This window comes from Syngnathus acus, chromosome 20 (assembly GCF_901709675.1).
Source record: "Syngnathus acus chromosome 20, fSynAcu1.2, whole genome shotgun sequence".
NCBI classification, from domain to species: Eukaryota; Metazoa; Chordata; class Actinopteri; order Syngnathiformes; family Syngnathidae; genus Syngnathus; species Syngnathus acus.
Genome location: NC_051104.1, coordinates 4,878,762 through 4,949,925, shown reverse-complemented (window position 1 = coordinate 4,949,925; position 71,164 = coordinate 4,878,762). Strand labels below are relative to the sequence as shown.

The 71,164-nt window shown below is 40.7% G+C and overlaps 4 protein-coding genes, 1 long non-coding RNA gene and 1 other non-coding gene across 10 annotated transcripts in view; 2 read left to right on the top strand and 4 right to left on the bottom strand.

Moving 5' to 3' along the window:
- LOC119139260 (matrix metalloproteinase-16-like) overlaps positions 1-17,787 on the bottom strand; it is a 21,387-nt gene extending 3,600 nt beyond the window's left edge. Inside the window, exons 1-9 of one of the 2 annotated variants that reach the window (XM_037279796.1) lie at positions 17,295-17,787; positions 11,632-11,780; positions 11,264-11,278; positions 11,021-11,143; positions 8,821-9,125; positions 5,485-5,646; positions 3,394-3,611; positions 1,649-1,787; positions 1-105 (exon numbers count right to left, since the gene is read on the bottom strand). The exon at positions 1-105 is cut by the window's left edge and continues 46 nt beyond it. In XM_037279796.1, the coding sequence (XP_037135691.1) occupies positions 1-105; positions 1,649-1,787; positions 3,394-3,611; positions 5,485-5,646; positions 8,821-9,125; positions 11,021-11,143; positions 11,264-11,278; positions 11,632-11,780; positions 17,295-17,423 (1,345 nt within the window). In that variant the 5' untranslated portion in view covers positions 17,424-17,787. The remainder of the gene's footprint in view (positions 106-1,648; positions 1,788-3,393; positions 3,612-5,484; positions 5,647-8,820; positions 9,126-11,020; positions 11,144-11,263; positions 11,279-11,631; positions 11,781-17,294) is intronic. The other variant, XM_037279797.1, reaches the window with a different exon arrangement.
- A 9,949-nt stretch (positions 17,788-27,736) lies between these two features.
- LOC119139411 lies at positions 27,737-36,471 on the bottom strand. Of its 3 annotated transcripts, none has more exons than XR_005101358.1 (5): positions 36,339-36,471; positions 32,105-32,206; positions 28,998-29,268; positions 28,835-28,891; positions 27,737-28,510 (listed from the first exon to the last, which is right to left on the bottom strand). It is a non-coding gene; the product is annotated as an uncharacterized LOC119139411 (long non-coding RNA). The 3 variants fall into 3 exon arrangements; XR_005101359.1 differs by having other exon boundaries at positions 29,107-29,268; XR_005101357.1 differs by having other exon boundaries at positions 28,835-29,268.
- Positions 36,472-37,138: 667 nt separating this feature from the next.
- Positions 37,139-38,364, bottom strand: LOC119139397 (proteasome maturation protein). The gene is made up of 6 exons (XM_037280015.1): positions 38,285-38,364; positions 37,930-38,027; positions 37,759-37,819; positions 37,573-37,674; positions 37,400-37,493; positions 37,139-37,326 (listed from the first exon to the last, which is right to left on the bottom strand). The coding sequence occupies exons 1-6, from the start codon at positions 38,285-38,287 to the stop codon at positions 37,259-37,261; spliced, it is 426 nt and encodes a 141-aa protein (XP_037135910.1). The 5' UTR covers positions 38,288-38,364; the 3' UTR covers positions 37,139-37,258.
- A 178-nt stretch (positions 38,365-38,542) lies between these two features.
- Positions 38,543-38,614, top strand: trnac-gca. Its single transcript has one exon. It is a non-coding gene; the product is annotated as a tRNA-Cys (tRNA).
- Positions 38,615-50,224: 11,610 nt separating this feature from the next.
- Positions 50,225-59,875, bottom strand: LOC119139306 (receptor activity-modifying protein 3-like). The gene is made up of 4 exons (XM_037279868.1): positions 59,524-59,875; positions 54,021-54,050; positions 53,780-53,939; positions 50,225-51,777 (listed from the first exon to the last, which is right to left on the bottom strand). The coding sequence occupies exons 1-4, from the start codon at positions 59,573-59,575 to the stop codon at positions 51,522-51,524; spliced, it is 498 nt and encodes a 165-aa protein (XP_037135763.1). The 5' UTR covers positions 59,576-59,875; the 3' UTR covers positions 50,225-51,521.
- Positions 59,876-60,700: 825 nt separating this feature from the next.
- Positions 60,701-70,108, top strand: zmp:0000000991 (serine/arginine repetitive matrix protein 2). Of its 2 annotated transcripts, XM_037279304.1 has the most exons (5): positions 60,701-60,848; positions 63,239-63,303; positions 63,375-63,507; positions 64,305-64,350; positions 64,702-70,108. In XM_037279304.1, the coding sequence occupies exons 1-5, from the start codon at positions 60,748-60,750 to the stop codon at positions 69,199-69,201; spliced, it is 4,845 nt and encodes a 1,614-aa protein (XP_037135199.1). In that variant the 5' UTR covers positions 60,701-60,747; the 3' UTR covers positions 69,202-70,108. The 2 variants fall into 2 exon arrangements, with proteins under 2 accessions (XP_037135199.1, XP_037135200.1); XM_037279305.1 differs by lacking the exons at positions 60,701-60,848; positions 63,239-63,303 and adding an exon at positions 64,500-64,570 and having other exon boundaries at positions 63,470-63,507.
- The last annotated feature ends 1,056 nt before the right edge of the window (positions 70,109-71,164 follow it).

Here is a 71,164-nt window from a genome sequence, read left to right as displayed (position 1 = left end):
CGGCCGTCTCTATGCTCTGAGCCGGCATGCCGTGACCGTACTGGCTGATGTCCTTAGGGTATCCGTCCTGCAACACCGTGTCCTTAAACACCCAGAATTGCTTTCCTGCAAAGTAAAAAAAGAAAAAGAAAAGAAAATAGAAACATTGAGCAAAAGAAGGGCAAGCAAGAGCGCGGGTTACCCTGCGGGTGCGATACACGAGTGAGAAGGGCAAATTTACAAGGACGGCGAGCACGAGCTTTGGCGTAAATATCAAGCGGTAAACCTGTTGCCTTGTGTAGTCGATGTTTCCCTCATTTAAAATAGGACAAGGCGCAAAGTGAAAAGTTCTGCCCTTGCTTTCAGATACTGTGGGAATTGAGGAGGCGGTAAAAATGAAACGCCCAGATGTGTTAAAGAGTTTCAATTGCGATAACATAAATATAATATAATATAATATAATATAATATAATATAATATAATATAATATAATATAATAATGCCATGAATGAATGCCATGTTACTTTCTAAAATATATATTAAGTAAAATATGTTTTGTTGGATTTGTTTTATTCTCCTTCTTCTAAGTCCACTCCCCAAATTTCTCTGTGTAGTGAACTCTCCTTCCTGGGGAGTAATTAGGTGAAACTGCACACTTCTGACAGTGTGACCCCAGGAAGTGCGTTTCAAGTCATTCCAGGAGGAAGAGGAGGAAGTGGGGGTGGCTGGAAGAATTTGTATTGCAATATTATCATCGCCGCAATGATTAGAATCCCAAAAGAGTACATGGGATTTGTTACACACACACAAACCAGCGGCGGCCTCTTTTTAGAGAGGAAATTCATTTAACCTCTTTCCCTGACAAAGACCCACTCAATCCATGTCACACTTCCTCTGGCCCTGACACAAATAATAAAAAAAAAAAAAAAACACCACACCCTGGGATTAAATTCACTTCCTACCTCAAAATTGGATTTTTTTTTTTAAAGTAACATACAAGAGTTGTTCTGTATACAAAGGGGAATTCTTTAGCGTTATAAGCTATCTGCATTTAAAGTCTACATCTAATTTTTATTTTTATAATTTTCTTCTGATTGAGGGGAGAAGCATACACTGGTATAAATGCATCAATCCTGTTGTTAGCTAGTCTGGGAAGATAGCAGGGTGGAAAAAAGGCACACAAGCTTTTTGGCGCAAGTTGTGTGCGTTTCCAGGAATTGTTGGGTTTTTGAAAATAGAAATGAGGTTGAGCGAAGATTTGTAGTTTTATTTGCCAGCCTGCTTTCATTGCCCTACCTAGGCGTCGACCTCATGCATATTGATACTGACCAAAAAAAAAACACCAGAATATAACTTGCCGTGCCGTCATTTCCAAGATTCATTTGGACTAAAGTCGAAGATTTAAAGAGAAACATTAATACCGCTAGGACTAAGCTCACTATCAACATTATTAAAAGACAAAGCTTGAGGATTACCTTGGATTTTCCGAGCAAGTGAGCAAAACATTCATCGTTTTCAGATTTACAGTGAAATAAGATCAAGGGAGTTCCCTCAGTGATAACAAAGAAGACACGAGTCTCTTGTTGTTGTTTTGTACCAGACTATCAAGCCCCTTAAAATAAAAGAATAGTGGCGGTTGTAAAAAAAACAAAAACAAAAACAGGCTTACCTTTGAAGAAAACAAATTTGCCCTCACTATTTTCATAGACAGCATCAATTTTGGGTGGCAGACCCCTCCAGAAAACACTGATGAGCATCGGGTACCCAGGCATGACCGTGTTATCCCGTACTCGCCAAAACCAATGATCCTAAAAGACAAAAAAATCACCATAAATTATTCTGAAGTATTTTCATGCTCTTTCATTTTGTCACGTGCAATATGGTGAGTATTCTCAGATTCTCAGCTTTCCCATTGGAATGGAAGGTGTGTCTATTTGATGAGGGATGAAATTTGATGCCAAAAACAGAGTCAGGGGAGACCCAGCTGGGAAAGCCATTTGGACTCCCACCCCATGCTAAAAAAACAGTCCAGCAGTCTTCTCATTATACATTCAGGACACAAAAGATTTGGAGACACACACATACACACACCGAATGAAGGCTACATCAATAGCTGATTAAACAAAGCGTCTCCGCTACTCTCACTTTTCTCACTTTCTAATCCAATTGTTTCGCTGGGACTCTGCTGGACACTTCTCCTCTTTCAACCTTGTTCACTCTGCCCAAACTTCTCACTTCCTTCTGTGATTCCTTTGCCTGGCTCACTTAAAAGCCACAGCTGCCCTAGATGCCAACTGCTTCACATTTTCTTTCATATAAAGAACGCAAAGGTAATTGAAAACACATGTTAAGTCTGAAATTGGACCTTTTTGAATTCTCTGGACTTAAGATGAGAGAAAATGTGATTTTCCCCACCCTAACATCTTATACTCCCACTAGGAAAAAAAGGATGTCATGAAACCTCGAAAACATTTCAACTAATTTGTTATTGTAGAAACAACAAAAGTTGAAAATTGAAATTTTATTTAACAGAGTTTGCAAATAAAGGAAAAATGATAGCCCCACGTGTGTGCACTAGATATGGTAAAAAAAAATTATCAACTGTAACAAGCGCGACATCTCACCTCGCTTTGTCATTTATAAAACAGGCTGAGAACAAAATGCAACATATTTACAAAAAAAAAATGTTTACTGGTATTTTCTATGCACAGTAAGTAGATGTAGCAAATTCACTTAAATGTAACAAAGTTGAAGTAATTTCCCCCAAGGCCGATCGAGCTTTGTGAGTGGATAACATAAGCATGCAGAGATTAAATAGACGTTGAATGAATTTTTTAAAGAGTATAAATGCTTGAATATGAATTCCCCAAGTTAAAATCTATATGCCTGAATAATTAGAACTACTTGTTTACTATGAAATACTAAAATAAAAAACTTGAATGAACCATTGTAGGTGTTGATATCAACAACTGCTGCTCTAAGTGCAGTTTCATCCATAATATATTGCAAAGTTTAAAAACAGATTTATTATCTTTGGCCGTAAAACGCAATGGGTGAGAAGGGGAAATGGCAAACAAAGTCTTCTCTTCCCCTTAACTCCACAAGACTCTTACTTAAGCAATTAATACTATTTATAACCCCCTACCGGAAAAAAAAAAGGTCACATATAAAGCATGAGTAGCACTCTTTATCCTGTGTGTGCACAACACAAGGCTGCTTTGTGTCTTGCCCCAAGGTTTATCTGTGTTCCTCACTGCTTGGTGCAGTAGTCTTGTGCTCACAAGCTTCAACCAAGGATAAAGATTCATTGAGGCACGCGTGTAGTTTTCTCTTAAAAGCCACGTTTGTGAGTTGTGGTACAAAAAAATGGTCTGAGGTTCCAACTAATGGCTCAAAATATTGTTTTTTGTTTACCTTAAAGACAAACATCTCTCTTCTTAGTATGGCCAAGGTGTTGAAACATCCATCACAGATGTTAGGTTTAGCATTGGGATGCGACGGTCTGTCACCGGGAGGCAGCCGAGGAGGTCTGGTCTGCCGGTCTGGTTTGCGTGGATCGGAAGGCGGGTGGGAACGAGCAGGGGGCACCGTTGGTAAAGGCTTGGTGGGCTGCGGGAGCTTGTCAGGAGGCCCTAGACAAAATGTCGACAAAAAAAAATGAGCTACGCGAGGACAAAAAACATTCACTCCCATTGACGGCAAAAGACGTCAAAGATTCTGGGCTGGCAGAGAATGATTTAACCACTTCCCTTCATGTATTTTTCAATCTTAAAAAAAAAGATGCCGTTGAACCTGAACGTAAGAATAAAACAAGCGGTGTACACATTTCTCTCGCTGACGCTTAATATTCATGACTAACATGAAAGCAGACTGAAGAACATGAATCCAACGAGTACAAAGAGAGAGGTAGAAAGGAGGACCATGAGTGGGTTGCAAGTATAAATAATTGAACACATGATGGTGCAGAGATAACATTCCCTGTGAATGTGGAAAAAAAAAAGAAGATATGGCTGGCTTCACAAGCTGCAGGAATATTCCATATTTTTCATATGGAAGACTTTGCAGTGAATGTAAAACAGATCCAATGATTCTAATGATGATTGCAGATGAAGGAAGCAAAAGAGCAATTGTTTAAGGGAAGGAGGCATACATCAAACTAATCGAACGGCGGGCCGATCAGTGGATTAACGGGAGCGCTAGACATCTTCCAGTCCACATAACGGATGCCCGGGGTTTTACATGAGCGGGATTCCTTTCACTGACTGAATTAAATCCTGTGAAATACATCCCAGATTAGACGAGGCAAAGCGCTCGGCAGTTATGTAAGCATGCGGGGAGATCACAGTTAGTTGGACACTCGAGGGGGGGGGCATAAACTGGCAACATCTCTGTGCCATGACAAGAGAAAATAAATACTATCCAGAATTCTTGCGCCACTGTATTATTGTATCACAAGAAACACACCCCGAAATCTCATTTCCACTTGTGTGATGATTAATTCCGTTAAGTACACACCGAAACCGACCGAGTCTGTTTTGTTTCCACCGAAACGTTATCAGTCCGAGCAGCGTACGCCAAAAAGGAAAGTCTCGAGGTGTATTTGCTTGCCATCAAGATAAGACGGAACTGTTTAGCCGGGGTAACAAATGAATGAATATAAGTCGCTCATGGCAAGTCAAACAAAAATAAACAGAAAGCCTATTAGTGTCCAAGGAGCCCCAAGGACTCGTTTTTACAAATTAAATCAGACGTGACTCCGAGACACGTTACGGACAACTTATTTGTGTTGGCTAGAACATAAATATGGTGGTTGGCAGTTGGGAGCGCTGACATTTCTTCAACAAGTTTTTTTTTGTACTGCTCAGTTGGTATGTAGAAGGTTGAAAGAAAAAAAAAAAAGCAAGCCAGAGGCCACAATGTGTAATCGCAATACTGTGTGACAAAAGCGCTTAAGTCTTAATTACACTGGAAATCTTGATATGTTTGCAGCCTAATGACATCATGACCATTTTTCCTTCTCAGCCTCAACTTCCCATTGATATAAACACTGAAGGTCGCACCATTGACCTTATTTGGATTCAACAATAAGGAGGGGGGGAATTGCCGGGGGGGGAAACAGAGAAGGATTTCCGTGAGAGGAACTGCTGCCACTTGTCCTGCCCTTCAACTCCGAGTACAAGAGAGAGGTGGAGGGAGAGGAGTAAAACACAAGAGGGATGAGGAGAGATTTGATCCCTTGCCCAGGTCTGTCACTCCCAAAGGTACCCTAGTCATGTAAACAGATGGCCGCTTCTTGTGTGTGTGTGTGTGCGTGTGTGTGTGAGGGAATGTGTGCAGCCATTCGTGCGACAGCCCGCTGTCATCTCGGTGGAGTGTAACTGGTTTACAGTCTCGACAGCTATAAGGGACAACTTCCCACTAAGTTGCGTCACATGCAAAGACAAGATGATCAAAACAGTACCAATGTGTCATCTAAAGAAAAAAAAATCCAAAAACAAGGCTCACCATAAATCTTCTGGATGCCCAGCAGATCGTCCATGGGTAGTTTGAAGTTCTCAGTGTCCATGTATTGGTAAAAAGGAGCCATGATGGCCGTCGGGTCATTGGAGTGTTCCAGCCCGAGTGCGTGACCCAGTTCGTGGACCGCCACCAGGAATAAATCGTTACCTGAAAGTTGGATGGAGAAATTAGCTGTGACATGGCCAATTTACAATATATGCAGTGAATTGAGGGGATTACGCAATAAGGTCCACACAGAAACGGGAGACATAGGTTGTAATTAGCGTGCAGTTGCGGTTAACCAAAGCGGTTGTGAACTTTTGACTCTGGAACACTCTGTGGTCGACAGTTCAATTCGCTCTGAAATTAACACCCCCCCCCCCGTTCTCGACTCCCGCTAAATCCCCTTCATTTACGTCACACGGACTAAATATTTCTCAGATGTGAGCATGAAATCGTTTTTGTTGTCAAGCGTAACTATTAAATTGAGTATAGCCAGGTTTCGTTTGAAACATTGTAGTATTAAACTAGAAGAGAGAACAGTGCGTTGTTGTCAATATATTTTGCAAGCGAGGAGGTCAAATGATTTCCACATGATACGAATGAATGAAGATGAACTGTAATTTTCCAAAGTGTTATTCTTAAGCTTCAACTCTTTGGCCTCCCGGGGGCATTTGAGGTTGCCACTTTATTTTTTCACTTGTCGACCTAAGTCATACTGTACGTGGGGGTCCGTAAACAAAAAGCCAAGGGCGACTTGGTTACAGCCTCGCCAATGGTGAGGATACAAGACAGGTGAAAAGAAAAAAGGTGACAAGGAATAAAACAAGGTGGACAAAAAAAATATAGCAAATGTGGGAAGTTATTTAAAGTTTTAAAAAGCTCAAGCATCTGCAAGCTATTTACAGTACAGGCTACACGACAAACTGATAAATAACTAGTTTTGAAATCTGAGACTAGTAAAAACTTCAAATAGTTGAATGGATGAATGGTAATAAAAAACGGTCTATCTATCTCTGTTTTTAAAAAGTGAAGACAATTTGTAATTTTAGTAATCGATGCAAAATTTGTCTTTGCGGGCCACATAAAAGGATGTGTCGGGCCGTATCTGGCCCCCGCGCCTCGAGTTTGACACCTACGTTTTAGCGGGTTGAAATAAAAAAAAAAGACACTTCAAAGGGTGGCGTTAACATTTACATTGACAATCTTCTCTCTCAGTGGTAAACAGGAGCCGTGATTAGAAACCAGAGTCGTCTGCTTGCTCTTTCTCCGTAATTTACAAGCTCCCTATACATGTCGCGGCCTATCTGTGTGCTCGGGGCACATGTGATGTGGGAATACAACCTCCCTGACATAAACATGAACAAGATAAACAGACACAGGCACACAAATCAGATGACGATGCTGTCCGTCCAAGTTCTGGAGTTCCGACTGTCCTGGAACAAGATCTGATAGGTCTCGTAGAAATATACGAATAAAATAGTTTTTGATGTTATCACTAAAAATGTTTATACGAACGCAAAGACCAAAGTTGTTCTATCGCTTGGGTGTTTTTTTTTTTTTTTGTGGTACTTTTCTGGTTTGGCCTAAATTGTTTTGCAGTGTTACGCTTCAACAATTCCCCTAAGAGACTTCACCACTGACAATTTGCTTGTAGAAGTGCTCTTGGAAACGGGTGCCACACAACAAACTGCACACCAAAGGGGGGTAATTGCATTTCGATGTTGTTTTCGGTCTCCAAGCACGCTGAATTATTATTTTTTTCTCCAATATTGTATCAGACCAAAAAAAAATACAATATATATTTTTTGTTATTGAATGTACTAAGTTTTGGAGAAGCTAACTCAACATAACGTGTACTCTGCTGTGGCGTAATTATTAATTTACAGAAACTGCAACGGAGTGAAATTCAGACTTTGGAATATTGCCAAGGATTCGAGTATCAGCAGCTCCTGCGGACTGGAGGTAAATAAACCAGCAGCGAGCATATAATTAATGCTGCCAAGGAAAGGACATCCTTTATTCTTGTCATGTTTATCTCAGCGTAGCACCTGTGAGCAAGACAGGGGGATTGGTGTACATTTTTTATTGTGATCATTCATCATTAATAATACATTTCCGAGCGAGGGGGCTTTGCACGTGGGCACACAAAAACAGGTGTCCTTGGAAAGCCCCAAACTATAATATTGCTTGTGAAAACTCGGCTTACACCGGCCGGGGAAAATGAAAAGACAGATGCTGATGCACGTCATTTTCAATTAAGATGCTGTGGAGAATCTTATAAGGGCATATCAGCGGGAGGGGACGCCTTATCAAGGTGTGTGTTTGTGTGTGTGTGCGTGCGTGTGTGTAGGCGGAAGCGAGCCCCAGCGCCCATGTGGAAGTTGATGCTGCTGCTGTCAGTAGGTGGCTGTCTATTTCTAGTGGCAGCCTGGTGGGCAGAAACACGTGCTGACATCTCTGCTTCCTTCCGTGACTTTATTTCGCTCCCGAGTGTGCGTGCGATTGCAAAAACTCGCCTTCAAAGTGATGTTTGTAATACGTTTTGGGATAATAATACGTTACGATTATACGTTTGGTTTTACTCCCTTAACCAGTCATCAAATTGATTGAAAATATTTTCAAGTTGATCAAAATCAACAGATTTAAAAGAAAAATAAATCGTATATCCTTACAAATGACACCCCAATACTCAAGAGTGTGATCCACTAATCCACTCACACGTGTCTGTGTTGCCGGGTAAAAAGGTTCAGACAAAACGTCACGTGTGAACTTACAAGATGGAACAGCTACAGTACGAGCGTACTTAAATCGCATGCTTGCGTGCGTTTATCTCCCAGCGGACCGAGGATTAATTCTCCAGTGCTCACTGGTGGCCTCATCATCCAAAACAATAACAACAATAACATCCACAGTCCGCCCCGGTGCCGACAACCAAAGCGCCAAATGGTCCTTTCCCCTCAACGGTGCGAGGGATTAGCTATGACAGACTGGCGGCTTACTGGACAGAGATTTATCAGCGCCACTGAAATATGCAAAGGTCGAGTTTAGGGTACCGTATTTTCCGCACTATAAGGCGCACCCGAAAACCTCCAATTTTCTCAAAAGCCGACAGTGCGCTTTATAATCCGGTGCGCCTTATATATGGACCAATATTGAGCCACTATGGCAGGCGTGTCCAAATATACGGACTTATATATGGACAAAGTTTTAAAATGGGCCATTCATTGAAGGTGCGCCTTATAATCCAGTGCGCCTTATAGTGCGGAAAATACGGTACTGTACGTGTAGCTTACATGTTTAGTTTAAGACGGTGACTCACGACTTTCGACCGTAGCTTACCATCATGGTTGGGGTTGCCCAGCGTCCACGGCTCATCCGAGTCAAAGTGCGTATCTCCGCCGATTCCTGGCCCTGGGAAGTAGGCGTGGGCTAGGAAGCCGCCCTCGCCGTCAAATGGTGAGCTATCACCATGGAAACCTGAGGCAAAGATAATCGTGATGTCCACGTCTTTTTTGGTTCGCTCCAGTTCACTGTACGGCACGGCTTCGAAGCGCAGCGGTGTCACGTTTTGCCAAACGTCAAAAGCTCGCCGGATGGCATCGTGGGTCTCCTCGGCACCGACTTTGGGGGTCACGTTCTTTATGCTGTACGGATAGGACACACAAAATGGAAGACTTTATTACTGTTGTGTTGTTTCAAATGTGAAGTAGTACGCAAGGTACCCAAAGTTAAAAATACGATCCTGCCAACTGAGGCTTACGATTTTTGAGCCGAGTCCACAATGCCAGCTCTGATTTGTTGCAGGTGTGGAGAGGATTGGACAATTTTCTAGCTCACAAATCTACTTTCTAATTAAGGCTTATCAACAGCCCACTGCCTTCTGAAAGCCCAAGTCTGGTTAGTCACGGAGGGGGAAAAAGCTCTCACGGCTTTCTACGCTCTGAGAATAATCGTCACGGTATTAAAATTTGGTTTCACTCTGGTTTGGTTGCCAACAGCTTATGAGAAGACGTCTGCCTGCTGTTGTAGCTGACTCGAATGGTGATTTTTTTTTTTTTTTAATGACGTTTGAAAAAAAGTCCGAGCCCTTTCCAAAACCACTGCTAATTGACGAATTAAAGAATTTGACCCCTTCTAAGGCCATATCAAATATTTAACTCCATGTTGGGAGGTGATAATTACTCTGGATGCATCTCGTGCGCTATAATAGTACTTGCATGTGGGGAAAACAGTGGGGATGCCAAAGCTAATTAGGGCCTCCCAACAGCACATACTGTATACGCCGACGTGGAAACCAGCACACACACCATGCATTAATTATGCCTTTTCAAAACCCAGCTTTGTTTTTTAATGATTATTTAACGAGTCTGAAAGCGAAAGATGGATATTTTAGAGTGTGACCGTAGCTGGAATCAAACCGAGCGATAGCAGATTGAGACAGCGGGGAGGACATTAAAAATCCACTTGCAGAAATGTGTTTTTCCATTTTGGGGTGCGATTTAACTAAATGAAGAGTAAAAATTGATTAATCAACTCTTTTTATTCAGTGTTTTTCCATCGAAATTGTTTTTTTTATTTCAGCTTCTATGAAACAATTAAAAAGGTATTGCTGTCGATTTTTAGATCCTCGTAAAATGTTTGTTTTAGCATTTTAGCTACTGTATCGAGCGGCCCAGTTGGGTATGGAATACTTTTTTTTTTTTTTTTTGGGTGTTTTTATTAAACCGTCTGGGTTCGTTCTGTCCTTTTGTGCTGAATATTTAACATTTGACATTTTCCGAGATTCATATCTTGTCGGAGCCATTCCGGACTGCACTGCTCGGTGGCGGCAAAGCGTTTCCTCACTGTCGAAGGTGGAAGACGACATGGAATTTCACCGCATTCACGACTTTGGCTGCAGCAGTTTGACAGCCCGAGGCAAAGCTGCCTAAGCTTCGCACACCGCCACATAGAGCCCTTACGAATATGCGCGCAAGAGCAAATACACTCTGGAAATCCTTCGATCCTATTACATAATCTATCCCTCAACTTTGCACTCGGGGGGTTCCTCTTCTCCTTGTAGCTCATTTCTGTTTTTCACATGCCTTGACTGAGCCTGACAATTTAGATCTTTTTATTTTCTGACAATTTATATATTTTATTTTTTTAATAAAAAGAAATCTAAAAGCTTTTTTTTTTTTTTTTAGATTTTCATGACCAATTTATATAGAAATGCAAAACAATCCAAAGGGTTCCCCATTTGCATATTCTTTTTGTTTTTCTCGCAGTTCTGCCCCCGAACGATATCCCAAAACAGCTGCGTGTCTAATTCAATATTCGCCACGCGTTTATCCTCAAAGTAGACAAAAAGCAACCATTAAGGCTTGTCCCATAAAACATAAAGCCAAAGACAGATAAAAGCGATTTGACAAATTGTGGGCTCGTAAAAAGCAACAGTGAACTTCTGATGACCTTCATGCGTCTTTGTTGTTACAGACGTTCATAAAACTTTACAAACCAGATATTTATTTTTTTTGCTCGAGGCAAGAATGTCACTCACCTGTACGTGATATGTTTGTGTTGCCACTTTTGTCCCGTTAGGGCGTACCGCCGTTTCCTGACGCTGAATTTTGATACACCCGCAATCTGGTCAGGAACGCCACATCTGGGCTTCTTCATCCACCTGCAGGAGGACACAACAATAAAACCTATTAAGACGGCTACCATGCAAAAATATTTTGAAGGCTCAACTGGCACACTTTTCCAGTCCACGTTATCTGATGGATCCACATATGACGCTCACCTCAGTGTGTTCCCGCTGCATAGCGAGAAGCAAAGGGAAATAGAAAAACAGGCAGACTGTTAGCTGATCACATTTCACCCTGTTTCAGTCCAGTGGTTAGATGGCAGTCACTCGGCCGGCGGACACATTACGGCGTTACAGTTCAGTGGGCAGATTGAGCTCATTGCCATTTGTAGCACGGATGGCATTTGGGTGTCGCCGGGGACAAATGTCAGCGAACAGCGTTTGAGTTACGCGCAGGTAAAAAGTCACCGCGCAGAGTGTCGAGGATCGATGACAACTTACAAAAGAAGAGTTAGTCACGTAACGAGCATCACTTTGATTCACTCGTTTTGTTTGGACCACATTGAATTTTCGGTGTTACTCACTCTATGGTGTTGCTGTCCAGAGTTCCTGTCACGTTGAGGCCGTAACGGCGCTGCATGGCAGCGATAGCGGACTGCATGACTCGGGCAGAACGTAGCACTGACATTCTGGGGTCTGCAGGAGGGAGGTAGCCATACCTTTGGAGCCACGTCTAGGAACAAAGAAACACAAATTAGGGAAGGGTACCAAGTGGGAGACATTACACATCATGCACATTGCAAATAAAATAAAATAAAATCCTAAAGAATAGCACAGCAGTTGGCTCTTTTGAAAGAAATGATCAAATGGAAAGTGGCAGGAGGTAAAAAAAAAAAAAGAAATCGAATTTATGTTAGGTTTACTGAGCAGAATGCAATCTTTTATCGTGTTGTTTGGCTTGTCAGGAAAAGAAATTGCCATAATAGAGCTCTCAGTGTCCCTATAAAATCCTGCCAAAGGGAATCACCTCAGATCTCGGGAGGGAGGAAAAGGGGGTAGTCGGGCTTTCCCACGCAAGACCTTTAAGGGATTTGGCTAGTCCCAGACGTTCTGTATTCCTCATCAGCAAAACAATAAACACAACGTCCGACGTCTGCATTTTGTGACACAAATAAAATCCCCGGTCATAAAGAGAAGCAATAGATTGTAACGCATTTGAAGTGTGTAAAAACATAAACACGCCAATTGAGACTGGGAATCAAATGTCTAATAAACTGCCTGGCAGCAAATTCCCCTCAATTAGCCTTCACGCTGCTAAAGCTCTTTGGCAAAACATGAGTACGATCCGACAGGAGAATATCGTTACACTGTTTATAGTTTGGAGTGGCTGAAATACAATCAAATTTAGCAGCCAGTGAAGGTCAAACATGGAAGTTCACGACTGTAGAAACAGTAACATTAGCCTGCTCTCACGTCAACTGATTCCATTCACCAAATTAGAAGTTAAAATCTGAAGTAGCGTGACATCAAAAGGAGTTTCGTCATTTTTTGGTTTTAAGAGATGTCCGCATTTAGACAGCATGTCTTGAAAGAATATACAAAATTGTTTCCAGTGCATCTCACTTTGTAAAAATCACTCCTCTACTTTCTGCTGGTATTCATTTGACTTCTAATGCGTACTTTCTCCTTCCTTGTCCTGTAATTATCTGTTCTTCCTTGGCATCTCCTCTTTGAAAATCACAGCCACGTTCGGCGTTCCCCTTTTTCCCTGACTGCCACGATGATATCTCAAGAGGCAAAAAAAAAAAGCTAGGCACAGCCGATCAAACAAAAAAAGAAGAAAAAAACCCCACACAAGGCTGTTTTTAAATAAATAAACACATTTATCTGTTCAAATCTGTCCCACATTGGGCCAAAGTTGAGCTAGCACTCATGGAATAATATAAAAGTTGACCTTTAAAATTGCTTTACGTGGACTGTAAAGTATTTGACACACTTTCAATAATAATCAAACAACTCCAAGGTTGCTCTGCTTCTTTCAGCCTTCATTGCCATCCGTCTCCTTCATTACTTTGTTGAGTACATTCTTTAATTATTTCCCGTTGCGGGTCTTGCATCGATTGACTCTCCGTGCCAATTTGAGGAGAAGTCGCTTGCAGCTCAACAGCCTCCTCGTTCAATGGAATGGAAATTCCTGCAGTAGGTCGGAACGCATTTAGGTCGTGTAATGACGTTAATGGGCAATTTATGTAACACCTTTCGAGATAATGTGCTTCCATTTCACACCACTCGAAAACAACTTCATTCTGAGTGTCGTGTCAATCAAAGCTTGTTTGAAACTATTTGAACTTTGTATCATAGTTTGCCAACTAGTCTGTTTTGGCAAAATTCTTTATAACGTTCTATCAAAGTGACCAAAACCACAATTGAATCTCAGCGAATCAGCCTCCTCGTGATTCATACTTCTTTGCAGTCATGAGGTTAGAATTTCCCTTCTACTCATTAATTCAGATTACTGGCTAAAACCTAAAATGTCTGAATTCCATCTAAGCCTATTTCTGGATTCTCCAGACTTGTCTCCACTACACTGAGAAGTAGAACCCAGTCACTCCTCTGTATTTTCACCAGGACTGTTTTTTTTTTTTTATTCTCAACTGTTACACAATAAAGGAGAAAAAATGCAGGCAGACAGAAAACACTGCGATCTCAGCACTAACAAAAAAAACTATCCGATTGAACAGAGTCAAAAAAACAAATTTTCATCTGCTGCCAAAAACGCCAACACTAGCAGGGGAAATATTTGAGTTGAAAAGAAGGGCAAAGTACTGTACTGACAAGGAGCACGGATCCAACGTCCCTTTCAGGAGTTTGACAAAGACGCTGAGTCGATGTGAACCTCGGGACCGACTCTCCGTTTCAAACTCAGACTGTACCTGACAAGCAGAAGGTGGCCTAATTACGACGATGGGTGCCATCAAAAGGCCATCGTGTAAGGGGATGGAATTACTCCATTATGGATGAGGTGTATGTCAGGGAGCCTGGCTGGCATAGCAACACTTTGCGAGCATGTGGCGACTGTTGATGTTGCCACATCCGACACCGGTCTGCTCCCTCAGGTCACGGGGACGGCGAGTGATGTTGCTTTTAAAAATAAAATACTCCATATTTTATCTTTTAGTTGTTGTTGGTCCTATTCATACTTTTTTTTTTTGTGGATTTATTGGCAAGTACGAATACCGTATTTTCCGCATTATAAGGCGCACCGGATTATAAGGCGCACCTTCAATGAATGGCCCATTTTAAAACTTTGTCCATATATAAGTCAATATATTTGGACACGCCTGCCATAGTGGCTCAATATTGGTCCATATATAAGGCGCACCGGATTATAAGGCGCACTGTTGGCTTTTGAGAAAATTTGAGGTTTTTAAGTGCCCCTTATAGTGCGGAAAATACGGTACTTGGAGGTAAGCGGTAAACTGTTAGAACATAACCCGGGCTCACTAGCAAAGCGTGCCAAATCTGACCACTCTAAATTATTCATCACACCAACAACCACTGGTAAGTGTGCCAGGGTTGTCAAGGAAACCACAGCCTTCCTGCCCACACCAGTGACCGCAAACCCACACGTAAACACACAATCAAACTGCTTCATGCCTCTTAAAGAGACAACTGGACTTCCAATCAGCTGAAATTTGTGATGGGACACTTTGGCGGGCATTGCAAAAATGTAAAACAGTTCATATTCACCTTCTACTGACCCAATACACACACATAAGCAGACACACACACACACACACGCAATACTTAATGCATGTCATGCTTACCTCAGTGGCCCCATTAGGACAAAATGTCAGAAAAATGTCATCCACAAATGTCAGAGTCTGATCCAACATACCGATCAGTGGTTGGTGCCTTTTGGGAGCGAGAGTGTATTCTTCTTTTTGAACTCAAACAAGTTAAACCATTTTTTCAAAACCTCTGCAAAAAAGCAAGTGTGGGGTTTGCACTTTTCAAACACCCAAACATTGTGGCACTCGAAATAATCTGTTACAATCAGCCACTTTACATACGAGACACCCTGAAGGCATCATCTCGCGTTTTGTATGCGGGTCTAAATATTTAGTAAAGTGTGAGCGTCAAATATAGAACACAAACACAACGGCTGGAGAGAGGGGGCGGGGCTTATTTGTGTGTCAGACTGATGCTATGAATCATTAAGGTCAACACATGTTGTATATGTCTCTAGGTGAGCCATATGTGATCGACAAACAGCTGACACCCCCGGTGGGCGATCAAATCTGCTCTGATGCATTACATAATAATTTAAGACCTAAATCTGACACCTCATAACTATTCAGGATGGAGCATGGAACATCTATCCTGCTGGAATAATGTGCAACAAAAATGAATGACTTAGCAGTAACAGGCTGTACCTTCTGTACAAATCCAAATTAAAGGGGGGAAAGAAAGGAAGAATATTACTGGAGGACAAATGCAAGGCAGCCAATTTGACCATGAAGTCAAATCCAGGAAGTCAGCCAACCAGAACAGTAAGTCTTTCGAATGGAGCAGCAATTATTGAGCAAGTTCAGCTCATAGCTTCCACATCAAACCAGATTTATTATTTGCACTCCTACCCACTATAAATTAATACCTGTCATTGCTGGAGGTAGCTCATATCTCACCTCAAAATTCACTCCCGAAATTTCCAACTATCAGAAGTACAGAGCGTACAAAAACACTTAACAGTGCAGCAATCTTGATCCGCAACGGGAAAAAAAAAATCAAGAAATCAAATTAAAAAATGATCAAAGGCTTCTTTTTAACTTCTTTCTTCATGCCGGTGTCACGCTGAGCAGAAGAATGCTGCCTGCAGGATGCGGATGTCATTCAAATTCTTACGGCTGACATGTTTTTAGACTACAATGTGTTGAAAATAGCTGAAACTAATCAATAGTTTCAATCAATCAAATTATCAACAACCAATGAATAGGATCACAATTGCAAATATAATTACCGTATTTTCCGCACTATAAGGCGCACCTTCAATGAATGGCTAATTTTAAAACTTTGTCCATATATAAGATATATACATTTGGCCCGCGTGCCAGACCTTGGTCACGCCTGCTGTAGTACTCAATATTGGTCCATATATAAGGCGCACCTGATTATAAGGCGCACTGTTGGCTTTTGAGAAAATTAGAGGTTTTAGGTGCGCCTTATAGTGCGGAAAATACGGTAAACAGAAATGCTCAGACAAACAATAGTCACTTTAATTTTTATGTTGTTTACATCTTATGGGAGAGAAAAGCAGAATCATATACTTAGTCTAAAAATAGAAATTTGTACTTGTTCATAAAGGGTGCTGCTAATTTTGCATTACGAGCGCTTAAGTTGATAACCTGCAGCATCTGGACTAAATCGAACGTCAGCCTCTCAGCCGAGAAGATTGTGGCATGCCAAACTTGCAAATCATGCTGACGTGTTGATGCACTACTTAAATGAGCGTCGGTGGACATGCCAAAACGTCCGTGTGAATGCATGACAGGACTGATTTGTACATAGATTGATTTTTTTTTTTTATGCCTGTGTGTGTGTGTGGGGGGGGGGGGACATGTTCGCTCCTCCAAGGAGGAAATAACTACTGGCTCGAAAAGAACTTTAAAAAAATATAACAATTAAAGTTGATTCTTTTAAAAGGCAGACATGCAAATCATTAGTACACCGCGTGCAGCCAACACTTGTGAATTTGAAAATGTTTTTTTCCCCCACCCCTTCATTATTTGAAATAGTGGACAGGAAGGCAACAGTTCTTGAGACATCAAGTGGAAGATGATAGCACTTAGTAAGCATACAATGAGGTTGCTCTGATGTCATCGCACTAAGTCCCGAGTGAGTATTATTCGTCCAGTTGTATTAAATATCATGCATTTCTTATTTAAAGCATTTTTCACGATTGACGCGGATTTGTGAGTTTAATACTAATTTGTATAATCATATTTGCACATTGTTTACCTATTAATAATGCATTTAATTGAGCTTTTATGTTCAATTTTCAGCTTAGAAGTGGGGAAAAACGAGCTGATCTATTGCACAAAGAGCCCATTGTTGCAAGAAACACAATGAAGCGTGTGTTGAAAACGCGACAAAAGTTGCAGTTTTGGACCACGAGTAGAATAACCACGGTGCTGTTGTCATTTGGAATGGTGAGCGGCTTTCAGGTGATGGATGTCCCGCTTGTTACCTCCACGCTGAACGGCTGCTCCTCTCCGTTCACGGCACATAAAATCCACAGCAACAACTGAAGGCATATCGTCCCCATACAGCAGCGACCGAGACATCTCTTGCTGCTGCGCACCGCCAATAAAACCATAGTGAGCGCCGCTGCTTGTCCGCTTATTGTCTCAGTTCAAGTTTGACTCACAGTCGGTACAAACAACCCGGAGGCGGGCGTCATAAATCCTCAGACGTCTAGCAGCAACATTGTAGATGGATCGGGGAGGGAAGCAGCCAGCCTGCGAGTTCGGTCAATAGCCCACAATGCGTTCTGCAGGTTCCCTAAACCTGGAGGTCAATCGGGCAAGAAGATGTTAACGATTGCCAGTCGCCTCCCGATACCACCGTCCCCGGATCTGTCCTCCGGTGCGTCGGCTGTTGTTGCAAACCTCCAGAGCCTTTTCTGCCTGGCGCGGCATAGCTGCTCGTTTTCAATTGCGCTTCCCACCCGGTGCGCATGCGCGCATCCAGGAGCGCCTGAGCGCCCCCCATCCACAAAAGAAAAATAAATAAATAAACATCCCTGACAGCAAGCGTGTATGAGGTTGTTTTGCTCACATTGTCACGCGTAACGTCTGTTCACCGAGACAAGAGGAATTTATCTTACTTTGTCAGCACTTTACCACAAGCACACAATAGCCTTTGTTCAGTACTCCAGCTTTTGGTGCATGTTCTTTTTTTTAGCAGGAAAGGAAATCACATTTTCTTTGTTTGTACATTTTATGTAGCAGTGTGAAAAAAGGCATTTTCGATATGCTTCCATTAAAAAGTGCGTGTTTATTTGTGCGGTTTTGATTCTTGTCATTTCCATTGTGATCCCCTTGATGGCCACTAGAGGGCATTGAAGGCTCCTTTTAATTCAAGCAACTCTTACAAACTCAAAAGATTCTCACCACCCCATATGATAAAAAAAAAAAGGACCAAAGTGAAAGTAGAACACATGACCTTTGGCCTTGTTCAGAGCCCAAACGATCAATGGCGTTAATGTTTCACGAGTACTTCCTTTATTTCCTCTTATGTGGCCTTTCCTTCCAGAGTTAGTTGGCTGACTTGTATTTTCTCACTAACTACTTCCCCTCGCTCCCAAACTGTTTCACATCCACTCCTTTTAATGATTTCCTCTCACACTCAATAATCTTCAATACCCTTTTGGAAAGGTTCTGGCCCGTTCCAACTGGTCCACCCACCAGCACGGAGCTATGCCAAGATTCTCAAAGCCTCTCCAAACGCGACTCCGTCTCATAACTGCTGCATCTGCTCCCAGTCAGACCTTCTGGATCTCCTGGCAGTATTAAAAACAAAGTCTGTCTTCCGTTTGGTACTTCACATAGAGGAATCAATTAAAAAAAAGACAGAGGGAGACGGGAAGAGATGCTAATGATCCATTTTGGAGCTGTAGATAAACACTTCTATTTGTCAATATAATGTTAAATCAGAGTTTAGCTCCCAATGCTTCTTGAGGTTTTGCTAGGAATCATCAGGCCATGTTATAATTACAAGAACATCCAAAATAATTGAAAGAAACATCTATTTTCTGTGCTTATTGTCGATTTTATTTTGAATGGTAGAGAGAATCTGGTTCACCGAAGACAATCGCAATTCCTGCCAAGACCTTTTTTATGATGTTTTCTTAAACGTAGCCATGACGCCAGTGTCCCTGTCATTCGACTGCGGTGGCGTTTGTTTAAAGAAGTGAGCAATTTTGGTGTAAAAATAACTTCATGACCAGCAGAACTGCCAACAGACCAAGAAAATTACATTTTCATTTGTCTAATTTATCTGATCACACCGAGCCCGTAACAATTTCCACTCTTCTGCAAAGTCTTTTTTTCAGAAGATGTTTCGGAATCCTAAATAAGGTAAAAATTTTGCCGTGTAGAAATCTTATGATTTATGAAAATGACATAATGGCGGAGCCATTTTAATCTTTTATTACTGAATAATTTTACTGTTGAAGCCTTGTGATGTGGGATGATGGCAAATGAGGTCGAGAGACAACCGCAAAAAAATATTTCAGAGTCACCACCCTTTGCGAGTGAAAACAGTGGCAAAATTGTAAATTAGGTCATTTGGCACTGTTGGTGAACACTCACACTTCTCAGTCGGCCAACAGTTTGTTTGTTAAACTTGCGGGGGGGGGGGGAGAACTGATGCCATAACAGTGCTAACGAGCTCAATTGGACAAACGAGGCGGGGATGCTCAGCGCCAAGGCAATGACGGCGTTCCATCCCTAACAATATTGCCCATGCTATAATTGTATTCACTGTATTCCAATGGCGACGTTCAGTAGTCGCTATTTTGGCTATCGGCACCGAATTACCTAAAGAGCATTCATTTTAGGTCCCATGACCCAATTTGATGCCTTTCTCAGACAGACTGAATGTTCTAATCCTCAGATTGGAGGATTTATTTATGTAGCAAGAGAGAGAAAAATAAGCGATGATGCAACCGAATGCAATCTCTGCAAAAAAAAAAAAAAAAAGGCTGAAGAGGCGGACACACTGTACTCAAGACACAAGACGGTTTGTCATGCGAGTCGAGGTCAAAGCAGCAGCTGATGTCTGGGTTGCTTGGCACTCATTAAAACAAAAACATTGTACAAAGCAGATTTTGATATAAATGGGACATTTATGCAAGCAACGTTGATATCAAAGAAAATAATAACCTGCAAGTGCGACCAATGGCAGCTCAATTTTTTTTTCCACAATGCCTTCCAAGTCTTAAAAGGTCTTTGCACTCAGCACGGGTTCAAGACACCCAGTGTCGCATTTAACAAAGCAACTAGAGAAAATAACAGCCTGCTGTTTGTTTCACACTTCTTTTCTTTGCACACACAGCACAGGGGCAATTTTGGGTAGTCTTTGTTGAAGAATGAAAAGAAAAGAAAAAAAAAACAGCCAATCATCTTTCACGGCTTTACAGTCTATAAATCTCAAAGATGTTCACTCCTTTTTTCAAGTCAAGTTTCACAAGTCACTTTGAAAAAAGACTAAAACTCAAGTAGAGTGACCTGACATTACAGCACGGGGGAAGAAAAAAAAAAAAAAAACCAGCTTTCAAGTGTTCCTGTGTGACACGAGCATCCGCCCAGAGCCAAGAACCAATTTTGTGCACAGAGGAGTCGGCTGCATGAATGGCTCGCGGGAGTTATAATCAATCATAATTGCTCAGAGTCGGCCGATAAGCGAATTGCTCATCGTTCCCATCGCGTTCAGCTTCTATTCTGCTGCAATTGTGAGGTCGAAACCACTTCCTGACATTTAAGAGGAGGGGTCTGATATTGTTTGACCCTCACTGCTAAATTATTAATCATTTGGCAAACATCCCTCTTCCCGTCTGTGTGTTTGGCATTCAGTTTTTTTTAATTTTTTTAACGACAACAGTTGACACTAACTATGCTATAAATAACACATGGGAGGGCAGTCATGCTGTACTCTTATTTATTTTTCCTGTTTTGCACCATATTCGGTTTATGGACCAAAAATTGCAGCTCTTTAAAAAGAAAACTTTACTGACACTTTTTTTTCCATTCCTCTACGTAATAAACTTTCAAAGTATAACCAACATCACTTTGCGGATTCACTGATGATTGTTGAGAGCAGGTGGGAAAGCAATCTTTCATCGGTCTCTTTGGGTTCTATCGAGTGCAGAGTGCACGTCAGGCAATATCCCTGGAAGGTTGACGAGTCGGCCCAGATGAACCGCTCTCAGCCAATCAGAATAGCCACGGAAGCACCGCCGTTGGCATTCTGCACGACAAATAAATCTATCAACCGTCCAAGAAGATGTATTCATTTGAAAGGTCAATCCTGTCTCCAGCAGACAGCTGAAGATATTTTTGCAAAATGTCATTATCTATAAATTGAATATTTGGAAGCTAGAGGTTGTCCAGACAGTGAAGAAATCAACATCTGAGGTGTGTCAGAAAAGATCCAAAGACTGAGCACAAACAAACAAATGAGATAAACATGAGTGGGATGCCCGACGTTTGTACTGTTATTGATAGAACGAGCAAGGAATGATTTTAGAAAGCACGCGATTCTTAATTGCTCCCATTTTGAATCTAGCAAAGGTGCTACGCTAAATGGCCGCTATCAACGGTGCACATAGCTATGAGCAATATTACCCATTCGGCCCAATATGAGATTGCCATCCATGGGACTTGATAAAACGGCAATGGGCAATCACAGCGAGGAGTAATCAAAGGCTAATAACCATCCAGGGAGATCATCTGACAGGTGCGATGCGGTGCGACGGCGCTCTCTGATTGGGTCATTTACGAATAGTCTGCATAGCTATTGTGAGATGAAGTCAGATGTGAATGGCGCAATCATGACGTGGGAACTTCTAGAAGATGGGAAAGACTGCTGCTGCCTGAGACACAATTTGGTGGTCTACCATCAAAGCATTGCTGCATAGCTGTAAGAACAAAACAAGCTTTAGGGAATTAAGATGTGGAGAAATGAAAGAAGGGAAATTTGATGAATTGCTTCTGGACAGACTTTCAGGTTGACCTCTTGTTTTTGCGGTATGATTGGCCTACTTGGCTGTGTGTCATTTTCTGTCTCTGTTGTGTTCTCTGAGTGGGCTCATTTGGACCACTGCCTTCAGTGTTACTCATGCAAAGCTCTCCCACACTGTATCTGTTGCACAGCTGAAAATTGGGGAGGGGGGGGGGTAGGTCACATGGCATAACTCGTCTCTTTTCTCCTCTCGAGTCATAATTGGCATCCAGATGGAGTGAAAGAAGCTTAAGCTATGAATCCCAGTTTGTTTTGTCTTTTTCTTTCCCCCTGACTCAGGAAATCAATAAAAAAAACGCTCTCAGGTGTGAAGAAGCCACTCAGTGCAAAGATTGAATACCGTTCATCATCGCTAAAATGCCAAAAGAGATTTGAAGGAAAGGAATCCTGCACAATCTCATTTCTGATTTAATTTTGCATGTTAATTTAAAAAAAAAAAAAATCCTCAACATGGCCAAAGAAAATAATAGCTCAAGGGGGTATTTTAATAGCATACTTTTGTCAAGAAGTGTCAACGTGCTGTGTCAGATAAGCAGCAGCAGCTCATGGAAAATGCTCACTAAGAAGGAAATTTGGAAAGCCATTCATTATTGCCCTCTGGCAAAGCACCTGGCTTTTGACGTGTCCCCATTGAAATTTTAACACACGCACGCACGCAAAAGTACTGAGTGTGAATTATGTCCTAGTTTAATGCCTGCAATCAGCGGTCATTTGGAGGACAATGAAAATGAAGTCATTCAAGTTTAGAATTACAAAACTTTAAATAACTGGATTCCAATGTTAAAGTGACAAAAAAAAAAGAAAAAAAAAAAAAAGAGTCAAACTTGGAATGGATAAATGTCATGTAAAACAGGAACATGAAATAATTTACCGTATTTTCCGCACTATAGGGCGCATCTAAAAACCTCCAATTTTCTCAAAAGCCGACGGTGCGCCTTATAATCAGGTGTGCCTTATATATGGACCAATATTGAGCCACTGCAGCAGGCGTGTCCAAAGTCCGGCCCGCGGGCCAAATGTATACATCTTATATATGGACAAAATTTTAAAATAGGCCATTCATTGAAGGTGCGCCTTATAATCCAGTGCGCCTTATAGTGCGGAAAATACGGTATTTATGTTGACTAACAATGGCGGGAAATAATAACACTTTACTGCATGTATTCATAATAATAATAATAATCTACAGATGGGTACACGTATTTTCCCCTTGAATTTGATAAGTACACAGCCCAGAGCTTTTTTTTTTTATTCTCTTGAAAGTTAACTTTTGGGAAGCAGCCTATATTTGATTTGCTGTCTGCAAAGTCCACTTGATGTACTTTTTGAAGCTCCTGGAGGACAAGTGTCAAAGAAACGACCTTTATTGCTTATCTTGTCTGTCTTAAATTCAGCACATGAACTACACACCCCAGAGAGAGCGAGATAACCTGAGGGAGACGGCAAGTTTTGGAAAGAGCTAAAAGATTTAAGAAATGTCTTTGAGACACTCAACCGTAAACCCTGAGCTATTGGCGGGGGGGGTGTTGGTTATAGTTAGGCTTGGGCAAAAAAAAAAAAAATGCAAGCTCCACATGAAAATTTATCAACCAATAAACAGCTCGCCCACAGCAACAACATTATACAAAATATCGAGAGCTGAAAGTCTTCCGACAAATATGATCATAAAACAACCGGTTGCAGTTCAATAATTTAACTTCTCCCTTTAGGCTTTCTTACATCCCTGCATCGTCTTATTGCACAAACACCGGTTAAGAAATCAAATCTTGCTCTACTACCCTTGCCCTGCAGTACTGTATATTTTCCACTGGGGTCACAGTCCTCATATTGGAGAAAGTAATTGAGTATAGACTCTGATTCACCAAGCGTGGTCCTGGCTGGAAATGCTACGATGTGTCTCAGAGGGAGGTCAGGTGAGACGTTTCTGGATCAATTCACACTGATGAGTCAGCACAAAGTTCTACCAATTCCTTCATTGGTACTGTCACGTTGAAAACGATCAACAATCTTCTAGTATGGGCAAGAAAGGTTTTTGATTTTTTTTTTCCCAGGAATTATTATTATACAGGACTGTATCAGAAAATGTGAATATTGTGCTAAAGTTCTTTATTTTCTGTAATGCAATTAAAAAACAAAAAATAAATTAATAAAAGGCTTGCAATATTTTAGTTGATTTGTAATGAATCCAGAATGTATGACTTTTTTTTTTTTTTTAATTGCATTACGGAAAATAAAAAACTTTATCACAATATTCAAATTTTCTGAGACAGTCCTGTATTTATCCATCCATGTAGGGAACACATATGAAATATTCATTAGTATTAATATTTTTTGAGGTTTGGAACATTTGTTGAATTTCTTTGTGGGTTTATTTGCGTTTTTTTCCCTCCCGTAATCCTTTAAGTACAAAGCAAATTATTTACATCATAAAACTAAGCCATAGCGCTTAGTCGGCAAAATCAGGGCTTTCAATATCCTCCTATTGGTCACGTTGTCATAAATACAATGAGAATGCTTTGTTCATCCGCCCACATCGTAAGAAGGCTTCATCACTGCATTCTTCAACGATCAATGACGAGACTCATCAAGCAAAAATCCCGACTAGCCCAGTCAAAAACATTTGTCACTTGTGATGCTCATCCGCACTTATAAGTGCAGACAGACGAGGTTAATCGTGACACGGAAGGGCATCGCTACCTTCTTTTTCTATAAAGTGAGTGATTGGCTGAATGAGACTCTTAAGAGTATCATCTATTCTATGCTCCTTTGGGGATGTGGACAAGAGGACATGTCGGTGATATTAACCTATAGATCCATTTAAATGTCACTTGATAGCATTATACACTGCATCCTAGCAACAACCCTTGGCAGGGACAACCTTGAAGCACATCAAGTGGAGTGTACAGCTTTTTGAAAAACATTTCGAGGGCTGAGATGCAGTGGCAAACTGTGATATAGCATCAACGTTAAATTGGCAATTCATTTTAAGTGCCAATCATTACGTGTCTATTTTAGAGATAAATAAAAATGTATGTATGGAATGAATGCGGGTAAGTGTTATTCAGCTTGAACATTTGGTGAAAATAAAAGAAATGACTAACTAAAAACATCTAGCCTCTCCACCAGCTTGAACATGTACTCACCAGATTCTTTTTTGATCCATCTGCTGTGGCAGTCGGCAACCAAGTGAGCATGTTTTGAGATCACTGATGAATGAATCTCTAGAGAGCGAAAGCAAAGGATGAATCAAATGCAAGTCAAGTGGGTGGGAAAGTAGGCCTAAATTTTTCTGAGACAAACTAAAAAATAAAATAAAATGAATTAATTTAATTAATTCAATTAATTAAATTAAGGTTGTACAACCGTTAAAATCACAGGAGAGCAGTCTTTAGAATCAACTGTATTTCTTTTTGTACATGAAATCCAAACATCATGACAAGGCCTCTTTGAGCAGGTGTTTCAACTTAAAATGTCCAGACACGAACAGTCAAAATGTTGTTGAACATAGATGCTGAGGATTGCCCCTCCGATGGTATTTCCTCTTTTCAAAGCTGGAAGCAATTTCCGCAAAAGTATTGCTCAGCCTTTTTCTCCTCAAAATACCTGAACCGATTCTCAACACACCCCACCCGAGATAACACAGAGGTAAAATCACACACAAGCATGCACACAAAGTATTTAAAGGTATTTGTACATTGATCCTAACCAAATGAGCTAAAGGGTCCAACTTGGTGGAGGGAGGCGGTATGGAAAGTAGTGAAGAGGGCACAGAGGTCTCTTGTGGGTGAAACTACTGGCATGGAATAGCAGAATGATTTTATTTTTACAACCTTAGCTGAGATGGGCTCTAACAACTTAACCAGCTGTTTTTCTTGAAAACGTAAAAAAAAAAAAAATGAGTCAGTAGTTGCCAAGAGAATCATAGTGATTTATATGTGGTCAATTTCGATTCCGTGCCAGATGCAGCTTTCAGACGTTAGCATATTCCACGTAGCACTTAGCCCGCTCTGCTGATTGAAAGGTCGTATTGATGAAGTGCGGCTGCATGAGATATTCCGATCTCTCGGAACGTGTCGAATGAGAAAATGGGTAGCATTGACGGCATAAAATGGGAATTCAGATTCCTTCGGTAACATTTAAAAGCCTCCGTGTTCTCTGACAGTGCTCTTGCTTTGCATTCAAAAATATTCTCATGACATTTGGAAGTGGAGTCTTGTACTAGCTAAAGAAAAATGACAACGGAACCTCTTAAGAGCACTCACATTGCACAATTAATGATTCAACCAACAATTTCATACAAGCTCAAGTGCTCCCGCCACCATAAGCATCAACAATTCACGCTTGCTTAGGTTGAAGGAAAGTCCAACTGGTTCAATTCTTTTTAAAAAGTAGTTCTCACCACAGAAGCTGTGGGCATTTAAGCTTTCTTTATCTCCTTGATTAAAATCTAATGTTTTCCAGGCAGTCAATTCCTCAGTTTCCTTCTCGAATGTTTTCTACATTTTCCCTTTAAGTTCACCTCCGGGGCATTGGCAAGCGATTCCTCTCGCTCGGATGTTGATGGGTAGTGTACAATGCGCATTCTGCTCCGTAAGATGTATTTAGGGCTTATTTACGTCGGCGACTGCATCTCTTTAAATCACACTCTGGGCTGCTTAGAAGCTTTCTCTCGACCCGTCTTTATGGAAGAAGCTGAACAGCAAAGCCAGGAGCAGACAGAGCTGCATTTTTATTCGCTCTATTATTCTAATTGACTTTAACCTCCGATCAATATTTACAGCACCGACAATCTCGTGTGAGGTCCAAATCAGATTTTTCCTCGCCATAAAAAAAAAAAAAAGGCATTTCTAAGCATAAATAGTGTAACATTGTTGCGCATTGTTGGCAAAATGTACAGCGATATCCCGAGGCCGGCTCATAAGAAGGTCATAAGACTTGGAATTTTTAAAAAGGAGGAAAATCTGCTTGCTGAAGGAGGAGGAATGGTGAAAAAATCAAGTCTCGGGAGTGCATGAAAGGCCAACAGCCCACGCTGTGATTCCATCTGGCCTTTTTTGCACAGCGTGTTTGCATTTGGAGCCAGTGAAAGGTTGCCAAAGTGTGACATGACCCCATACATGTGTTAGCGTACATACGTAATTACCAGAATGCTTACAGTATACGTGTTTTGTGTCTCGAGAACTCGCTCGATACGGATTTATGTGTTTATGCGGTGCGAGGGTGAAGGTGTGTGGCAACGCATGAGTGTGACATTGCCTGACCTGTATCCGTGGAGACAAGTAGGTCAGTGGGGACGCATCTGTGATGCTAGCAAAAACAAAAAAACAAAAGCAAAGTGCCCAAAGATGTACAAAAATAATCTCAATATATGCCTACCATTATGTAAAAGGTTGATTTCATTGTGCTTTGCCATATTGGCCTAATTCACCACACGATGCTTTTCACGTCTAAATATAACGACAAAAACAATGCATGCCGTGTATAATAGCATTTCAATAAATAATGAAGCAGCAGACTGCTCCCACTCTCCAGGAATAACACAACATAAAAGTTGCTTGGCCCATTTAGGATCTCGTATTAATGGAATTATTTTACTGAAATATTAGGGGTTAATATAAATCAATACATTTTTGGGAAACTTCAGTGGGGTGATTTGCCTAACCAGATGCTGCTGCATTTTTTTTTTTTTTTTTTGCTTTGTGGAAGCGTGGCCATTTTCCAGGCTGCAGTAAAGAACCCCAGCCCCTTGCAGCTATTCATTATGGTAAGTGTGTCTGCAGCAGAAGTGAGCAGGCAGTGGCGCGACGCACGGGAGGAAAAGATTGCTGAAACAAGCTTTCCAAAAGGAGGGAGATCTCCAAGGACACTTTTTAATTCATGAGACGATGCATCGTCCCGGACTAAGCAGGCTCACACGACTTGACTATTTTCCAAAAGAAACCATTTGATTAGCACTTCACATTCACTCATCTGTTATTGAACTTTATCAAAGGTGTCTTATACTTTTTGTTGTGATATATTTTCCTTTAACCTTAGATGAAATAACACCTTTAAGTTGATGAGACAGATCATTTACAACTGGAGTACGAGCAGACCGATACGGGAATTAAAAAGCTAAAGCTAGTGTTGGGAAGTGATTCTGGTAATAAGACTTAAAAGATTTGTTTGGTAACGAGTCGGTAGATCAAATTATCAACCCTGAAAGAACTTCGAGGTTTATCTCTGTCACTTAGTCCCTGGTTGTCAAGTTTAATAAGGTTTCTTGTTGCGGTGTTCCCCAGGGCTCCTTCTTTAGCCCCATTTATTTATTCTGAGGTTCATATATCAGTTTGATAAAATTGATACAGCTGGAAAAGTGAATCAAGAAACATCACGGGCTCATTGATACCACATTTGTGTACTAAATGCAGTAAGCTGTACTTGCTTTTAGCTGCATGTGGTAAAAGTCGTGCCATAAGTCTGTCCTTGTGGGAAAACTCAGAGAGAGCAGTCTGACATTGCATCTTCTCCATACCGCCTCACACCCCTCACTTTGCAGATGAGGTTGGCAGCGGTAGATCAGCTCTATAGTTCAGACTAATTTATATCCTCTGCAGAGGAAGGTGCATTAGGAAGATCAGCCTCATCCACAACTGCCACACTGCAAACAATCTGCCATGACTAAACAAAAAAGCTAAAGCGCACAACCATAAACACAGATGAATGGTTTGTGAGCTTGCACAATCAGGCATAATTCGATTTAACTGGCACAGCTTAAGATGGAGTCTGGAAGCTTTACAATTGTTTTGTTTATTTGGGCTTTTTATTCAGTCATGCATAAAAGTCCCACTAATGACAATACACTGTACAACGGACGATCCACCGAAGTGAAAGGATGGTGGTCTTCTATTGTGAAGTATGTACTGATTTAAAAGTAGATCATCATCAAAAACCTTATTTCACTTCAGTCATGTGCAACAATGCCTTTGCTTGATGTATACTTACTAGGAGTTCAGGAGAGAAGCTCAGGAAGCGGGTGGATTGTTGGAAAACTATACGCACCTTGAAAACAATGCAAAAATAATGCTTTTAAATTATGCTTTAAAAATCATATCCAGCCAAAGAGGGTTGCTTCCACGCTCTCGCTAGTATCTCCACAAACACACACCTGACTTGAGTCGGCCATCTGATGAGGAATGCAAAGAAGGAGTGAACACCTCAAAGTGTAGTAACCACACCTGGACAGTAGAGGGCATACTAAACAAAAACAACCTCACCTCTGATCGTCATCCTTGAGTACAAGAGTCTCACTTCTTGTCAATCCCAACGTCCAACGAGTGGAGGGCAGATGCATAGCCCACAGGAAGAAGCCTCAGCTTCGCCTCAAGCGCTGACCTCCTCCGATGACAACCATATGCTTCCATATTAAATATGCATGTCTGTGGAGAGTGTGGCATGGGATGTTCGGTGTGCTAAAACAAGAGTCCAAGTGGTGAGGACTTCTTTTGCAATATAGTTTGGTGGAGAATTTGAATATCTTTGAATATTTTTTTAATTAAAAAAAAAAAATATATTTTTTTTAATTTTATTTTAAATATTTATTTATTTATTTATTTATTTATTCTGCTTGAGGGATGTCATCTTCTTATGGTGACTAACACCGCCTGTGACGGACATTGTGAGTAATCCATCTCAGGTTGCCGACATTTTCTGATCAAAGAAATTGATTATCAATTCCAAGGTCAGTTATCCAATAGAATCTTTCTTGATATTGCTACCAGCATGTCTTTGTGCATCTCGTCACTGTCTGGCCACAGCAAGCTGATATCACGGCCACCGGTTACAGTACATCACATACAAGTAGTGCATGAGACTAATGGGGAGCTTAAAGGTCAAGTGAGTCACAGCATTTCCAAAACACCTCTTGTTGACGTATTTTTCCACCCTATTAAAGCTATGCCCCTTCTGTCTCGACACTCTTTGATTGGCCGGTTTTGTTGCGCCGTGATGTACAAATTAAATTAGAGGCAGAAGGATGATAACGGTTTTATTTGATAACATAGCACTAAGAAGCAATATAAACACTTTGTAGCACAAAATCATCCTTAGGTGGCTGTATTTTATTTGTTAAGAAAAACAAAATAATTTATCCTCTTGGCATTTGCAGCATTTCGACACCTCTCAATTGTATGCGAGTCCTTGTGAGATGGAATCGAGTCGAAGGTGATCTGGCTGGCAAATATCATAGCGACACGGCAATGAGTTTGACCTTTCAGCACATCAACCTTGCTCAGATATCAAAAAACACTTGAGCAGGGATGACGCAAGGACTCGCTCATTTACCTTAATAAGATGCATTCAAACTGGCATCACACTGACCTCACACATTGTCAGTGAGACAATGAGAGTATCTGTGTTCTATGTTTTTTATTATTCTATCTTGGTATTTAGATTTTTCATTATTTCAAAGGTCCCTTCACATTTGAGGAAAATGACTAATATCCTGGAGATGTACATATCTAATGACATCAAAGTAAATTAAAAGCAAGAAAGGAGCGTGAACGTGCACCGACAATACTTCCCCTCCTCAATGAAAGCGCTTTATTCTCCGCCTCTCCTTGAGCGAATCCTCTTCCAATTGACAGGATGTCATTTGGAGTAATTGTCAGCTGACTCACCACTCCGGGAGCTGAGGAGGACGTTTGTGAGTCATCTAAAAGGTCAGCTCAAATGGACTTTAAAGCTACAAAAAGCAAATGTCACTCAAGGGTTAATTTAAACCTGCGAAAATAGCTTGCACACTGTGAATTGTGATGTAAGGCACCGCGCTTGGTTCGATTAATGATGAGGAGCTTTGTGAATCGTTAATTCGGCTGTAATTAATATTGATTAGATTACTGTAGCTGGTAATAATACATGCTTATCTGTAGGGGATAATGTGGCTTGCATAAACAAGCCCGCAGCCAAATTAGGATAGCAATAAAAAAGCAATAACCTAATAATGAGCACGGGATACTGATAGCGTTGTTTACAAAAAAAAAAAGCACAATTAAACACGACACTTGCTTGCTTTTGTCACGAGCAACACGGCAACGCTATTAGATGTTGTTGGCTATCTTGTCAAATGGTGTTATTTGTTTGGAGCGCTGGATTTTCGTCCAATAGTTTCCAACAAATATTGTCAACGTCTGAGCAACATAATGTTTTTAATACATCCCCGCGGACGTTTAAAGCTGCTTTGCTACCATACGGTCTGTCTGTTGTGTTTATCAGCAGCATCACATCGCTGATGTTTTTTTTTTTTTAATAGTCTTTGCTTTCACTAAATCTCTGTTAATGCCCAACTCGACCGCCTGAACTTTTAATACGGTGAAAGGGGATGCAGAGTTTTTGGGAAAGCAATCTATTAAGTTCATGGTTTGTTTGTATTTCCATAAGGTACACAAAGTGAACTGCTGTCTCCCACTGGCGGAACTAGATGGGGGGTAGCGGGGGCACTGGTCACCTCTAAAATATGCTTGGCCCCTAAAAATGCCAGGCCAGATAATTCACTTTTGGGTATTTTTAGTTTTGTGTGTTTTCCAGGATTTTTTTTCCAACATATAATTAATACTTATCAGCGTTTTCTGCAGAATTTTGAGGGTTTGTAAAGATTTTTTCATTTGTTTTGCCGACCTTCTGAAGTATCAAAAACTCCTAGCTCCGCCAGTGCTGCCTCCACGAGTTAAAATATTTTTACAAGAGCTCACTTTTACATTCAGCCGCGGCTCCAGAAGTAGGAGCAAGCATCCGACTGCAACGATGATGAAAAGTCTGACCCCTGGCTCGGACAAACTCATTTCTAGAGGGCTATCCTAGCATATTAAAATGATTATTTCATGCCTGTACTGTTTGTAGCATATTGATTGTTGCAATGCTGCGCCATAATGCACGTTGCGGTCCTGCCCACCCCGCAATGTTCCAGCTTCCATTAGCCGGTAAATCCCTAGACAGTTAGCATGCAGGTCAATGAGGTTGCAGCTCAAGATGCAACGGAAGCATCACGGTTGACTAACAAACACCATCGTCACACAGAAAGTCATTTTGCCCTTATTTAGAATAAAGTTTGGCTTATGAATAGTTCAACACCAAGCCATCTATGTCGGGGCTAATTCAAATCAAATGATTCTCTGTAAACGAAACCTCTCATTAGCCGCACTCAGTCCGACAAATTTTGAGCACTGATACGGGCCAACGCCGGTTACTACCCGCGAGTGCCGTTCTAATTAAATTCACCTTTATTCCTTTCAGCAGCAGTTGTTGGCATGATGTCGATGCTCTCCATCCACCAGCTTCCCTCAAGACACATCAACTAATGGCCACGTCTGCGTAGCATTCCTGGAAACACACAACCAATCACATTTACCATCTTAGTGATGTAATGAGAGCCGAGTGGTGCTCTGACGTTAAAGTCAACGGGGAATAAGCCAGGAGGGAAAAAAAATATTGTTGGATTTTTGTAACGAGAGCAGGGGTTGACAACCCACGGCTACCGAGCAGCATGGGGCGCTTTCATCCTTCTGGTAATAAATAATTGCTACTTCACTTTTGCTTGATATACTGTATTAAAAGCAAACGTCGCTCACGCCTCAGAGGTGACAGCTCACAATTGTGTTAGAAGGTGAACGTGACATCTACATGCCGTGACGGGCTGTCGCGGTACGCTGAGGTTCAGGAACAAAAAAAATCACATTAACCGGGTAAAAGAAATACTCCAATGGGCTATAACATTGTTAAGTGAAGTAGACCTTTTTAAGTGAAGTTGACAGCTGACTGCTTGCTCCACATGCAATGAAATGATGTAATGCAGAAGTACCGTATTTTCCGCACTATAAAGCCGACAGTGCGCCTTATAATCCGGTGCGCCTTATATATGGACTAATATTGAGTCACTACGGCAAGCGTGTCCAAATATATAGACTTATATATGGACAAAGTTTTAAAATGGGCCAGTCATTGAAGGCGCGCCTTATAATCCGGTGGGCCTTATAGTGCGGAAAATACGGTAGTTAATATTCGTAGTATGAATTTTTTGTTGACTGCAGCTTTGAGGTGCTAACCATTAAGAAAGTTAAATTACTTGTTGGAAATGATCTTTACATCACAGGTGTCAATTTTCAATCAATGCATTTTTTTTTTCTTTTCCCAATTGCCCTGAGCTGTGGTATTTAGCAGAGTGAGGACTTCAATCACATCACGACCTCTGGGAAAGATTAAGAGGATCACTTTAGGCTGTGTGGGTTGATGTGTGATGGTCCATCTCAAAACTGCCTGCAGTGAATCTCCAATTTGTTTCATTAGGACAAATGCAATCAAGGGTTTTGACCCGAATTCACCTGGAAAGTCTGGAGTAGCAAGAAGCAAAACTAAAGCGCCTCTGATTTACACTCCAGTCATGATGGTTAGCTCCCACATCGATCGACGTGGAGACCGACCGTCTCATTTTCCAAACAAACGCAGCTGCTAGGCTTACTGTACATTTTGGAGGAGTCGCAGCCGTAAGTCAGAGCAGATGAAAATAAAAACCCACAAGCGACTCCCACACACAACAGAAATAGTTTGATTTCTCTTTTTGCCCTCTCTGTCCTTACAGACACTCCCACATTGAGTAGGCACAGAAGAGGAATTGATATATGGTAGCAGCCCGAGATGGAATTCCGGCAAGCGTTTGCATCCTAGCCCATAATCAAGATGAGATGCATGATTAAATTGCTGTCAGATTTGCTTCATGTGCTGGCTGACAGTTTGTCAAGATGTCATCCACGCAGCTTCCAGAACTTTAATTCAAGCCCACGCAAACAACAATCATCCGCAAATACATAAGAACACCCACAGAGGCTTTGCAAGTGCTTACTTTCCAACCTCAAATGTCCATCTTCTGCTTTTTATTATCGTTATTGTGTCCAGCAACGTTCTGTTGACTGCTTCTATCACAGCTCCGGTATGCTTTAACTTTTTTAATGCTGCTATAAAGCCACTATAAAGCTTTAAAAAAAAATAGGCCAGGGGGTGGCGGGCGGATGAGGGCAATAGTCTTTGTCAGAAGCAGGGCGGAAAACGGTGTTTACATCTACAGGCACTGAATATTTAATCCAAAAAAAGATATTTAAGAGGATATTTAGTGTGATAAAAGTAGTGCTGTTTGAACTTTTATAAAAAATTGCATTTGTATAAATATAAGCAGAAATAATGAGTAAATATCAAAATAAGTACATAAATAAACAAAAACAAGCAATTCTGAGGCAGGTTGCATCAGTTTAAATGCAGTGTGACATATCAGCACCCAAACTGTGACTTTCCCGTGTGAGAAACAACACCGGCAATTCACAGGAAGTTCATCCGAGGGCAGGGGGATGGATGAGGTTGTGCTCCACGTCAACGGAGCTGTCAGATGTTTGCCTGAGCTCAACTTGAACTGATAGCAATGTGTCAATCATATATATAGAAACATGAAATTGTTTTTTCACTATACGTGTGAGCCGACTAACTGTGTATACATAGTGGGCGCTCACGCTGAACTTACGGCAGTATTTTATTCCATACTGTGGGAGTGTTTACACACAAGGACTCACTCAGCACTTATTGCGCTATATCTGCTAACACGCAAGCAATCCATTTGGAAGTGTGTTTGGTTTCACGCCACATCTCTTTCTTTTGCCGAATGCTGGAGACGCATAAATTGGAGTCATAACTCGACGAGAAAAAGCATAAACATCCAATTTAAGTAAAGGCTTTTTTTTTTTTTCTCAGTGTACCCTGGTCGGTTATATAAGGGGTCAGCAATGACACTATTGAAATTACTAAACTGTTATTTGATTATTTATTGTATTGAGTTTACATTTTGTTTTGAGCAGAAAATTTGGATTTGATGCTATTTTCTCCCTCAGTCGACAATAGACGAAAACTAAAGAGCGGGAGTCAGGTGATGACATTTTGTTAATCTACGAAATGATGTTCACGTCCGTTTTGTGGCAGATGGCGCGTGGAAACAAAAGCAAAATGCCAGGAGGGTGTTTGGCATTTTATGATAGAGTGGGTGGGGCTTTCTCTTATAAGGTGTGTGTGGGAAGATGTGTTAAATTGTGTAATCCTTATGAAAGCAACAGAAAAAGTTGTGAAATAAAAATATTTTGTGATCATCCATAGGTATAAATAGAATTATGGACCAAAGCAAATCTTTAAATTTGACCTTAACGGCACTTTAAGGGAAATGTATTGATTGGCTGTTACAAATGACAAAGTGAAATCATTAGGCTCGATCCAATAAATCGCATGTGAGTTGGCTGATCATTAGTGTTAATTAAGACTAATCCCACTCTCAGCCAGTCGAAGTGGATCTGTGGCCATGGCAACCCACTCCCAAATGGTGAACGCCAATGAGGCCTGCCGCTGCCTCTTCACTCCCTGCAGCAGTCATTGTGATTTGTAGAGCAATTACCACACAGCAAGAGGAAAAGGAGCACTTTTGACAAACAAGTCAGTGGCCTGTCTAATGTGCCAAATTCTCCCGGCGTCACAGCTAGAACACAACACGTGGCGAAAATGAGTCAAATGTAAATTACACCTTATATACAGTAGGCCTTATATTCATATGTACTGTCTATACTGTAAATTTGGGTTTTAATTTACTCTTATTTATTGTAATTGTATCATTATTGTATATGCAAATGTGCTACATAAATAAAGACGGTTACATTCTGAAGTGATGGTTTTTTTTTTTTTTCTTTTGTGACTGGACTGAGACAGACTATACATTGAAGGTGGCCCTGAGGGAATGTCTGTGTTTTCCAAAAACAGGATTATTAGATATTTTTTGCATTAAGATACACGTCAAAAGGAACTTTGGACCTCTCAACTAAATCCCCCGTGACAGTGACCGTCTAAGAATGAACATTTGTTTGCTTCAAACCTGTTTATTGTAGTGAATCAAATGAATTGATCTAGTCATTGAACTTGGCTCAATACTGTCACCTACCGGATGCTGTTGTGAACAACATGGATGACGTATGTCATAAGGTCACTTGGATTGACTTCAAATGTAGAAAAATAAAAAACGGGAGCGCTATTGCAAAATCGGAGGAGTTGTAAAATTGTTCTTTCACCAACGATATTGTAATGAGAAAAAAATATAACGCAGGTTCTCTGTCAATAAATGACACAAGAAGAATGACGTTTACAATATTTATTATTGAAAAAAAGATTCAAGAGGTTAATCGACCTTTACAATTTACAGCAGGCAGCGGTAAACGTGAGCAACTGTAAAAATAAAACACGTATCACTAAACAGTTAAAATAAATTTTTTAAATAATAATGAAAAACATTAATATACCGCCTACCTGAAGTGTCGTACACCCACACACAGTCACTCGCACACGAATCTTCGACCACTAATCGACCTTATCATATAAAAGACATATGCCGCACGATAAGCACAAAAAAAACCACGAAGATAAAAAAAACAATAATTACCAGATTTGCAGATTCGGCCCAGAAATGCCTCTGGCCACCCACCGGAAACTGTCACTTCAGGGTCATTTGACACTTCCTGTTTATACCGGAAATGCTATTTCCAAGAGCACCTTTTTGTGATGCACACACCACAAAAAAACGACCGTTTTGCTGTCGCTGTTTTCCGGATATCCGGCAGCTTCTGATCCCTCATTGTGATGCAGTTACCCAGAATTCTCGATAATCCATTCCTCATGCTTCAAGTATAGTTTATTTAGTTTACAATAAGACATTATAATTGAACCGTACCAAATTGTAAATATTAAAACGGTATATTATAGAATGTATTTCTTTTAAAAAAAGAAAAATCAGGAACAGTGTCACCGGTACTTAAACTTGTACTATTGTGTTGCCATTTATATAATGCTGCACCAAACAAACAAGCCGGCTGGTCCGATGGCGGTGAGATTTCAATTGATTGCTACAGTGAGTTACAGAACCTCTACGTTTCTTCTCTCCCCTCCCTCACCGCCGACCTTGACTAGCCTTTTGGAAAATAAATAAAAAGTCACTGTAGCCTTGTTCTTGCTATTTAAATTAGATTGACATTGCTTGTAATCCGTCCTAGGTGGCTGCACTTTGCAATTTTTTACTTTGTTGTGTACACGCTATATAAAGATTGTATTGTATCTGCTGAAGGGAAGCAGTTATACATATGACTTGCAGAAATTAATGTATAAAAACTCAAAACAAAAGTGTTTATTTATATGCCATGAAACATATCCATTCCCAGAGTTGAATCAAAACAATGATAGCATGGGTATTTTTAGTGACATTTATTGAAACTGCAAACCTGTTTGGAATAATAGAAAAGCTATGCTAGTCACCTCAACAGTTTCATCAGATTAAAGGAACATACAATAACAAGAATCTGTCATCTTCTAAAACATCCCCAGCTTGCATTCCATCATCATGTGCGGCTCGCCCATCATTTCACTCTGTGTTGGGTCTGGGGAAAAAAAAAAGTATGACTGGTTAGCAATGAATATGTGACTCCGTGAACGAGTTTGAGTGAACGTCACCATTGAGAATGTCCTCAAAGCCCATGGATTCATCAGTGCCTCTGAGGGTGTCCAGCGCCAAGTTGGAGCTCGGTAAGAACGGCAGACGCTGGATCTGGAGCAAGAGATGAATCAAAAGGCAACATTGGAAATAAGGAAGCCACAACAGGTGCAATGGAACATCTCAACGTTACCTGTCTCGCTGCCCTATACTCCATCTGCAGCTTAAGCGGAGCATGAAGACCTTGGATGTTTCGAAGGGTTGAGAAATTCATCTTGTCCTGGTTCAACTGGAACTGTTTGACACAGAAACACATCATAGGCCACTAGAAAATCAAATCAACACCATCCCGCATTCGTAGTTATTCAAATCTACTTACATTTTTTTCCGACAGCTCCAATGCATGGGCAGGGACGATCTCATTCTTCACATTGTTGAAACTAATCAGTAAATGACAAGATATACGGAATACGTATTATACGTCTGATTTCAATCAATTCACATTATCTAATAAAACCACTTGTTGAGTATTTACTGCATATTTACTCACCCATGGCGAAGTGTATCGTGAACGCCATATGCCCCCGGTGGACACAAACCAGTCACCGGTACGCTGGCGGTCAGCTGAGACTGGAAACCTCGAGAATTCTGATATTCATGCCATATATTTGTCAGTATGTTATGGAAAAACCCGTACACAAATATTGAAATGTTATGGGAAGCAATGTGTATTTTAAACGCTAGCTAACGAGCACTAGCTGCAATGACTAATCACATTCACAATTGGGGACTGCAGCGATTATAGCTACAGAAAACCCCACATATCATAAATGTTAAAACATAAATAGTATTAGTATTTGTATTTTCACTTTACATTAACGACAACAAAAACAAAATTGACGTACCATTTCAACTGCGACTTGCGCTTTAGATTGAATACATGGAAATGCGTCGCATTTTCATGACGCCATAACCGGTACACGTCACGGATATGCGTCAAGCTATTTTTCGAACGTTTCTCGAATATTAGCACCACACTGTGATTTTTTCCCATCAATATTTTTTTTAATCACTGAAGATTATTTGGTGGTTTATTACTGTAAATAAATCTCATCAGATATATCATGTTTAAATAAAAAACACTGAGAGAGTTACATCGGCACGGGGGTATAGCTCAGTGGTAGAGCATTTGACTGCAGATCAAGAGGTCCCCGGTTCAAATCCGGGTGCCCCCTCGTTTTGTATTTTTCAAAGTAGCAATGGACACAGCCCAACTTTATACGTGTACACATTAAAATAAGTAGCTCTTAAATAAAAGAGGCGTAACACAACTGTGTTTTTGTGCTTTTTAAATGCATCAAAGCGCACCAACAACGGCATTCATCAGCAGGGGGCAGCATAAAGCTACAAGTTACTTGTTCCACATTGATATGAAAGTCTAATTTCCCAATAGAATAAATAATAATCTATCTATACAGGTATTTCATCTCATAATTCTGCACACAACGGAAAAGTAATCACATAGTAGGCTATTTTTCACGACCTTTGCCACCAAGGTTCGAATTGAGCACCTGTGCTTAAATCAATTACCTGAACATGATCTGGTTTGGCTCACGCATCCCTAAATAAGGACCCATAGTGCACAAATGTTAGAGCACAAACCAAGAAGATACTCAATTGCGTTGTTTTTGTTTTCATTGTTGTTATTGTTGTTGGTTTTGCAGCCATGCATCAATTTAAAGCTGGACATCTAAAGCCAAACTAGGTCACCCACGTGAAGCCAAAAAAACAGGCAATCATTTACAACATTCCAAATTCCATGTACATTGTTACACACGGTATGTACACACATTAACGTTGACGTCAGCTTGCTAAGTTTCATAATGACGAGAGGCGCGCACACAACAAAACCACTCATGGACATTGAAGATCCAGTCACGCATGGACACACAATTTCCCCCTGCAATCTCAGCTCATTGGCTCAGAGTGCCAAGTGAATTTATGATGAAAAGCCAAAGTCGAGATGGCGGGGTATTCACAAACCTAAAGCTATGAGCTGCCTGAGGAAATCAGGTCAGAAGAGTCACTGACCTCTTTTGAATCTCTTAATATGCTGCTGCTTTATCATGGTGGTCCCGGAGGTGTGGAACTCGGCACGATGCCGTCTGCAGGTTGCTCTGCAATATTGTGTGTACACGTGTGCAGCTCATAATATATTTGAGAGTATCACCCAGCATTTTTCTGCCAATCTTCTTTTCCCTCGTGTTATGTGATGATTAGAGTGGCCTGAGTCCAGACTGAAGCTTTGAATTACAGCCAGCAGCATCCATTATGTCATCACCTAGTTTGGCATTTTTCACATTTAAAAGGACAAAAAATGAATTTAATATAGTTAAATATGCACAGGTAAAATGAGAGCATCGAAGAAGAAAATGTCTAAAAAAAAAAAAGCGTAACTTCATCCAGTGACCAAGGAAAGGAAGGCAGCCATGTGCTTTTTTATGATGACATTATAAAAATGAAAACAATCCAGCATGCATTGTTCTGTGTGATTTTTTTTTTCTTGTTGGACATTGAATCAGACAGCTTATCGGGAGCATTTAATTCCCCGAAATATCAAAAGGTTGTAGGTATTCTTCTGCAAATGAGAAAGTGGCTGTGACAAGCGGGGTCACCATGTGACATTTGGAGATCTTTTTATGATCAGCTGATTTCATGCTCACAAATATTATTTGTAAGTACATCAAACGCAATCACCTCTCGTACTATTTATCGAATATATGGATCAAATCGCAGCGTGCGACTAGAATAGCTCCTAATCACAGCCTGATCATGTCTTAATGTTCACATCAGGAGTCCAGTGAAAGAATGTCAGCAATCAGGAGAAGCTTTCGTATTGAATTTTAACCACAGGTGGAGATTATACGTAGATATTTATAGACACAGTAAAGAAGTCTTTAAGGGTTATGACTTGAATTTGAATTTTGAACGGTCTAATTTCATCTCACATGGCCATTGGTGCCTGCTGTGTATTTCCAACTTTTTGTCATATTTCCTCTTCCCATTTTTGGATATCAGTCGAGCGCATTCACTCTTGCTTTCAACATACGTCCATTATTTTTAGCAGCCTGAGTCATGACTTCCTTCATTGTTCTTTTGGATTAACACGCTTGCTCAAAACTGGAGGAGGTTTGAGGAATGAAATAGCAGAAGTAGTTGATTTGGTGGTCTGAAATTTTACCCTCATCTGGAATTCAGCTATTGTGTGAATAACATTAAGAAGAAATCATCACAATATGTCCACGAATACATACACCACAATTTTTTTTCTTTTCAGAGCTCAGCAGTTTTGCACTTATGCCGACACGCATACGTGCATTGCACACAAACTGCTGATGTCATCAAGTTCTGCAAATGGCATTAGAATGTCCATCATACATACAATACTGTAATCTCTAAACTGTCACACGATAATGCAACCATAAAAAAATGGAGGACAAAGAAGGATTATGTATATTATTGTGGCTTAATGGATAAAGACCACACATTGTTTTCATGCATTCCGCAATCATATTGTCTCGCAGCCATTATGCAGTTTTGGTTTGATAGGAAAAACAGGTGAGGAGTCCCAAATGTATTTTCTCGCAAATGATAATATATTTACGATGATGGATGAATGGAGGAAAGAGAGAGGGGGCGGGGGATACATTTTCTTTATGCAAGAATTTAGTGGAGATGAATTGTGAGGTTAACCAGATGGCCAGATTCACATCCGGTCTATTAATCCAATGATGCTCTGCTTCAATCTGCCTTTTATGTTTGATTGTTCATGAATGCATTCATAATTTAATACATTTCTTGCTCATTAAGTGTCTTTATTAAACAGCTCAATATTGCATCTATGTAAAATTAGAATTGAATGTTAACAGTAATACTATTGGCACAAAATATTCCCAACATATTCCCCAGCGCCCCACATGAGAGTTTCAAATCTTGCGAAATAGTTTGCTTTCATGTATTCTCTTGGCAATTAATTCCTCTAAATAAATCAATAACTAAAAAAGATCTAAACATATTCAAATGAGTATCTGTATTGATGTGCTTTACATAATCGAGGAATGAGCAATTATCGGTTTAATAAAGCAGATCATCTCTCTTTTTTTTTTTATGTCATCTAATGGCACTCCAAGGTTGTTATTGTTGTGAAAGCTTCTTCAACAGCAGCTATACATCCCAGTGGGAGATCTCCCAGTCGGGCTGATACAATTAATTAAAGTGGTTGGAGGCTGCTTTTTGTCATAAAATCCACCCGCACCATAACAGATGACACTTTTTCAGCTAATTTCTGTTAAGTGCTCCAAGATAGGCTCGGTTGTTTGATGTAAAAGGAGGTCGAAAAAATTATACAGTCGGTCACCATAACATGAAGAACATGCCAAGTCTGATGGAGGAACTATCAGAAGAAAATGACTGCTATTTGGAAAATTTCAGAAAAGGGTGACTCATATTATTTTCTTGACTTGACATTTCTACAAAATGATTCACGTTCCATATTCAGTGCCTGTTCCATTTAATGCCATTTTCAAAATGGATTTATTAAGTGTCGGAAATGCCAGGTGCTGTTCTTGCCATATTTTCCATGAGTGGGTGAAAAAAGCTAAAAAAAAAAAAAGATATTAACTGTATATATCATCATGTTCTTTACCTAATGAAATGTCCACTATGTGTACCATTCTGTCCACTACTCAACCAAAATCCGTCAGACACGTCGGCTTGCCGTGCAAGAGGTCATCTGATCCCAGCAGGTAGATTTGGACTCATTATTCCACATCCTGACACACACACATTTACACACTTCAACACAATGCCTTAACAGCAGGAGCAAGCGAGCATAACCTCTGAGCATAAACTGTCTCATTACCGTACTTTCCCATCTGAGCAGAAACCAACGCGAACGGACACCGGTCGTTGTTATCCGCGGGTCACTGGGTTGTGACCTCACATGGGAACTGTGACGGCCAAAAAGAAGCCTGATGGGATTTAAAATAACTACAGGATTTTGTTTGTGACTCTTTGGCTGGAAAGAGGTTTGAGCGTTTGCAGAACAGCAATAAAAAAGATGCGCTTCTAAATCCGCCTACTCAAATCGGAACGAACGTATGAAAGACGAAAAGTGTCGCTTGAAGGATTATGCTCCCCTACGCAAACTGTTTTATGACTTGTTTGTCCAATAAAGCTGAAATATAAAATAAACGACTCCATCTTGCCGCAATGTGAATATTCCACCATAAAAGGGCAAGAAAAAAAGTGATCCTATATTACAGAAGTTCAAATCACAACAGAACAAAAAAACAGACATAAGCTGTAGTAAAAAAAAAAAAAATCGAGCAAATTCCACACTAATCACATTCGTCACATCCAAGGAACTTGTTTATAAAATATTTCCATGATCTGCCTCACTTCTCTTTCATTCCTTGAGCGATTTTATGTTAAGCTATTTCAAAAAGCCTGGCTAAAACCTCGAAGCCAAGCCAACTGTATTGAAGATAACAGAAGCGTATCTGTCTTATGATTTAAGACGGCAATATGCTGACCTGCATCCATGTAAAAATTTGCATTTATAACCCTTTCTATTTCTTCATTTATCTCTGCGCTGTAGTGATTGATGTTTCCAATAAGAACGTGTGTCCTGAGGGTGAAAACTAAAAAAATCTCAAATCAGAGGCAGGCATATCTATAACCTGGTACGTAAACCTTTTCTCACACCCTGAACTTAAACGACTTTCTTTCAAACGGCGTCCTGTTTCCCAGAAAATGTTTTGTAAACGGGTGAGTAAGACATTATGCTTAGTTAAGTTCCTGCCTTTGTGTCTCGATGTTCTTTTAATTGTGCAACAAAACGGTGTCGTTTCAGAGAGCAACTCGGGTCAAGTGTGGGTTGACCCGCCGGAGGAAAAGGCAAGGTAAATAATTAGCTTTTATAGACTCTGCCACAACATGGCCGCCTAAAATGAGTCCGTGGCTTATGTTACTACAGGATCATTTATAATGGCCCAATGTAAATAAAATAAAATAATAAAATAATTTCCCCTTCCTCACAAAGTTGCAACTTTGGACCATATATGGAATTCTACCACAAAGACAAAGTTTTTGCAACTTTCTGGTGATTTATGTGACATTTCAATTCCAGACCAAAGAGTAATTGCAGTGGCTTTGCGGGCTGCCCGTAGTGAATACCAACAACTGATGGCACCGTGACTTTTTAACATCTTTCTTTCTGCCTGAGCTTGGATTTAAAGAGTGCGGTGACAAGTGGCAGGCCTTTAATTCACACAAACACGCAGAACCAGTACATTAGGTCTGCTCGAGGTCAGCGATCTGATGGAATTCCTTGATGCAGCCCCTTATATGTATTTTTTTTCTCCAACCCAAGCTTGTTATGTAACTTCCGTCAAGTTTTCCTCATTAATGTCGCCAAGATAAAACATAAAGCCAACATCACAGTGCATATGATGCCGGTCAACGTCTGAAGATACGTTGATCAATTATGTAAGCAATGCAAACCTCCATGATGCATCCATCCGACACGTCAATCAATAAGTAATCCTCACAAAAACATTGACCATTTAAAATGGCTCGCCTCTTATATAAGCATTTTATTTTTTGCCTGACATCAAGTTTACGCTCTCTTATATAAGTTTATGCTATTGCGCGTGTCGATTAGAAGGTCATGAGCGCCGAACTTCCTCACTTTTGTCTCTCATGGGGTCAAACTGCGGCCAGCACGGTTAATAATGCTAATGTGTTAGCACTACTCAAGCGTGACCGACACAATGCAGGGAACGTGTTGGATTGTCTTGCGGGCGTCTCCAGAGCCAAATGAAATGTGTGCAAATTGTTTGTGTCGGACGGTTTAGTTCCACTTGACTGAAAAGATGAGCAGTTTGGGGATCTGCATTGCTAAAAATGCTTTTGTATTTTCAGGAGGTAGGTCACACAACAAAATTGCCCCAAAAAAAAAAGAAAGTGTCAGAAGCATCCCCCAACAAATTTTGCACCAGTGATTTTTTCTTTTTTCCAGATGTCCGCCATATTTGGGACAGTTGGCATGAAGGCACCAGATGTGCTCGTGACCTCATTTTCTTTACGCTTACTGTTGCTAGGTTACAAAATCCTTTTCTAAAACTCCCATGCAGGTTAAATTAAGTAGATTCCCGCTCACAAGATTTCCATTGATTAAAAATCGTAACCTAAATCTAGTACGATTGCATCACAATTTTGATCAAACGCATTAACGATGAACTCACCCCATGGGTGGAAAGGACAGTCAAGTGATGACGTTTTGGAAAAAGTGACTAACCGAAGCATAAAGTTCAAAGGGCGAAAATGGGGATGCTTGATTTTCCATCATCCTAAATAATATTCTAGTCTCATTAACACGTGACATAGTAAATGGACCAAGCTCCATATTGGTCAGGGGGCGGGGCTAGTAAACAGCGTGGGACCCCTGTGGAATATTCACGGGGGTCCATTGTGTTTCTCTGGTGAAGTCCTCCGGGCAGGATGCAGGCCAGTGCTCAACGCAAACAGCATTATCTGTGTGTATACACAACACATCGCCACAGGACCTTTAGCCCAAACATTAGATAAAGCCAAACATCCTTCCCAACAACTGGAATACAGTAGGGAGAGACAAACGGAAATATAAGCAGGTCAAATTTCTGGGAGTGGATTTAAAAGACGGAATGAAGCGGCGGCTAGACTGAATATTACAACAGTCATCATTCATTGATGGCTTCCCCATGATAAATAAACAATGATAAACACAATTCCGCCAACAAGAGGTCAACGGCATGGGTGACTCCCCCCGGAGAGGGAAGATCTGCGTCACGTCTTGAGATGACAAGACATGCCATCAAATACGGATAAAAAAGACTTTTTGTTTATCCAGCAACACCTCATTGACCCGAGGAGACATTTTTTCCATTCTTCCCGCTCGCTATGTCATAAAATGAATGCGTATGACTGAGGGTGAGTTTGCGGTCTCTGGAGTGTTTCATAAGTTGTGAAAATGAGACTATCGTTCCATGATAAACGCTCTGAATGCGTTTTTAAAAATGAGCTACACTCTTTTTAAACAGTTCATCTGCATCTTAAGTGAGTTCGGCTGTGACCACCGCTGCATCGGCGCAGCCCTCCCTCTCTCAGATCCCCCAGCCGAAACTCGCCTGTGAAATTCCCCTGCAAAGGATTACGCCAGCTCCAAAAAATTAAACTTCAACTCAGTGAACCGTACAGTTTGACCTTGTTTTCCCATCTGCAGTCTTGTTGCTGCACTCCCCTCTCAATAATTCAGAGCGTTGTCCAATTCTTGCTCAGCTTGCTTGTTGTGAACACTGTACATCCATTTAACTGTCAGCAATTGTTCAGTGGGAAAACGTTCACACCCGGCCCGAGATGATTTCGGTGAACGTGTAGTATCATCTGAGCTGTCATTTTTATTTCACTAAAATATCATGCATATAATAGGAATCCAACAAATATTCTTACTTCTATTCCATTATGTTGCATGTCCCCACTGAGGGACAAATGAAGGACTTTTTTTTCTTTCTCTTGACTAACTTGATTTTCCAGCTCCACCATCAAACCAAACTGATGTGACTCTACCTGATGGATGTTTTTGTTTTTCTTATATTATACAGCAATATCAGCCTCGAAAAAAAACGTTTTCTTCTTCAAGGACGCCTGTCACACCAACGAAGGCCAATATTTGTCCTCTCAGCACAAATGACACTCAGCACTGTATTTGCTGCACGCACAACAGCAGCTCTTTAAAAGGATCATGCATGAGAAAGCTCATGGCATATTTCTCATTATTCTTAACAACCTTGAGCTCACGTAAACGTCCGCGATGCATGTTAACGTCCGTGAAGTAGCCCATCACACACTTCTAAAAGGTCGCAAATGAGGGATTTGTTTAATGAGCTTACACATCATAGCTGTCACTTGGCTTCACATCTGTTGGTTGCTTGGTAACAGATGTTTAATGAGGCTTTTATTGGACGATGAGAAGTGAAGTGACAGATGGATGTGTATTGTTTGCGTAACCATGGTGACTAAGGATACTTGCCTTGAGAGCGAGAGATGTAAAAAAAATGTTGCTCTATACAGTCCCTAGTTGCATAAAAGCAAAAAAAAAAAAAATATATATATATATATATATATATATATATATATATATATGGAATTATGGAAGTAATGGCTTTCAGGGGCCTGATGGATTTTTTTATGCTTGCCCTCGCTCATATATTGGAATCATGGCGTCCCTGCCGGAAGGCTGCAATATGTGTGGTGCATTTAGGTGCCTGCAAATAAATCAAACCCACTTTTGCATTCCACTGAGAATGTCTTTCCTCTCAAATAATAGACTCTCAGGCGCTGGATGACTGCATGATGTCATAGGAAATCTTGTTTATTAAAATAGTTCAAGTGTTTGCCTGGTGCATTGTGTGAGGTCAACGGCGGTGTGACTGCTTAAGATGCGCGTGTGGCTAGCCAGTAATTCCGCGCAACAGGTTGATAAACTCTAAGCGAGTGGTTAGCATGGTAACGTGTAAACAGGAATAGACAACTGGAGGGAACTCTGCTTTTAGAAAAATTCTCCTTTGATTCCACTTTTGTACTTTCGGGCCACAGGAAGCAACACACACAATACAACAAGGTGTGTAATGTCAACCGGAAAAGTGAAACTGACTTCTGAGGAAAACAAAATACTTTGCAGATTAAAATTGTGGATCAGGAAAAAGCTCATCATTAGAATAAAAGTAGCCACTGACAGATAAATAAATTATTTTTACTCACTTTATGTTCATAATATCATGATATACTGTGTCATCTTAATGTAGGAGAGCAACTTATATACACAACAAATGGTGAAAATTTTTAAGAGGAAAAACAAGGGAACGATAAAGAACAGCCCGAGTGGTAAAACACATATGAAGTAACCAAATTGCATAATTTGTGCATTAGCCTGTGTGTGTAAGAAAAAGAGAGAGACCGAGTCCAGCTGTGTGATGACCGGGGGAGTCCGACAGAGAGGGCCACTCGGGTCACTGGGGGAAAGGAGAAGCGAGGAGGAGGAGGAGGAGGAGGAGGAGGGAAAAACAAATATGAGAATAGTGAAAGCATGAAACACGATTTTAGGGAAATCAATTTATGTCAACATAGCCAAACATGGGCATGAATGTAAAGCTTGTCAATGTGATGCGCGTTTTGGGGGATCATTTTGGTAAGTTGGTGCCCCAAAGAAAGGTCAACTGAATTTACATTTTTTTTGGGCTTAATTTATGATATCATTTGAAGCTACAGCAACTGAGTTGCTATTTTAATGGTTGAGTCATCGTGGGCAAAAATGAGGTTAGGAGGAGAGCAAGATGAGGGTGAGAGTGGGACCTAATGTGGGTGAAAAACTGGGAGGATGTCCTGTTTGGGTCATGTGCTTCGGAGTAGTTTTACTGTGGGAAACTGTGGGTTTGTGTGAGGTCTGCTTTAGTGACTTGTGAGAACTGCTTTTTTTTTGGGTAAGGGTTCGCTGTTCATTCAGGACAGCTGTCAGTGATTTTTTTTTTTTTAATCATTGAGGAATCAAAACAAACCACCGAGGTAGAATATTTGTTGCAATGAATTTGTGAGTGAAGGAAAATGTGTCCAAAAAAAGAACAGTGTTTATCATTCATTTATCAATCTTGAAAGCGTTATTTAAATAATAATAGTAATATTTAAATGTGTAGATATTTTTAAAAAAAATATTTAATTTATATACCGTTTTTTTCCGTGTATAATACGCAAAATTTAACTAATTTATTGTCCTAAAATCTGGGGTGCGCATTATACATGGGTACAATTTCTTTTTTTTTTTTTTTTTTTTTTAATTAAATTTTTTTTTTTTTTTTTTTTTTTTTTTTTTTAAGAAAATCATGGTACTGGTACGAGTATTGATTTATGTATTGTTCTCTTCTTGTCATGTTGTGAAAGAATGTGGGTTGAATAAATACCGAAAGAACAATAGTGTGTTTGTACTGTGCTCTGGTAATTTCGTCAAAGAAGGGATAATAGTCCTCTTCTCTTCTTGACTGACAATGAATGTGATAGTTTAATACAATCAGCAAATAACAAAATGCGTATTATAGGTAATATTTTATTTCACAACACTTTGCCTTGTTCCTTTCGTCTCTGCTGTTCACTTCAAACACGCTCCATACGAACGCAATGCTCTCGTATCAAACGCTTGCTCGATCACCTGCTCGTTTGCTGTCACAATGTACCCTACACAAATCCGAAACATTTGTTGCGGCTCCGAGTCACGACGAGGGGCAAGTTTTGGTTTCCAAGGGTGTTTTTATTCCTCTTCAACGTCTCTCCCATACAGAGCCGCCTTTTTCACATGTCCGCACGTCACTTTCCTCTCTTTTCATCTGATCGCGGTGGTGCCTTTATGGGCAGTCGGAGAAATCAACGCCAACAAAAAAAATACATCCAGCCTAGTTAAGACCATACCAAAGACTATAAAAATGGGACCCATTGCCTCCCTGCGTGTGTGACGATCATTGGGACTTTAAAAAAAAAAAAAATTTAAAATAAATTAAAAAAAATTGGGTGCGTATTATACATGGGTACAGGCTTTTTTCCAGCATCAACATGCCATTGTTAGGGTGCGTATTATACATGGGGGCGTATTATACACGGAAAAAAAACGGTATATATATAGCATTATTTAAATAATAATAGTAATATTTAAATGTGTAGATATTTTTTAAAAAATATTTAATTGATATATATATATATATATATATTTTTTTTTTTTGTCGACATGGCAACAAAGGCACAATACTGTTGCTTAAAATGGCAGAGGTCACTCGTTTTGCCACAACCTCCAGCTCGTTGGTCGTCGCTAATCTTTGCCACAAGTTGCTCGGCCATGACAAAGCAGCTCTACCCGGAAGTTGAATGGCACCCTCATACTTCCTGCGCCGCTTTTGGTCAAAAAGCACTGGGTGGGTCAACCCACTTCCCTGTATTCTTCTGTCAACTCTGGGAAAAAAGATTGAATATCCTTCCTGCCGCCAAGTGGCTGGCCATGGAGGCCTTGTGGAAAAGCATCCTTCAGGGAACCTGCACAGTTAGGCTCCGCCTCTCATAAACTACGCTCCCATGGGCATGCGTATGTAAACGCTCTTGTTTTATGTCTCTGAACAAAATCTCTCTGGTTCTTTCCTGGAGATCTTCTGGGATAAATAACGGCCGTGTGTTTGTTTAGATGGTAACTTATGATACTGGGCATTGTATTGTGCTCAGTGAGTTTGTGGTTTCCGCCGACGTCCTCTGGGTCCGCTCATTGTGGATTAACGTGGGTGTCTGCAACAAAATCAACATCATTGACCGTCGGCCAATGACTACATTGTCCGACTGTATTTACAAAATTCCACGATAGGACGCTTGCATACGTCAATGATGTTGATTCAATAAGAGAATGATGTCTCGGAATTGAATAAACACTTGAATAAACACTCCCAGGGAACCAATGAGCCCATTTCAAGACAATGAATTTCCAAGAAGAAATTCTCTGGAGGGTAAAAAAAGAATTCACCTCCTCCCAAATCTAAGAGGTATTGTTTCGTGAAATAACAATTAAGAGCAATAAAGCAAAGGAGTGTTATAGATTTGTAAGTCGTCATTGTTTTTGGCTTCCATTGTGAAATTCTGGAAGAGATCCACAAAAGATCATGCGAGGCTAATGCAACACCCAGATGCTCGTAGGTTCACCTTTAAAGAACATTCATGAGAAATTCTCAGTGTACGAACAGTATTTTATTCATCGCGATCAGTCATAAAACAGCCACAAAAAAATGGTTGAATTCTAATGTTGTCTCGTGTTTGTTGTCCTTTCCAGTGACGACTTGTCCCTTGAGTAACTCGGCAGTGTGTGGAAACAAAGAATCCCTTTAAGTCCAAGTTTGGGTTCCTTTTCATCCTTTTGTGTATGGTGAAAATGTTGTCCACGGGGGAATTTTATTTCCCAAGAGTTCTATCAACTTTGGCCTTCAGCTAGGATACAGTGTTCTGACTGACAAGAAAAGTCCAAGGTCACTGGTCTCGATCTGGCCAATCCATCCATCCATCGAAATGTTCCAAACCTAAACAGGTAATATTGTTTCGCACGTATAGTAACTTGAAGGCAAATACAATAAATAGCTTGAAATTTTGGCAAATATACATGAACTCTTTCTCGAGTTAGATGAGGAACCAGTGCCTGAATGAACAGCTTCATATACAGCAAAAAACCTTTGGATAAAGCATGTTGTCATTTGTACAAGGTAAAAGTGTAATACTATTCTTTGGGCTTAAATTAAGTGAGACAGATAAAAAATGTTTTTGCCTATTTATTGATTTATATATTTTTTTATTTATATTAAAAGTGGAATATTATTTCGGGGCATAAATTAAGAGAGACAGAAAAAATTGTTTTTTTTTTACATATTTATAATGTTTTTTTATTTTAACATGGTAATAAAAATCCAAACAAACCAAAACGAATCACAAAAAAAAAAATCCTGTGCAAGGATGCTCTTTTCTTATTGATGGAAAGAAATATTTAAAACACAAAAGAATGTTTTGGTGTACATATTGGAATGCGGAACAGCACAATTGACTACAAAACTGTCTCTTATCAATAGCTTTAATTGTATTGGCAATCCAACAGGCTATAGTTAAAAAAACAGCAAGTCAGTGCGTGCACTTAAAGGGGACATCTTGATTATCTGAATCCGAACATCTATCAGATAACATGCAAACTGATAACATGCTCAACAGGAAACATGTGCAATAAGTCACTATTACGTCTTTTGGCTCTTTGCTGATTTTGTTATTTACCTTTTGGACCATGTATTTTGCTCACACACGAAAGGAGAACATGAAACTGATTACTAGATGCTTGTGTGAAGGCACCCTGAAATGTTTGAACACTTTGTTGTTGTCTCGAGGACTTTAGAAGATAGATTGCTAAAACAACCAGCGGATCAAATGACCAACTAAATCCAACTCCCAAACTTTCCAACACTGTAACAAATGTTCAGGTGATGTCCCCTAAACCAGGTTGTCGCTCCTCTTGCTGCACCACACCACAAGAGCAATCATAGCCAAGGTGAGGAAAACAGGAATAAGGATGAGGACGGTCAACGTGTTGTCCGGAGGGTCCACCCACACCACCTGATCCAAAGTGCAATTGGCGAAAAAGTGCTTGTGTATGCGGATGATGTAGCTCTCCACCAGTGGATTGGGCCAGTAGCAGTGGACGATGAAGGATTTGGTCTCCGTGCAGAGCGTAAAGATGTGGTACTCACTGCGAAGAAAACCATTACCGGAAATTCAAATAAGGATCAATTGTTATATTATTAGCATTTTAACGGTCGCCATCTACGGCATGATTGTATGTCTTCTGACGTCAAGATGTCACTTTTGTTTTGAAGGCGCTTTGCTTAAGTGCTGCTAATCAAATAAACTTCTGCCTGTTGTAAGAGATGTACTGGGTGAGCATCTGCCGTGGCAAAGGCACCGGATGCCAGACAAGTGCTTTGCTTCCTGTTCATTCTCAACGCAGGGAATAAACAACGAGATAAGTCCAAATATGTATGTACATACACACACATATACATACATATACATATATATATATATATATATATATATATATATATATATATATATATATATATATATAGAGAGAGAGCGAGAGAGAGAGAGAGAGAGAGAGACATATATACATACATACATATATACAACGTATATACATACATATATATACTGTACATATATATACTGTATTTTCCGCACTATAAGGCGCACCTAAAAACCTCAAATTTTCTCAAAAGCCGACAGTGCGCCTTATAAGCCGGTGCGCCTTATATATGGACCAATATTGAGCCACTACGGCAGGCGTGTCCAAATATATGGATTTATATATGGACAAAGTTTTAAAATGGGCCATTCATTGAAGGTGCGCCTTATAATCCAGTGCGCCTTATAGTGCGGAAAACTCATGAAGTCATAAAGAGGTAAATGATTGAGTGGCATAAACGCAGGTGGCCACGTGGAGGCTATCCCAGTAACTTTATTGATGATAACTATTTTTACATTGAACACTTATATTCACTTGAAAATATTGGAACATTTCTAACTTGGTTACGCTCTCATACAACAAGCTCAAAACATCATGGGAGTTGTTTGTGCAGCGGCTGCGCCGCGGGGAAGCGCAACACATTTGTCAAACAGGAGAAGCTCTGCAGGGATCACTGCTTGTTTAAACATGAGGTTCTTTGCTCTCAGAGCCTGATCCTCCCCCCCCTCCCCTCTCGGTTCCCTTGTTCAGGTCAATCTGTGTATTTGCTTTTCTCTTAAAAGTCCTGCTCAGAATCTCGGCCTACAACGGGAACACGTCTCCTTGTGAGTCGACTCGTTATCGCTTCCCCCTTTTTTAATTGCAAACAAACACGAGTCCTGAGAAAAGGCATCATTGTTTCAAACTAAATGATGCAACAGCGTGCTTCCTGTGAAGTCTGCTACTAATTCAAAGGAGAAAGTCAGAGGGGACTTTAAAATAATACAGACTTGGACCAAGTTCAGAACTCGCACTCTCTCACGATAGCCGGTGTCAATTTATGTATTTTTCTAGATAACCCCCCCCAAAAAAATAATGCTAATTGTTTTCAAAACTCCAAACGGTCTGTTTTATCCTCCCCGTCATCTTTTCAGATGTAGCCGAGTATGCCTCAAGTCATACATTTGTCTGCACCACCAAGTTCAAGAGGCAAATTTTAGCATTCAAGCAGAGGTGGCGTGTGAAGCGTCGGTCATCGTCCTCCCGCATGCACGAACATCGTAATCATTTTGGGATCACATGTTAAGCTAATTCGCCTTCTTCTTGCGTAAGCGTTCAAAGGTTAGAAGGAAAAAGTGTGAAGTTGGAAACATTTTGAAAAGATTGACAAATGAAACGAGTCCTGTTTTTCCAGCAGTGATGCTTGGAAATCAAGATCTGTCAAGATCTGTGAATCAAGGCTTAAATTAAATTTATGTTTTGTTTTTCACGTCTCAGTGTTTTGGAAAAAAAAAAAAAAAAAAACAACTAAGAGATTTTATCTTAGCTAGGCTGACGCTTGGGGGAAAATATTAAGAGTGGCTCCGTGAAAAGGTCATTTTAAAAATTTCCCTCCAAGCTTCGTAATTAAGTCGTTTATTGTAGTTAGTCAAACAAATTTTGAATGTTTTCAATTTTTAAATGAACTCTTAAGTGTCCATTTGATTGAAATGAAAATACCAAATATTCTGTAGTGTGTGTGCAATACCTGATAAAGTGAGTGAGGTTACACCAATGCTGAGGGTCTATGTGAGCCATGTCACGCTTGAAGTCTTCACCACAGACTTCCACTTCCCACTCCAAGCGCGACTCATTGCAGGGTCTCTTCGGCCGGGCAGAAGTGTGTTCAATGTTCAAACTCTCAGTAGCTGGAGAGCAGATGTTGGAAAACATCATCAATATATTCCAACAAAATCGATCCGATGTCGACCGAACGGATGCTCGCTTACCTGAAAAGCCCTTCGCCATCCAGGCATTGACTGCAAATAAAAAAATCAAAATTATTTCGATGAAAAGATATGTTGTATGTTAAGTGGAAATAAAATACAATTCTGACATGCACATCTGTCTTCCTGACCTTTGACCTGTCATGTTTCCCTCCCCTCAACCCTTGTGTTATTATGATAAGAACCTTAGAATGTCATAAAAAAAAAAAGCCACCTTAACCAACTGGGAAAACGTGCTTCGCTGCTTGTGACGTCCGACTCAATTCCCATGAGAAGAGTCTCGTGCGTTACACGTGGAGGCGTTTCTCTGAAAGATGCCTCGCATTCCTGCTTGCTGAATTCAGACAGCGATTGAGTCACGCACATACCGCTGAGGTTCTTTTTTCATTGGATCACACCCAAGAGCAAAGAGATTTCAGCAAAAGCGAGTCACTTCCTCGGAAATGAGTTTTTTTTTGTTTTCCAGTCCGCCATTATTATTGAAAGAATAAATCATGATCTGTGTTTTTGTTGAAATTGTATTTAGTTTTTTTATTCATGTTTTTTGTGGGGCATGTCTTGATTTTTTTAAAATTATTATTATTTATTTTTTTACCTGTGCTCGTTAACCTTTTTGTTACTTTGAATCCTGTTTTTTTTTTTTTTTTTTTAGCAGGGTGTTGGTGTTACAAATTAATACATAATTTGTTGATTCCAAATGTCTTGTTTGCCATTTTTGTTTTTGGACGTAAACACAATTTTGGAGTGCACTCCTGCTTTGCCTCATTGGTTTGCTGCAAACATCATTACTGAACATAATAGTCAGAGTATATTCAGTGACTCCAATATGAAACTGCAGTCACAAATTTGTCCCACAAAAAAAGACTCTTGAATGGAAGAGTGCAACACAACAAGCAGCCACTTTCATGTGAAGTGTTTAGCATGCTAATAGATTTCAATTTCCTCCATCCATCCATCCTTAAGGCCCTTTTAACAACTGCTCTGTGCATAATCACTCTGCATCCAGCCCATTATTAAAACACTAAAATAAAAAGTCAAGCTCGGTCATCAAAGAGAACGTCGATTACGGTGCTTGTTTCGCAAGATGAATTGGCAACAACATTTGTCTGCTAAAAAGAGAAATGAGGAGAGGAAATGAGGAAATGGAAGATAAACTAATGTGCCAACTGTCTCCGGGGGTAATTGAAGAGGTGCTGCTTGTTTATCAGTTCCATCGGCAGCATCATTAGCTGACTTGCATCACCTACAGTAGGGACATAATCATCCAAGCGGAACTGGCTGGGAAAAACATTCATATTGGATAAGAATAAAAACAAAAAAAAGTTAAAGATATATAAATGATTTTTAATTAAATTTATTATCCGTTTTAAAACAGGAAAAATGCAAAACCCAAACCGGATATTAAGTCGTCTGACTGTATGTGTATTTATGCCCAAGGACGCATTGTCTCCTGTGTTTCTAATTTAATCACTTAATTGGCATCGGAAAAGCTGCTCGCTAGACTTCCTGAACAACAAAAAAATCACGCGCGCTTCCGCAAATATTCAGACCAAATAACAATGTTGATTTTTCTAGTCACTCACTGGAACAACAAGAGATTATTTTATAAGCGATGAATGAGCGTTGCAGGTCCACCACATCAAATATGCTTTCTGTTATCCCACAAAATTTATTTTCAGCGGTAAGAAGCGCCACAAGCAAACAAATTACATGGGGTCTTAAGTTGGCATGCAAATGCAGCATCTTAAAGACGTTGTGTAACAGGCACTTAAGAAGAGGAGCATCCCATCAGTTGTTCTGCCCCCGCTCAAGCTGAAGCGCTAAGCACCTCATCAACATTCAATTTTGGAAAATCCCAGTGGAAACTTTGGATTTTGGCACGAGTTCAAGCGAGCTGTGGACGATAGATAAGGAATACTAGTACAATAATGACAAAGTGAATTTGCTGATTCAAGAGACTGTGAAATTCGACTCGCTTGTTTGTGTGCATGATCAAGTGGAACAAACGGCATTACGTGGATTCGGATTCTCGACGCAACTTCTCAAATGAGCCATTTGAAAATCATTTCAAGCTCGAGATAGACCAAAGTGGTTTACTTCAATTGAATCATACACAAAAAAAGAAAGAAAAAAAACCCAAGCTAGAACAGAACACTCTCGGCTCTCAAGTTGTTTGGCATTACAAACATTTATGAGCCGTATTCCGCTAAACACGGTAATAACATTTCCATGGAGCAGTGTGTTAAAAGAGCAGATGTTGAAAAAGAAAGATGACATTGTCAATTGTCTCTCGATGGTTACTCAAAGACACATCACTGAATCATTATGAGGCACACTGCCCCCCCCTCCCCTCAAAGACGTTTTCTGTTTATTAATACAGAAAGTCACAACTCGACAGTGACTGTGTGCAAAGATCCAAAAGACACTTGGGTTCAAATCTTTTTAATAACCTGCCAATTAGACAGACGAACAGAAGCTAATGATCTCCTTGATGAGACGAAGAAGTCATTGTTTTCCGTCAGACAAAGGCAAGAGCTTCACCGTAGAGCCAATTAGCTCTTTTTTTTTTTCCTCTCCTCAAGCAGCAGAGGAGGTGAAATTCACATTCTACAACGCTCCTTTGGACTCGGCCGCATTAGAACAATGCACTGCAGGATAATGATGAGGAAGAATGGCACACATTACGATTAAATTGCCAATTTTATGGGGGAGAGGACGAGTGGTTTGGGTTATAATGAATCTCAGACTTTGTTAAGGGTTTAAATAAGTAGGGCATATGTTGTCTAGTACTGTATGAACAGATGCTCAAGATGCTTCTGACAAAGTCATTAAAAGTGCATTCCCTCATCAGGCTAAAAAAAAAAAAAAAAAAAAAATACAAAAGCCCTTTTGAGATAATAAACAACGGTTGTTCCCACAGTATTCCTGGAAACATTTTCCCGCATTGGAATAAAACGTTCCCGTCTGCTATTAGCTTCTTTTTAAGGAAGTGACAGTTTATTCTTTACTGTTTCGAAGTCATCCAAGTCTTTTGGCTGCAAACTATTTATCCCCTTGTGCGATCTTTTTTATCCTGATATAAATAGACACCTGCTTGGCATCCTTCCACTTTTTTTGTATTGCACGGTGGCGCCGTTTCGAGAACACTAAGGCCACTGACAGGATTTTACAGGGTGAGTAAAAGCAGTCTACTTTTTGGCAGCCGCAGTCCGTGGGAGACTAGTGTCAGCCAGACCTTAGTGTCACACTTTGAAACGAACGGGAAGAGCAAAAAGAGACAAAGTTCATGCCTTCCATCTCCTCTTGCATGAAACTTTTACAGCCCCATGAAATATTAATCAGGCTCTTAACAGACCCTCGCTGCCATTAGAAGATTGTCGGAGCAGCGTTCGGTGTCACGCTTATTAGCCCGAGTGATACGAATGTAACCGTTATGAAATACGTTCATTCCATTGAATATTCTCAAGTCGTCACAAAAAAAGAAAATAAATGTAATACAGTACATACATCATTTTTTGTGGAGGGAATTTAAGAGGAGATCATCGTTATCTGAACAAGTCCAGGATAAAAACAAAGAGGCCTAGAACTGTACCTTGAGGGACATCTTATGAAAGTGGGTTAAGGGTTTAGATTTATGATTGATATACAACTGGCCAAAAATCTGCGTGTGAGCAGTCACACTGACTCAGTGGTTTGTTTGCCTTTAAAAATAAAAACGGTTCCCAAACTTTCTCGGTCCCAAAAGGGACGGTTGACGGGAAAATCTTTTTGTCTAGACCAAAACTAATATGGGGAAATCCCTGCAACATGAACAATATTTACCGCAACCTGATGCAACTATTTAAACTGTCCTCCATATTTTTTGTATTTTTTACCGGAACCAGAAAGGAAAAAATACAAAGAAAAATAGCAATACAAGTATTATGTCCGAGCACTGCCGCAACTGTCACATGGCCGTTATCCATGGAGGGGAGGTCTTCAAACACAGACCACATTCTCAAGTCTCCAATGAGTTTTTCAAACAGAAAAAAACAAGTTTTCCTCAATTTTGCTTGAGCTCATACCCCCCAGAGCATGGCACAATCTGACAGAAATGACAAAGCCGAACCAAAATGCTTGAAATTGGAATTGTGCAACTTGAGTGGACGGCGCGAAATGGAAGTCATTGCGGCGCCAAGGCTGACTCTTGTCATGACAGTGACACAATCAGCTCCTGATAGCCACACCATGTTGGCGAGTGACTCCCCTCCCCTGCCTTTTATCACCATCAAGCACTTTTGGTGTCCTGATAGCACCAGTGAAACTCAATCCTTTCACTACAGTTGTCTCTCTGTCCGCCTACCGTGATTTTCCATTTACATTTTGTAATTTCGCTGTTACAAAATCGTCTAAAAAAAAAAAGTACTGTATGCCAATACACTTTCCCTCGCTTGTTTTGAAACGACAACATAAATAAAATCACTTCGATTTTAAGGGGGCTGAAACTATCCATCATTTTTTGTATTCAATATAAATGAAATTGTGATTTTAGAAGCAGACCACCCAAGAATCTTTCAACACGCCAACCGGTTCATCGAACCTTGTACATAAACTCATGAGGGGCAACATTTCCACCACATGAAACATTTTCATACATGATTTAATCCTTTAAGGACCGACTAATGAGCCAGATCCAAAAGGTCCTATTGGCCTCGATATATAGGTTAGCTCTGTCCATTGGGGCGTGCAATGTTAGAGTCTCCCCTAGTCATGGAGGGTTAGCTCAATCTACATTTGATGCTTTTTCTTCCTAATGTAATACAAACTGTGGATATTAATTAATCTATTCAAAAGAACATGTGGAATACATCAGAAAGCAATTTGGGCGGCTTTATCGCTGCAGCCAGCGGTTTCTGTTGATTAACGCTAAACTGCTTAAAAAGAACAGTCGTGCAGGGAACTCAATGTAAAAATTATTTAAAATAATCCTGTATGCCCATCCGTATGTTTTTTCTCAATGAGAGCAATCCAAAATCATAATACTGAGAACAATTGGCTTATGTGTACACTTGCACAATCTAATGAGCTCCAATTAAATGTTGCTATGCATGGGAAATAATCCAATTTAACTTTATTTTTGCAAAAATATATTTTTTAAAACAATAATAATCTATGTTCATCTCTTTAGCATCAGCAGAAGCAGAACAATTGAATATTCTTTTACTTGATGGCAGGAGGCAGATAATCAATATGTGTAGCCACATTTTATCCACTGCGTATGAAGGACTGACACGTTCTGAAAGGTCAACCTACATGCAATTTAGTCTTGTTTTTTTCCTGCCATAACAAATGGGCACTTATTAAATGAAACAAGTCTACTAATTCAGTGCTATTAAATTGTGCAGTGTGGTCGGTAAAAAAATATTGCATGAAATAATTTAATCCGGTGTAGGCTATTTTATATATATTTTTTTTTTTTGTCTGTGTTTGTTTTTATTTTGAAATACCGAAAAACAAGAGCACTCACCCAAAATCCCAACAACAAAAAGTTTCAGCACTGCAAACTCATTTGTATCCATCCCGCTGTGTGGATCCAGTTAGTCTCTGAATGAAAGCTCAGATTCAGCTCGGTAAAATTGTACATTTGAAGCGGGCCATTATTATCCCTAAAAGACCAGATCAAGTTCCGTCATGCTGCCAGCAGACTCGATTCGAATGAGAATCCAAGAAAGCACCCCTCGCCACAGAGAGAAAAAAAAAATGCAAAGATTCCTGTGCGTGATCCTTGTGTGTCCTGGTGATGATAATCGAGACTTGTCCGTGGCGAGGAGTCAGAGCTCAGCACCAGTTCTGCATCCCGGGGAGGAGGAGGAGGAGGAGGAGGAGGGAGGAGGAGCGGTGCAAGTATACCACTGCCATTAATACCATGAGTGCGTCTCAATAACTGCTTTTACAAATGTGAATTATTATAAATCGCCAATAATGCGTTTTGCAAATGTTAATATTCATTTCCGTGCTTTGTTGACAAGTTTTGGTCAAGCAAACAATTGCTCAAATAAAACACGGAACCACTGTGACGTCTTCCCAAAAACTAACATGACAACACTGACCTCTTGTGGTTTCAGTTTAAATGTAATTTCTTAACTCAACGATAGGGAGCAGTATTGTTATTGTAAGTATTAATTTAATAATCATGGCTGGGTGGATGGTGTGACCTTTAATTTAATAATCATGGATGGATGGATGAATTTGATAATCATGGATGGATGGATGGATGGACGGACGGAAGGACGGACGGATGTGTTAGAGCTATTTTTATCGTCTTTCTAAACCCTAAAATCCAAATTGTTTGCACTTCATTACGCCATACTTTTTTCACTGAATACATTAATCAAAATATTTAAAAGTACAACTATAGGAGTAATATTAAAGTCCTATACAGGTATTGTTGTGCCATTAATTATTATTATTATTATTATTAAAGGAGTTGAATCCGTTTTTCTACTTTAATCACAATAAGTTTGACACAAGTATGTGTACTTTTACTGAAGAAAACTTTCGTGGTGTCTTTGACAGAAGGGGAAAAAGTTCCGTGGTTAAAGTGCGCTTGACCTGCACGTTGCCCTTTGACTTCTTGCGTGGACGGTTACTTTACTCTTGTGATTGACGCTGCTCGTTTAAATTCCGCACGTCGTGTTTAAGATGCGCGTGTCTCATCGGCATCCTGGAGCTCCGAACCGGTTCAAACAGAATGTCAACAAGTGACGCAGTATACTCCGAACTGTCAGTTCGAGGAGAGACAGCGACACCTCCGCACGGGGAAACACGCTCAACACGGAGTTCGACTACAAAGTGGGTCTAAATCCATTTCATGATGTATTTATACTTGTTTTTATCGCGTTTATGCTACATTTGTCATGTTTTGCACGGAGTGTGTCGGTTTTTCCTCCGTTGTGTTGTTGCGGATTGGCTGGAACGCCGAGTTGTTACTGATGCTGAACTTCGTTTACAAACTGCGTGTTTAAGTGTTGAATTTATCTGTGATGCTCCTACAATCGCCTCTAGCTTGTCGAAATAATTTTTTTAGTTTTCTTTAAGGTATTTCAAGCGGTTCGGCGTTAAGGTTATTGAATTGTTTGGTGCGTTTTATTTATTTTTGAATTAGTTCATGACCTGGGATAATTTGGGTAAATATTTTGTCGTTTTCAGATATCAGATGAGAGCAAACAGCTGTGATTTTAAACAACGTTGTTGTTTTTTTGTATTTTCCAAGTGTTTCATATTTTGCATGTATGTGCATGGACGCAGTTTCATGAGTTTGTGTGTGATTGAAATCCGAGATGAGTTTTTTGACGCGTGGGTAACGCATTCAGGTCCGCAACAGAACTATCACCATGGAAACACAAAGCCACTGACTTGCTGCACAACTTCAATTTCTTTGCACTTCATGCTTAAACATTTGCTGTTTGCTTAAAGTGTGGCGGAGTGTGTGATTCTAAACACAAAAAAACACAAAAAATCTGGTTTGCCTTAATATTGCAAATCACTGCAAGGTCATTAATTTGTGGAGAGACATTTAAGGAGTAAATCATTTGCAGTTGGAACATCTCAATGATGTGTTTGTCCGTACTGAGTTCACACCCACACTTAGTTCAGCCAGGATCATTGTGGTTATGTAAGTGTTAGTTGCCTGAAAAGGCCACACACACACACACACACAAGTAGTGCGGCCCTTACACCGGAGCCGACATACCTCACACGCAATGTTTCAGACTAACGATTCTGTCAAAGAAAACAATTTGTCATCCGCCTGAAAGTCATAAAAACTGTGACATAATTCGTACGCTTGTGGTAACGCATGTTATGATACACAAATGCTGGAATTATGTTTGGCGTCAACAAAACATAAGTAATTAATCATATATGAGTCGATGTGAATTTCTGCAGCAAGATGTGATAAACTGTCACTTGTTTATTATTGTAGTGGTATGACACCACTTTTTTTTTTACCTTCCTTATCTTGTATGAAAAAAAACCCATTCCTGTCATCACCAAAAGTGAGTTCACAAGCTTTCAAGTGCATGCCAAAGCTACTGGTAGTGCAGGAAGAAAGTCATTGTTTGGAAAACACAACAACGGTTTTCTTATCTACAGTATGTGTGGACAGAGTGGAGTTACTACACAGACCAGCCACAATTATTATATATATATTTTTATTTTAATTTTAACTAGGCGCGCTTATGTTGCCTCTTTCAAGTCTGTACTTGGCCAGCTTCTTAGAAGTTATTATTGAGAGAATTCATGGATCCCTTAGGCAAATTGCAGCGAGGAAAATATTTCAAAGTAAAGAAAAATTGGCTGCTGGTTGAACGCAATGACGACAATGAAGCTGTTACAGTATTTGTGTATGTTTTTTGATTTCTTGTCCTGGCCTGCGGGCGTGTCAGGACCAAAAAAGACAAGGTGTGTTGAGCTGAAGATGTTCCTCCCTTCTTTGTAACTTTCTCTCTTGTCAGGTCATGCAAGTATAATAACGTGAAGGGTAAATCTGTATAATCCATGTGACCCCAGGGCAAATTCTCTTTTGTATTAAGAATTTATGATGTGCAAGTCATTTGATGTCCTCACACAAAGTGGGACATTTATCGACACAAGGAAGACTTCCAGCAACACTAAAATCATTCCGACATGCGGAATTGTACCTCGTCTTTGTTGTGTTGCCATGCTCGCTCGGAGTAGTGCGGGTCGGCAAATGCGTGCTGGAGCCGCCATCTAAGTGGGCGTGTTCGCCGCCTGTGAAAGAAAGTGTGTTGGATTATACAAGTGCTTATCAATCAGGCATGATTACACATGAGGAAGCAGATATTTAAAAGAATGACTCGGAAGAAAGACAGCCATGCACTTTTAACACACTTCATTTCATAATGAGGAAATAGTTGAAGATATAAAATCAAGTTTAAATAAGGTGACCTGGATTCAGGGTCAACCTGCCAACCGCTTCAACAATGAACAGGAACTCCACACAGTAAATAAAAGCCAAAGATGGAAGGAATGTTTGTTCTTCTTAACGTGGTGCTGCTTATTGTTTGTATGAGAGACATCTATGGTCCAATTGCTGGTGCATCACCAAATTTGGTGTGCTTACAATACACTTGACAAAATAGCAGCGGGTTGGAGCTGATGACATCATCCATGTATTTAAACTGTGGGTAAAACCAAAATGAATGATTTTGATTTTGCAGACAGTGGGACGACAAAGGTCCACATCCTTGCTGCCGTGCCATCACACGTGAAAGAAGGGTCGAAGGTGACAATTCTATTTTTTTGAGCGGTGTTACTTGCCCATCAATTAACATTTGTATGCAATTATTATTCCAGAATGTCAATTTGGAGCAGACGGACCAAGACAAGAGGTGAATGTTGAAAGTGGGAGCAGATACACCACCCGTATTGTTTTAAGACTCTCCAACTACCTGGACCTCAAAAGGAAGCAAGACTCCTGTGTATATAGGTGAACACACAAATTGTTTGACCTCATTTCTGTACACCGTTCAGTATTTCAAATATGTTAATTTGTGCATGGAATAGTGTGTGAAAAATGCTAAGGACGTCGTAAGGAATATCCTCAGGCGGGAAATGAGAGAAATACAGCTTTCAACAGACGTCAACAAGCAGCACTAAATTAAGACAAATCATATATAAGCAATGTTTTGATGATTGGGACAGCAAATTTATTGGGAGGAAAAATTTTGTTGATTCAAATTTTAGCAACTAAATGCAGCCATTTATGGGCAGTCTGGAACTTTGAGTAAAAAATAAAAAACTATGAATCATCAACACCCAAACTATAATAAGAACCCGTACCGCCCTTAATGAGAAAGTCCCTGTTATTGTTTCACGGCCATCATTTGTGGTTAGACTTTGAATTTTGTAGTGCACCAGGAAGTGACACACCCTTGAACTGAATTTCAAGCACATGTGCATATCAGCAAAAATACAATTTTACAGTATACAATGTCGACATCTGGAACTGTATGTGAGAGAGACCCCGTGTGTGATCATTTTTTCAAGTGTGTCACGCATACCTTCAAAATGGCTACAGGCGTGAGTTAAGTGTGTGTGAAAAGTGTTTAGTGAAGGCTGGAGGACAGAGCAAAGGAATGCCGGCCATCGTGTTGCTCGGCATTGCCGCGCTAAATGTTTGACATCTTATCCGAGTAAAACGTTTGCCTTTTCATCCTGGGAAATGTCAGCTTTGTCTCATGATTAATCAATTGGCACTAATCAAACTTTTGCTTTCTTCTTCAGTTCGGATGAGACGCAGAGGTGTGAAACTGTGGCTGGCAGTGCTCAGGTAAGTTATTATTATCAGTTATTGTGAGATTTGTAATTAAAAAAAAAATATATATATAAAAATATAGACACTGCACAATTTCGTCCAGTAACCTTTTAACGAGGCCTTTTAAAAGAACTAAAATCGAAGGATTTTTCATTTCTGAATAGATCGTCACACTTTTAGTGACATTGTATTCTCTTCAAATCATCTTGGATTGGATGGATTAAGAACTGTCAAGGTGTGTATGTAATTGTAAATAACCTGTTTGTCTAGGCTTGAGTGTTTTTACTTTATTACACCTTGGGAAAAGACACCGCAGACTTCAATTGGAAATTTTTGGTTACGCTTAGGTAATTCTTGTTTTGACAGGTGAATAATTGGACTTCACTACTAGACTCTTCCAGAGAAGTAACAAGCGAGTCACCATTACCACAGAAGATATCATTTCTGTCCGGAAGTCGACTTCCTTCTGGATTGCAACCAAGCACAAGTGTCCGTGGATCAACTGAAATCAATCAATTGATAAAAGACGGTGCTGAGCTTGAGAACCAAACAGATGTTGAGGAGCCATCTGGCTCCGGGAAAGTAATGTTGTCTTCTGCCATGGTGACGGTTCTTGCCCCGACTTGGACTGGCCGCCTTCGACGGTCCAAAAGGTTCGACGCAACGGGCAGTTTGGAAACTTTGACGAGTCTTCCAGGTATGGCAAATTCCGAGGCAATCCGTCCACAGAGTTGCTCTCAGAGTTCTCAAAGTAGTACGGGAAGACTATTTAACGTATCGCAAGCCCAGTCGAGAGCTCCGTTTCTGAGTACGAGACAGAACACAACAGGCTGGTCCTCGAAAAGTGGTCCTCAAAACTTGGACTATGAATTGAAGAGTAAAGTTCCTCGGACAGCCTCGTTGGACGGAAGCGCTAAAGAGACAGAAATGAAGAAAGCGCAAGCAAGTACGAGCTGGGATCCATACGGACAAAAGGGGACTCAACGAGATGGTCATCTGCTGCGGCGCTCATCTTTGAGTTCAAAACCCACAACCAGCAGTCTTCTTCTGTCACTAAGAAGACTAAACAATCAAAGTATGAACTCTAATAACCCCACGTCATCGGAGGTCAAGCCGGCGCCTTTGAAAACTGACGTTTTCTCAACACAGGTGACTCAAGCCTTTCACAAAACACTTGAGAGGGAAAGGTTCAAGCCACTCCCCTCTTCTTTGTCCCTTTCTCCCAGGGCAGTCGAGATGCAACCAGTTAGTCCTCCGTCACTACCTAACCACGGTAAAAGAGGCACGTCAAAAACAAGCTTGTTTTCGTCTTCAACCCTAAACAAAATAACAACTGACACGCCCAAACAACCACAACTCATGAATACGCCACGACCGAGTCTTTCGTGCCTCAGACACGAATTTATCAGTCAGCGACCATCGGATAATGAACAGAGTTGGATAAGTTCGGGCAGAGGTTTAAATCTATTTCCTGACAGCGCTGTGTCTTCTCATAAATCTGTTCAATATGACTCCGGGAGGCTCTCCGAAAGTGGTTCACCATCTAGAAACACACCTGTGACATCATCATCCAGGTGGCAACAAAATAGCCAGAAGGGCAATTCACCTCCCGTTCTCACCGACACACCCAAAACCAAGTCAAACACGCCCTTAATTCCTCTATCTAACAACAATTGTGACACGCCAGCTGTAAGTCGAACTCCTAACAAAAGTCTCAACGTTCAAATCTCCGATATTAGCAGCAATAAAACAACGTCGATCTGCAACGATGGCGTCAATCTCGCGACGAAGCCACCGAGAGGAGGAATCGGTAGAGTCAAAGAGAAACAATGCGACTACTCATTTGACAAAACGAGGCTGGCCAAACAACTCCACGAGTCCAGTTTGAAAAAACTAGAAACGCAAAAGTCGCAACGGTTGCAGACTCTGAGTCAGCCGACAGATTCTATTAAGCGTGATGTCATTCATGGCTCATTTAAACCACATGTAAGCGAATTGGCACCCTCGTTGAAACTTTCGACGTTTGATCGCGCCGACTCTCTCAGGAATCAGGTCGGTCCTTCACAAAACATCTGCGCTTTCTCACAGAATCAAAACAGCGGTCCGTCATTTCAGTCGAAAGCAGATTCTTCTCACACGTCCTTATATATTGGCTCGCGAACATCCAAAGTCCCCAATACAGCAAGCAACACGTCTCCTCTTGGCTTTATAAGAAGTTACAGCACCAACTCAAAGTCTTTCCAAACAAAAGACGTGTCCAGTCATGTTCCGATGATAAGTGACTCTTCCAAACAAAACCCCGAATCTATGAGCACAACTAGTCCCATCCAGATTACTTCTACCATAACATCGCATCTCCAAACACCCCCTACCACTCCAACCAGTCCAAACCGCAAAGTGGGTGGAATATTAACCAACCAATCAGAAAAAGACAACAAAAAAACAGGACATGGAAAGCGAGTGAAACATGTCATGTGGGAGGACTCGGAGAATTCCCAATCCAGCAAAAGTCTAGATCCATCCGTCTTGACCAGTCCATTGTCTCGCTCAAGGTCTCAGTCGCTCAGCCGAGCTCCATCCATCTTCTCTTTTCTAAGATCAAGCAGTCAGAACACGAAAAATGCTCCTCTTTCCACCGCATCACGCAAGACCTCAAACTTGCAGGAGGGGAAAGGAGAGAAGTATCGATCTTTGTCTTCCGACTCTACGGATCAAATCTCAAGAGAAGAAGGAGACTCGAAACAAAACCTCGTTGACAATCGACGCAGCTTCGAGAGGATGGACGTGACCCCGTGCAGACTTCAGAGGTCACGATCGTTGCAGGCCGATGAGTTCTTATATTACACAACTGCTCTCTCATCTCCCGACTTCTCAAATGGATACAAGATCCGTTACAGCTCCCCGCCCTACTCCACTCTCATCTCCAGCCGTGGTGAAACCAAGAAGGTAACACCACGGACGCCACTTTTCCCAAATTTGAACTCAAATTACACCTCAAATCATTCCTTACATTCTCATCCAGTCGCAGATGCAACCTCACCTATCTCGAAAACATCACTTGGAAATTCGCCAAAACAATTAGCATCTCCTCTGCAGAACAAAATGTCATCGCATGAAAATTTACTGTACGGAGAAGAAATCAATAATAATAGCCATAAGAGCATATGTCGTAATAAACAAACCGGTCGGGTATTATTTATCGAGAACAGAGTTGATGTCATCCCGCAAACCCCGCAGAGTTCAAAAATGGACATACCAGGTTCTGGTCCAAAGAGCACAAAGGCTGAATCATCGGCACTTTTCGCAAAGACGCTAACTTCTGAACAGTCACACACAACTCTGACTCATTCCAATCCAAGCTCAAGTGGCAGCAGCTCAGCGGAAAGTCGCTGTGCGGGTGACGAAGTCGGCGGCAAAAGGATGAAGGAGAGCGTGATGGGTAAATTCAAACTTTTCTCAGCAGAGAGCAACAACGAACAAAATCCAAAGAAACGCCGTTTTGTTATGAAGAAAAGCACGGCAAACTCGGAAAACGAGAAGGCCAATAAAACTTCGACTAAAATGGACCAGGTCATCAATAAACTGAGGCAAACGTTCAGCCCTAAGCGCCCTGAAGACGAGCAAGTTCCGTGGAAATGGAAGCGAGCTTCTGAAACGCCTTCCGTCGGTGGATTGAGCGATACCAGCGATGCCACGCTTGAGAGCAGCAGAACCGAAGAAGACCGAGAACTCAAACCGAAGGACGATGAAAGGGCAACGCAGAACCGATACTCCCTCATACCAACCTTATCTGTACAAAACCCAATGACAGAAAACGAGCTCTTCGTTTGGCCAGATCAATCGGATCCCCAGAAATTGTCTGACCAGATTGACGTCAAGAACAGAACATCAACGCAGTTTCATCTGAGTGTAGATCCGAGTCCCAGTCGAAGCCCAAAACTCACCGGTACTAATGTCAGGAAATCCTCACCCAGTTCCAAAAGTCCATTCTCCCCCTTCTCCTCTCTTTCCACCCACTCGCCATTCCCCTCACCCGAGGTGGCGGACGATAACGTCTTCTACAGCCCGAAGATGCCATGCCGACGTGAGTCCTCCTCACCGTGCGAGCCGGGCGAAGGAATCAGCCTGGTGAGTTCCCGCAGAAGCCGGGCCTCCACGGGTCCGCCGAGCACAGGTCCGATCCAGGACGACGCATCGTGCTACGCTGATTTAAAGTACGGCATCGAGCCCGGGAGGTCCGTTTCGGTGAGCTCCGTACTCTCCAGTCGGCGGTCGGGGCCCGGACGGATCTCCACTGGCCCCAAATTCATGAGTGTGGACGATCTCTCGGAAACAGTCCCGACTTATGGAGGAGGTGAGGAGGACTTTAATCAGTGGTTGGAGAGAAATTGTAATCATCGGGCAATCAGGCAGATGCAGTCTCATATGCCCAGCGACGCCGGAAAAGCCAGATCGAGATCGCTTCCTCGATCACTGACTCGCCGTCTGGCCCAATGGAGCTCGGGTGTCTCCGTTTGTCCACCAGCAGACACCGTGGCAAGGTCACCCAATCATCGGAGCCCCAAAATGAAGACGTCTCACTTTGACTGGGATACAGTGAGCCCCCCGACTCCTCCCCCAACGCCTCCTTTGTCACCGCAGCCCAGACGCATGTCCAAACCTCCCAGCCTTTCCTCACCTAATTTTTCCAGCCCATCTCCAGAACCATTGGACAGTCCGTCCCCTAGGGGGCACTTGCCCTCTCGAGGTTACGTCTCTCACCTAACCACATTTGAAGAATCCTCAGACAGCAGCTCAGATACAACAACAGATGACGAATATTATTTAGAAAACAGTGACGATGACGAGAAGGAAACGGAATTGTGAAAGCAGTCTCGATTGTAATCGCAAGTTTCTACTATGATTGTAAAAATAAGAGAGAAGAACGACAGGAATGTTGGCTGACAGTCATTAGCAAGTGACATGAAGTGAAGTTTCGCAATTCCAGCCTCCCGCTCCAAAAGGTGATGGAACCAAAAAAAAAAAAAAATCTCCTTTTTTGTGTTAATAGCTCCAGCTCTGAATGTGTCACAATGATTTTTTTTTTGGTCATGTCGCATCTTGAATGGTTGCTGAAAGTGTTACTACCCCAGTTCCCGCTTCAATGCATCAGGGTTATCTACGTACGTTTCTTCTGCTGCTAAGCGATAACCATTGGTGGAGGAGGATTCATGTTTAAAAATATATATTTTTTTGTGCTTTAAATTCTTTATTTTCTTAACCATTTTGTTTTCATTGAATCATACTGTATTTTGTGATTTTTAACATTCATTGTCACAAACAAGTACTTGACACAATGCTTGTCTAAATATTTGCAGTGACAATTAAACATCTTAATATATGCATTTTATAAATAAATTCAAACAAGCTCTTTCATAGAATGGTTTTCAGTGTGACATAATTTACTGTTACTTCACCATGAGGTCAAAACAGCCTGCCATAGTGATAGCTGAGTAAATACGGGTGTTATATATAGTCGGCCATAAAACAGTCTGGTCACTGTTGATGCACTTTGCACCCTTGATTTTCTGTTGATGCACTTTGCACCTTTGATTTTCTATCTCATAGTTTTCAGGACAAATAGTCGTTGGCCTGACATCATGCGGGTGTGGCTGCTTCATTAGTCACAGAGCATTTCCATTATGTCATCATTTGTGAAGATTCATACTGTTTTTCCTTAAGTTTACTATTTTAAGAAGTTATTTTAGTCAGACAAGGAAGATTTTACCTGCTTTGCATGTTTACTTCCTGGAGCTTTCCTCAGAAACGCCACATGATGGGGAAATGACGTTTCTTGCAGGCTGCAGGGGAAATTTGCGCCCCCTACTGGCAGAGTTTCTAGCAAGGAAAGAAAATTCAGATCTGCTAAACAAAAGTGGCACATACAAATGGCAACAGTATTGGCTTTCATTCAACAATAAATCCTCACTGGGAGGTGCCTGCAATTAACATTCAGTACATTTGATCTTCCTTGGCAGTCAATCATGGGAAAGTTTGATTTTGCCCTTTTAATTTGTGGCTCTTTTTGATGGGTTTGAAATTATTCTTTTTTGTCCTTTTCTGGGAAAATCATCTGAAGGTCCAAACTACTAAGACAATTCAGAGCAAGGACTTTCTGACTGCAGACATATTTTTTTTAGTAACATGACAGCAGCATCTTTTTTCCCCAACTTTCAGTTTTTCCCCAACTTTGTGTTAAAAATGTCACTCTCACCTCTTAGCCATTGTTTTATGACCACGGTGGAATATTCCGGTCCTTGTTGTGATTTATCCTTTCTCCATGTCTTACACTTTTTGTTTTTTGGGTCTCATGAGCTTTCTGTGTATTTTTAGCTTTGGCACAATGCATAATGCTGTGCAGGTGTGCCTAACATTGTGACTGGTACATGGAGTTCCACATTCCGCCAACAAGCCACAAACAAATAACCAATTGGCAAGTTTTGTCTTTCATAAGCGCTCCGGTTTGTCTGTGGTCCAACATGAGACGCAGAAGTTTGATGGAACCAGTTTTATTGAACGGTAAATCAGGTTACAGAGTTAACTGGGTTCATCATTGAACAATTGGTGTTTTCAGACACACTATTATGAGAGTCAATTATTCTGAGGAGGTACTTAAACGTGAAGAAACAGTCAGGAGAAAAAAATCCCTTTTAACTAGGCATCACCAGTGCAATTGAGTGAGCCCACCAGCAAACATTTTTCGGACTGCAATCACGACATTCAACATGAGCGAGAAAACAGTCAGAGGTGGAGAAACACGGAGCTCGAGGACCCTTCATTAGCTCCTGCG

Coding starts and splice junctions, on each gene's coding strand:
- LOC119139397 (XM_037280015.1), bottom strand. Junction 37,820..37,929: donor CACGATACACTTCGCCATGG/GTGAGTAAATAT, acceptor TTTACTGATTAG/TTTCAACAATGTGAAGAATG. Junction 37,675..37,758: donor TGGAGCTGTCGGAAAAAAAT/GTAAGTAGATTT, acceptor TGTGTCAAACAG/TTCCAGTTGAACCAGGACAA.
- LOC119139306 (XM_037279868.1), bottom strand. CDS start 59,575: ATGGATACAAATGAGTTTGCAGTGCTGAAACTTTTTGTTGTTGGGATT. Junction 53,940..54,020: donor GATGGCGAAGGGCTTTTCAG/GTAAGCGAGCAT, acceptor TCTGCTCTCCAG/CTACTGAGAGTTTGAACATT. Junction 51,778..53,779: donor AACCTCACTCACTTTATCAG/GTATTGCACACA, acceptor TTTTCTTCGCAG/TGAGTACCACATCTTTACGC.
- zmp:0000000991 (XM_037279304.1), top strand. CDS start 60,748: ATGTCAACAAGTGACGCAGTATACTCCGAACTGTCAGTTCGAGGAGAG. Junction 63,304..63,374: donor ACGTGAAAGAAGGGTCGAAG/GTGACAATTCTA, acceptor TTATTATTCCAG/AATGTCAATTTGGAGCAGAC. Junction 64,351..64,701: donor CTGTGGCTGGCAGTGCTCAG/GTAAGTTATTAT, acceptor TTGTTTTGACAG/GTGAATAATTGGACTTCACT.